This window comes from Mytilus californianus, unplaced genomic scaffold, assembly GCF_021869535.1.
Source record: "Mytilus californianus isolate M0D057914Y unplaced genomic scaffold, xbMytCali1.0.p SCAF_5, whole genome shotgun sequence".
Taxonomy (NCBI): Eukaryota; Metazoa; Mollusca; class Bivalvia; order Mytilida; family Mytilidae; genus Mytilus; species Mytilus californianus.
This window is the reverse complement of record NW_026262701.1, coordinates 118790447-118852130: the sequence shown is the minus strand read 5'-3', so window position 1 is coordinate 118852130 and position 61684 is coordinate 118790447. Positions and strand designations below refer to the sequence as shown.

Here is a 61684-nt window from a genome sequence, read left to right as displayed (position 1 = left end):
ATTTGATTGGAATTTAACTTACCGATAAAACAATATGCAAAGAGCTGATTAAAGTGTTAAATTGGTAATCTTTTAGAATAAGTTTATTTAAAGAATCGATAAGTTTATTCGTATCGTATCTAAATTTACGTGCTCGATAAATAACCGTTAAAATTAGGATGTGCGAGCCCGTTTGTTATAAGTTTTCTACAGGTACAGTCAACCTTTAAAACTAAATTTTTGTATCTATGAAAGAATTTAGTAAAGGATGTCAGTAATTTGTGATAACGATATCCTTGACTTAATAATGTATATACACAATATTCATATTCAAATAACGATAAAGACATTTTTTTATCAGATTTTTCCCGTTTACACCAATTTTTACAATAGGATGAAAGAGCTTCTTTAATGACCTGACGATACTGTGTCCAATCTATTTTAGATAGAGAACGATATGTGTTGATCGTTTTTTAGAAAGTTTTTATAACCTCTAAGTATTGAACGATGTTGAGGTCCCCCGTAATAGCACGGCCAGTTAGGTCACATCTTAAATAAGATGGTCACAGTCTCAAGTTGAAGGAACATAAAAAAACCTTCTTGTATATGCATACGAAATATTAGATAGTTCCATGTTATCAAAATATGGAGGTAAACAGTTTTGAAATCCATGTTTTGATTTTTCAAATAGCTTCTACATTAACCACAGTGGTTATATGCTTCGATATTCAAGTGTTGTCCTCCACAGTATACCCTTTTTACATATGAATGTGGCTCAACTGTCTTTCTTTTCGCCGACTTATGACTATGTAGTATATACTCATTATAGATACCAGGATTAAAATTTTAGACACTCACTTTAGTCTCTATCTTATGCCTCTAATGAGTATCTCGTAATTGGTTAAACACAAGTAAAATATCAACAGGATTGAACGCATCATGTCATGGTATTGTTTCATTTTATTTGATTTTTCTTTAAATTTTCTTTTGATATTGAATTAAGAAAGTCCACAAGCATTAGTTGCCAAGTTCTAAAGAAACGAATCTGATCATTTTTTGATGAAAGTGTTCAACAGTCCAGTGGGTTTCTTGGAAATAAGCTTTTAGATTCTTGGTGATAAGCTATTAATATTAATTGTTTCAAGCGTAACTAGTACAGTACTTTCTGAAATAAATTTGCCGTACAATTTAATCCTAGACCTAACTATATGATTTTTTAAAACCTACAAAAGTGAAACATTTTGTTTGATATTTGATTCCAGTTTTAGCTTTAATATGTATAAATTGGAAACCTTCATGAAAGCGAGTCGAGTCAAACATTAACGGCTGTAGATATTAAGACTTAGGCTACACAATCATCAGTGGTCCTGTCGTGGCTCTTATCGTAAACGTTAGAATAGGCTCATAAGACAATAATCAACAGAGTCTTGCCAATTTTATTTTTTTTGCCAGTGAAAGGTTTCTTCGAATTCTTCGAAATGTATTGATACCATAGTGCCCAGCCACATGGGGACTCATGAGCCACATTAATAAGATACTCTACATGTTGGCTTTGTATGATAAAGTTACCAAGCGAGGTATTGCAAATGTTAACCTTTGGCATAAATTTCCTAAAACTCTGAAGATAAATTTAGTTACGAGTGTACATACAATGTTGAATTTCCATATCATTTACATATCCCAGGGCCATAACTCGAAAAATAATATTTAATCAGTACTGAGTTTCGAACACTTATTCGAAGATATTCTGTTGCTATCCCTTGACATTATTTCATCAAACTCTGATTACAAAATGAAGGACAAGGAGGCTTATTTTGATTTTCCATATTATTTACTTTTTCAAAAAACATAACGTCCCACAAAATTTATGCTGATTTCCGAACTTCCATGAGATATTGCTAATGCCAACTTTTAACAACTCCGGTGAATAACGAGACACGAGGGCGCTAACATGTCGCTAGTGAATTGAGACAATGACACATCGTATCGGTCAACCAATTCGTGATTGTGTCTGCAAACTTATGTAGTGTCGATTTCAATTGTTCTACCTAATAACTCTGCTAGAGCAGTTTTTGTGAAAAGAGCACACACACCCTTGGTAATGAATTCCGTTTAGTGTGAACATGCACGAGCGTAACGTATTAACTGTAAACGCCATATGATTGAGCAGATGATATGTTACTGCTGAGAAATGGGAAGTTGACATTTTGTAAAGTTGAAATTATCACGTTTTTCATACATAATAGTCTGAAGTCGTCCATCTGTGTCAATATCGATGAAAAGATTAAGATTTGAAACAGACCTTCTCCTTTCGGTGATATCCTTAATCTCAAATACTCAATTAAGGATTTACTAATATTTGATGTAATCACTCATTGAAATGTGGGTTATTGAGTGACGGAACATCATCAATTTTCTGAAAGTAAAATTAAAGAATTTTGCAAGATGCTTTAAGCTTTTGTCTTTGAGAAAAATAATAACGATAACGGTACCAATTTTACAGCACCAGATGCGCATTTCGATAATAAATGTCTCTTCAGTGATGCTCGATGCCAAAATATTTGAAATCCAAAATTTCATTTAAACGATGAAGAGCTGATTAAACCAAAAAGGACCAACAGGTAAGACCAAAAAGGTTCTGTATAAAATCTGCTTCATAGGAGTACAAAAACAAGTCGTTCAGTAGTGATGCATAATTAGTACCCATTGAATTTGTCTGTTGAAATATCAATCTACCAAGATCAACACATTTGTTGTTCAAACTATCCAGCATTTTAGTATATAGTATTCGGTGAGTTTGTTTTTGGAATCAATGTGGTTCTTCACAAAGTAAGGTTTTTTATGACCTAAAAAAGGAATTTGTATCTACTTTCCCATTTTGGTAGAAAAAAGTTGTGTTTACTGAGACGACACAGTCGATCTTTCAATTGAGCATGTGAAATAGTATTTTACAGCGTAGTAAAATCAAAGGTTTTGATATGAATGCAAAATTATAAAGATTGTGATTGAAGATTTTATAGTACAGATCTTTAGAATCCACACCTGATTGTCACCGTTGGTTGAATATACCTCGTCACAATATTTCTGAAGGCCATCTTTTACTGTAGAAAGAATGGTTGCAAGATCTTTAGAACGCTGTTTTGTCGAACATCTGGACGACACGACTATTTATCGTTCTTTATATGGATTTTTGTGAAGTTTATGTATCCAGTATAAAGATGGGATGTTTTGATCGTCCTTTTTTTTAAAGTTAATACTTAAAATACGAGAGAACGACGGATTTGTAATTTTTTTTTTAATCTCGACTTTTGTGAATAAACGATTCCAATGTTTGTGAATTCCAAGTTCTTCAACAAACAATCGGCATTCCCATGGGAACCAACTGTGTTCCTCTTTTTGTCGACTTATTCCTTTATTCATATGAGGCTGACTTCCTACATGAACTTCTTATAAAGAAAGAAAAGAAGTTAGCATTGTCCTTTAACTTCAATATATTTCCGCTATACAGATGATGTTCTCTCACTAAATAAATTCAAAGTTTGGTGACTATGTGAACGCATCTATCCCATCGAACTTGAGTTAAAGGAGATGCAACAGATACAGTTAAGTCTGCCTCATATCTTGAATTACATCTAGAAATTGACAATGAAGGTCGGTTGAAAACTTTACCGACAAAAGAGATGATTTCAGCTTCCCAATTGTGAACTTTCCATCTCTATGTAGCAACATTCCAGTAGCACCTGCATATGGAGTATATATCTCCACGTTGATACCATATTCCAGGGCTTGTATTTCCTATCATGATTTCCTTGATAGAGGGTTGCTGCTCACAATGAAGCTATTAAACCAAGAGTTCCAAGTGGTGAAGTTGAAATCGTCTTTTTGTAATTTTTTCGGACGCCATCGCCACCAGTTGATTGACCGTTATGGAATATCTGTTTCACAGATGACGACGGGTATGTTCCAATTGTCGAAACCACAATCCAGTCCTCTTTTCTCCGAAAGTGACCTACAGAATTAAGACTTATCACCGGGTTTGTACTTATATGAGCAACACGACGGGTGCCACATGTGGAGCAGAATCTGCTAACCATTCCGGAGCACCTGAGATCATTCCCGGTTTTTGGTGGGGTTCGTGTTGCTCAGTATTTAATTTTCTATGTTGTGTTTTGTATACTGTTGTTTGTCTTTTGGTCTCTTTCTTTTTTTTTGCCATGGCGTTGTCAGTTTATTTTCGACTGATGAGTTTAAGTGTCTCTTTGGTATATCTCGCCTCTCTTTTTCCGTAGGCAAAGACAACTTGCACAAGGTACGGCTGGGTTTAACTCTTTTTATGAGTACCTTTTAGCTAAAACATCGAATGATCTGCCTGGCCACATTAGAAGAGACAATTCTTTTTTACAATTTAAAAACCTTAACAACTCAGAACATTTTGATCACTGCAATGTATGCTCATAACAGCTTTTTTTTATTTTTATGTATATGTGCTTCTGCTTACAAAGTTATGCCGTTAACAGCTCTGAAATTGAGTGATTAGCTAGATAATATTTGTATAGTTGTGTCTTTTGATATGATTTTCATGATTGCATGATTATGTATTATGCTTTGTCTGTCAACAATGAGAAAAGCCCAACATCGTCTAGTCGGCTATAAAAGGCCCCGACATGAAAAATATGAAACAATTCAATTGAGAAAACTAACAGCCTAATTTATAATAAAACAATTTACGAAAAACAAATATGACAGACATAAACTACGAAAACCACTGAACTAGAGGCCCAGACTTAATTGTGATCGGCACATACAGAATGTGGCAGGCGCAAACCCTACCCTAACCTGGGAGAGTGGTGTAACGGCACAACACAAGAACAAACTACAAAACTATAAACGAAAACAAAATAGAAGAAACAGCAATAAACGATAACCACTTAATTACAGGCTCCCGACTTAGGTCAGGCACATATAGAATGTGGCGAGGTTAAACATTTTTGAAGGCGCCAAACCTCCCCCTAATCTGGGACAGTGGTGTAACAATACAACATAAGAAGAAACTATAAATATCAGTTGATAAAGGCTGAACTCATCAGATTGATACAAAGGAGAGAAAAAAAAAACAGCTCACAAAAACACAGAACGGACGTGTCAGGGTATTTAAACATCCCCAACAAAAAAAAAGGGCACCAGTAATACATAGATTACGCTCATTGCAATCCAAAACGTCACTACAGACGCTGGCATAGCGAACGAGTTGGGATATATAAACACCGTAAGACGGTGCCGAAGAAAGATCGTCGTCCAAAAAAGAAAAATTAACAAATTAATAAGGATTGAAAAATCGTTCCTTTTGTCGTAATTTTTTGTGTAGAGTTTATGGGGTAAAACTGAAATAATATATAAATCTAGGAAAGGACAGTTATTGTTGTTAATATTTGATTAATTTAAAGTAAGTTCCTTTGGGTAAATTTCGATCTTTAATGAAATGTGCAAATTTTGAGAGTAGTATGTAATTCATGTGTAAAACTTTTCATATTAATATAGAAAATTGTGTGTTTTATCATATTTACGGCTGTTTTTTTCTAAAAAAGAACACATTATTTTTGTTTGATTCGTTTTTTTTCCCCAAACTTTGCCACATAAGGGGAGACAACTCAGATAGTAGGGGAGATAACTCAAATAAAGTAATTTTTATAATAAAAAGTATTGTGAATTTACCTATTTTAATATGTAGCAAGAAAGCAAGTCAGGTGACCCCATTTTTTTCTTTTTCGTATCTGAAAGCGTGTTATAAGAGCTATCTTCTCACATTTTATCTTAATATTCTATGGTGTAGTTTTCTTTTTATCACACAAAATTGGATTGTCCATGCATAATCTATACAAAATCTGACAATTTTGCACAACCTGTAGCGTGAAAAATAGTTCGGTGATCCATACTTTTTATTATATTTTAGAAAAAAGCATGATAAAAACTACATTTTGACAAATTATTAAAGAATTCTATGGATTTTAATTAATACCCCCCCCCCCCCTCCAATCCACCTTAACGAAAATATATCATCAAAATAACGGTAAGTGTTGTTAAATTCATCAAATTAAGGAATTTAGACGGGTTTTTACTGAGTTTGGCCATAAACTGTTATTTATAACAGTACAGGAATAAGTCTGTTATTAAAGGGCCACAATTGGTGTCCATAGGAATATCTACAATCTGTCGATAAACTTTATTGCCGAAACGTACATAAATGTTATTAATGAGAACATTTACAGATTTAATCTAGCTGCTCTGCAAATACTTCTAAATAAAATTAATGCTTTCTGGTGTATTATTACCTTTGCAGCTAGTAAACCAGAGATCAAGACTTGTAGCTGCACAGGTGGGGGCATAGCAGCTAATCGGTCCTATATTTTCCCCAATATTGGACTCATATAAATTATCCAAGAGTTGGTTGGTGTAAACCTTGTTCAATATCAAATGCTACAAATGTGTCCTTTCCATTTTATTGTAGATGGAACAACAATTTCTGATGCATCAATTACTCCAGTGGTGAGTTTCAAAACTGCATCGTCTATCTGTTCAATATCATCTGTTTGAATGTCACAGTCAGCCATGCGATTATATATATAGCTTGTTTAAAAAGGCCTTTGTCAATTTTGTTCCAGTTCACGTTATGACTAGTATGTTCATTGCTGGTAGATAGATTTTTTGTATTTTTCATGAAAAAAGAAAATTTCATATTTGCTCCAACTGGATGGTGATCAGAGATGTTGCTTGTAATTTCTAGCCTTCTGATGTGTAGAATATTGTCATCAAATTCTTCTGGATACAAGATGTAATCAATAGCTGTGCTGTCTTTGCCACAAGTATGTATGAACGTTTTGCCAACAGCTTGGGACTTTAAATTACATTCCTTCATAAAATCTAAAATATATTTATTTCTTATATTATTTGAGTTTAGAAGCAAATTTTCATTGTAGTCATCTACAATAATTATAGTACGAGTTGCATTGTATTATTTCATACAGAATATCTATACATTCTTGAAGTTCTGATATGCTGTGTATTATTTCATACAGAATATCTATACATTCTTGAAGTTCTGATATGCTGTTAGCAGAGCTTTTACATGGTACATAAATGGAAACGAGTGATAATTGTTTAGACATTCTTTTTATAACGGTTTTCAAAATAATAGACAAAACTTGCATTTTACTCCTATGTTCTGTTGTTACATTGTCACTAGTCCATACAACTCCCAGAAGGCATGCCATCGTCGTTACTTCTACACTCCATCCGAACCTAGAAGTAAGCGTTGTAGGATAGATTTTACAGAGGGATTTGACATCGATGGCCCCGACCTACTTCGCACACCATCTCATAGTTCTCCGATATCCTTGCCAGATCCAGAGGCCATTCAGACTGCCTTTGCCTTACAAGAACGGCCAAACACTCCGTACCAAACTCAACCGCCAGGTCAGAGCAAGAAAAAAGGGAAAAGAACAGCAGATCCATCACTGCAAGAATAGGTCCTTGAAGTCCGCAATATCTACCAAGATAGCCGGACGATAAAACCCAACATCATTATCATCATTTTATTAACACACACTCATTAACAATAAATGGTTAAGACCTATTGCATGTGCAATAACATTAATTGACACAATAGAATGAAAAGGTACATACTAATATATCATGTTTTTACACTATTTCTATTTCTTATATTTAGCCGTGACACTCTGATATGTGAAAGAGGGAGACAGTCTAAGTAATAATGCTATTGTTTACCAATAGAGATATGTTTTTCAACAGTGTTAATGTTACGCTGTATTTTAGATAAAACATTTATTCTATTTTCTAATATTTCTCGTTTTTATGTAAATCTATTACATTGTAATAAGAAATGTTGTTCATCTTCAATATCTCCATTATTACAGAAAGGACAGAACCTTTCTTTTCTTGGAATATTTAGATGTCTTTCCCTTTCAATCATTATTTTGCATATTGTTGCTCTATCATGGAAATGATCCTGTTCCAACCCTCCCCACTGGATCTGCCAATGCTCCATGTTAGTGTTATTTTCTTAAATTTAGAAGTTTGGTCGTTGTGATGATGACTAATGTCAACTGCTAAATTCCTGGAGAAAGTATTTATGGACTCGTTGATTTGCCTGATTGTTTAACATGAATTTGGGCTAATAAATCCTCCCCGGATAGCATATATATCTTAATATTCTCTAACAGTATTAAGAATTGTAACAGTTGTGAATTATTTGAATGAATGATTGTCGGTGAGAAACTCATCATGTTGTCGTAAGGTACTTGGTTTTAAAAAAAAAATTCTCATACTTATCCACTGTCAATCCTTCAATGTACATATGTTATTGTAGTTTGTCTGTATTTTGTTGCCATAACCATCTATTGTTTATATGTTAGTGCTAATAAAGTTACCTAATCGTATCTTATCTTATACGAGTGATCTATAGTCATTGGAGATGAATCGGTTCCTTTTAGACAACTACTTGATGTCTGCTGTGGTAAAACAATAATATTATGTTTCCTTTATCTTGTTCAATTTTAATTTAGGATCATGAATCCCCATTCATTACATACCGAAAGGACTTTTCCATTGCGAGAGTTAAGGTGCTCCAAATGTACGGAGGAACTTTCGGTAGAAATATTAGCCATCGACGCCATTTTGAATTGTACGAAAGTGTCCGAACTTTTCAAAACAAAATTTATTAAAATTTATTAATTAATTTTCTTATCAGGTGATTATAATCATCAAACCAATTTAGTGACAAATTTCGTATGAGTCAAAAGGTAAAAGTTTCTTAACGCATTTTAATTTAAATTTGTTTGCGCGCCATTTCACGTTGCCTGGTTCATCGAGGGTGGCCAAGTCCAACCCTGCATATCCTATGAAGGAAAGAAAACTTTAAATGTACCAAAACTGACTAACGTAGATGAAACTAATGGCTGTTGGATAAAAAAGTTAGTAACCTAGTAAGTAGCAAAATGTTTATTATATATGAATCATTATTGGTAGCAAGAAAACCGATGAAAACGTGTCCTAGCATTTCTTCTTTGACGTGACCATCTCAGATTTCAAAACACAGAAATGCTGCGTGAAACTGTTCGACCCACCATAGTTTCTCATTACCTAACAAAATGCTCATATACATTTTCCCCCTATAATCACACTTAGCATTCGCTTGAAACAGCCCACTTTTGACATTAGCAAATATAATATATAAACGGTATGTTTAGACATGTTTTACACTCTGAAATCTTGCCTGTTTATATTTGGTACAAACAAATTATCTGCCTCATAGGCTCATATTGTGATGAATAGAATAAAAAGTATTAAGGTTTGTTTATTAACTGTTTTCTATGAGTTACTTGAGTGTGTAGGAAGAACCTTATTGTAAATTTTAGAAATTAGTCAAGGGAGATAATCACTGTATTTAAAAATAGCAATAAACAAAAATAAAAGGGACATCCTCCCAACAGGCTTAGAAAAGACCTAAATTCATCAAAATTCTAAAGAATTTTATCTTCATAATGAAAGAACTGGTCAAATGATTTTGACATCTGGAATACTAGATGAAAACCAAGTTTCAAGTTCAAAATCTTTATTTATAGATGAACATTTGTATACAGAAAGTATAAGCTCTTTTGAGCTTTTACATCGTCCTATTACAAACAATACATTTAAAACAAGCACGTTTAAAACAGACCAAGCATACAACACACACACACAAGAGCAAATCATTACATCAAGCAATGAGCATTCATATCATATATGATATAAATGAAATGAAAAAGTTAATTATGATATACTATGCAGACATATTAAAAATACAGTAAGCAATCATTTTTAAAACACATAAGCAATTGTAGCACATAAGGTAGAAAAGCACTTTAAATTAAAGCATTATTTCCATTATTATTATTATCCATGTTCACTTATTTAGTTATTACTGCTGCTCTTAGCACTCATAAGATTAAGAACTGACAACATTACAGTTGGATTTAACAAGTTCATGATGACTATAATGCATTTCATACAATATTATTAATATATTAATTTATTTTCAATATTTGTATAATGTATATACAAATGTATGTACTGTGTCATTGAGGACTCATGTTTTTGCATTAATCTATATTCCCACATATCCTTTTAAATATCTATGCAGGAAAAAAAGGCTATCATTTTCCATCTAGGATCCCAACCTGCCACAATATGAAAGATTAACAAACTTTATAAGCACCTTCGGCATTTTCAGCCCCATGTAAAATTTAGTACTAGAAAGCCTGGGCTATTTGGCTTCTGCTACATGTATATTAAGTTTTTTGATGACTCTTATTTAAAATCTAAGTCAAAACTTAGTTTGATAAGGTCCTGTTGGGAAGAAGACCCTATCAATTTTGGCATCACTAGGACATAAGTGAAGGTCCATCAGCAATTGATTGGCTGAAATTGGGGAAATTTTTTTTGTTTTTTATTCCATTTATCTACCCTTCTCCAAACTTAGCTTGAGAATGGCCCTTGGATTGAACATAATCCTAATGATTTTGGGGTCATTAGGTCAAGGTCACAGTACCAATAAATAGACTTGACATTTGGAGGAAAGTTTTGCTTCCAGGCAATATCTTTTGAGTCATTAAAAAGATCTTTACCAAGCTTCTTATACGACCACAAAATTTTTTTTGCATCGTATAATGCTATGATGTCGTCGTCATCCGAAGACACATTTGGTTTCCGGACAATAACTTTAGTTTAAGTGAATGGATCTCTATGAATTTTTACCAGAAGGTTCAATACCACAAAACAAAGGTAGGGATTGATTTAAGGGGTGATGGTACCATCAGTTTAGGAATTAGGGGCCAAAAACAAGCATTTTTGTAGTTTCCGGACAATAATTTGTGTGTAAGTGTATGGATCTCTCTGAAATTCTACCACAAGGCTCCATATCACAAAGAGAAGGCTGGGATTGAGTCTGGGGGCAATTACTCCAAAAGGGGGGGTAGGGGGTTCAAAAAGTTGGGGAGATTTTTTTATCCAAATTTGGGGGGGGGTTCATTTTTATGCCCCCGCTCAGGGACTAAACTTGGGAATTTCAAGCTGGGAGCCCAGACCAGATATTTCATAATTAGTTTCTATATGTTCAACTGAAATTTACCTGAAAGTTTAGGGGCCCAGCTCAAAATCTAGGAGCCATGGGCAACTGGGCTCCCATTAAGTTTTGTCCCTGGCCGCTGTAGCGTACGGGGCATTAAGTTTTACCCTTGTCCGTCTATACGTACGTCTGTCCGTCCGTACGTCCCAAAGTTGGTTTCCATTCTCTAACTTTAGTTTGCCTCAACCAAATGTTATGAAACTTATACACAATGCTTATTACCACAAAATACAGATCAAGTTTGAATTTTGGTGGTGTCACTTTAACCGTTCTAGAGTTATGCCCCTTTACAAAGGAAAAAATTGATGAATTTTTTTGTTTCTGTTCTCTAAATTAAGTCTGCCTCAACCAAAAGTTATGAAACTTATACACAATACTTATTACCACAAAACTCAGATCAAGTACAAATTTGGGTAGCGTCACTTTTACCGTTCTTCAGTTATGTCCCTTTATAACTTTATATGATAAACAAGCGGGGGCATCATCTGTGTCCCATAAACACATTCCCCATTTATTTTAAATAGTTGTTCTGTTCCAGGCCAAAAAATAAAATTTTAATTTTTTGATGTTACCTACCTACCCACCTTAAAAAACTTCTACTGTTGACCAAAACAAATAATATCCCTACCTACCTGCCTACCCAACCCTACAAAGCATGGGTAGGCAACATTAAACAAAAATTTTTGTACGACCGCAACAAAAATTTGCAGTCGTATATTGGTATGACGTTGGCGTCGTCCGAAGACACATTGGTTTTCGCACTCTAACTTTAGTTTAAGTGAATGGATCTCTATGAAGTTTTACCATAAGTTTCAATACCACAAAAGGAAGGTGGGGATTGATTTTGGGGGTTATGGTACCAACAGTTAAGGAAAAAGGGGCCAAAAATAAGCATTTTTGTAACTTCCAGACATAACTTGTGTGTTAGTGTATGAATCTCTCTGACATTGTACCACAAGGTTCCATATTACAAAGGGAATGCTGGAATTGATTTTGGGGGTAATTGCCTCAAAATTTTAGGAATTAGGGGCCAAAAAGGGGCAAAAAACAAGCATTTTTCTAGTTTCATGACAATAACTTGTGTGTAAGTGTATGGATCTTTCTGAAATTGTACTACAAGGTTCCATATCACAAAGGGAAAGCTGGAATTGAGTTTGGGGGTAATTGCCCAAAACGTTAAGGAATAAGGGGCCAAAAATAAGCATTTTTCTAGTTTCCAGAGACCAACTTGTGTTCAAGTGTATGGATCTCTCTGAAATTGTACTGCAAGGTACCATACCACAAAGGGAAGGCTAGGATTGATTTTGGGGGTGATTGCCTCAAAATTTTAGGAATTAGGGGCCAAAAAGGCGGCAAAAAACAAGCATTTTTCTAGTTTCCGGACAACAACTTGTGTGTAAGTGTATGGATCTTTATGAAATTGTACTACAAGGTTCCATATCACTAAGGGAAAGCTGGGTTTGAGTTTGGGGGTAATTGCCCTAAATGTTTAGGAATTTGAGGCCAAAAAGGGGCCAAAAAACAAGCATTTTTCTGGTTTCCAGACAATAACTTGTGTTCAGGTGTATGGATCTCTCTGAAATTGTACTGCAAGGTACCACAAAGGGAAGGCTGGGATTGAGTTTGGGGGTGATGAATCAGAAGGGGGTTCCAAAAATTTGGGGGGGGGGATTTTTTTCCCCCCTTTTTTTTCTTTAAAATTTTCCATTTTGAATTGGTTATTTCTGATTTACATATATAAGCAAATAATAATGATATGGTTTGAATAGGTAAATTAAAATTTTTTAAGTTCTTAGACCACATTCATTCTGTGTCAGAAACCTATGCTGTGTCAAATATTTAATCACAATCCAAATTCAGTGCTGTATCAAGCTTGAATGTTGTGTCCATACTTGCCCTAACTGTTCAGGATTCGACCTCTGCTGTTGTATCAAGCTGCGCCCAGCAGAGCATTTTATTTTTCGTAGTAAAAACACTGGAAAGCGATGCTAAGCAGCGGCTTATTACGATTTTTCAAGGGGTAAAACTCTTGCACCCTCTTTATTTAATATATAGATGTGTTTTGATGTTTGACATTTAATCTTGAAGAGTGGGCGGTTCTGACAAAATTAAAATTCCTGGTTTTGAGAAGAGTGAGATTGCGAAATCTTTGTCTTGTTAAATCTATGGCAAAAAAATTGTAGATATAATATGACATGAATTTTTTTTCCTTCTCTAGTATAAACTGTTTTGGGACCAGCCAGAGAAAATATAAAAGAATAAAAGTAGACATGGTGCCGGGGCAGATTCATTTATAAATAAACATGAATCATACACCATGTCTGCCTACTGGGGAAAGCTTTCTATTTCTCGTTACACATTGTCTGCCCCTTGCGGTCATTAACTCAAACTGTCAAAAGCTCAAAAGAATTAATAGCCATTTATGTTGCGTCTTGAGAACAATTTTTTACAACATTTGTAAGAGCATTTTTTACAACAAAAGCTGGATTTATTTTAGCAGTAAATTGAACTCATTTTACTCTAAAATTATTTGTCAATTAACGAGGTTAGCCGACAGAATGAGATACAATATGTCCAACCTGAAACGATTCTGATGTTTGGTCCAAAAAAGCACAGGTACAAAACAAGATTTTGTTAATATATGTATATATACTGAATACATTATTCACTACATATAAAAATATTTAAAAAATCCGTGCAAAGAAGTTGAGCAAAATGCGTCAACTTTGTATTTTTTGTCGTTTACAGGTCCATCATGGTGTTCTTCAAAAAGATTCATTATATCGTAATTATCCGGAATTGAAGTCATTATATTTTGCATCCATGTGATCACATTTCGCATATTTGACAGCTAATACGCTGCACAGTTGTCGAAAAGCCATGCTTGTTTTTTTTAAATTTTGGTCCTTGAACTGCTTTACCTATCCATATTGGTCATTGCTATCAAACGTTTTGAAGATTTGTAGTTTTCTAAACGAATAATAGGATCCGGACACACAGAAAATTTTTGTCAATAAAATGTTTTAGGGATTGTCAGAAACAGAGGTAGGGTCGGGAAACCGTAAACACACTATTTATTTTGGCCTATCGAATTTTTGTTGGAGTAAAAGATATTGGCCATAATTTCTTTCTTTAATTCTAAGGCCAAATAAACATTTATGTGGTTCCTGTTACCTGATCAACCCTAATATAAACCCTCGACCCTAGAATTCTGAAAAATAAATTTTAAACGACCCCCATTTGGTTGAATGTGAACTTCAATAATGAAATTCACATAAGAAGTATCCACAACAGCTAAAAATGCAACAAATTCTGAACAGAATGTAACAAAATTAACTAAAAACTAACATATCTATTAGTTTTACAACAAAACATATAGTAAATGGTGAATTTCCGGTAGGGACATAGATTATAAATAATGGAACCAGACTCTGTGAAAACACGATTTTTGACAATTCAAAAAAAAAACCTTAGTACACATGTTCCTTTATGATATGATCTTTATAATTTTAATGCCAAATTAGAGTTTTGACCCCAATTTCATTGTCCACTAAACATCAAGCTTTCCTTCTGAATTAAGTTACTAAAGTCTGTAGCTTGAAAATAGTACTATTGTAACCTATTGGAAAAAACAATTGTATTTTGCAATTATAATTGGCCCAATTATGGTAATTCAAACAATAAAGGTTTTGTTTTTTTAATTCCATATGAAAAAGGAGTAGGTCCGGTAAGACCCCTTTTTGGCCCCAAAATATAGCTGTTTTACAAAATTATTAAAATGTAACTTTTTAGCTATTTATTGGAAAGTAGAATACTTCTGCTACATAGATATGGGCTGTTTTTGACAATATAATGCACATTTATCGGGTACTAGCATCATTTAGTCATGCTAAATTACTGAAATCTTCACAATTTTAGCATTTGTGTTAAATTTTAGACTTTATCCATCTTAAATGGAAGTGGTTGCATTTGAGTTCATTCTTAATATTTAAATGTAAGTTGTATTTGATGATAATACATAACATATATAAAGGTTGAGAGTGAACACGGATGCGGCTACTTTCATTTTTGACAAAAACCATCTGAAAATGTAAATATTACGGCATATTTGATAGATTTTCATATTTAAGCTTGAATTTGAGCGACTGAAATGATTAAATCAGTTCAAATCTTTCACATAAAGTAGTTGAATCGACTGAAGTAGACCCTTAAGTGTTTAAAAAGTGTCCAAAATCTTTCATCAGATGAACCTGAAATTTGAGGCCAAAATCGGCCCTTACCGGACCTACTCCTTTGTTAAAACGTAGACTTTTAGCTATTTATTGGAAAGAAGAATACTTTTGTTACATCAATTTGGGCCGTTTTTGACAATACCATGCACACACGTCCAGACTACACGAAATACGTCGGACAAATCCGGTGAATAATGGATCAGTCTGGTAAAATTTTGTTGAATTCCGGTCTGAATGTCCGGTGTTGTTTTTTTCGTGGATTTTTTTAAAAACCCTACATTTTTCCCAATTTTGGGGGCAAAATTCCCAAACGATCTCAAAATTCATTCTCATCTTTATTATTCATGACAGCGATGTTTGTTTTGTTCAACCGCTAGCTTTATGACGAAAATCGCATACAAGTAATGTGTAAATCCGAGTAAAAACATATCTGACTGACAAAAAGAACAATGGCTGCCATCAACCGGAAATATAAACAATACCGGATCAGATTCCGGGAACGGATAACGTCAATTTCTGGGTTTGCCGATCAAATACAATAGAAACATAAAAAAAAATCCAAGCAGGTTCACAAAATACAGCTATGAAATATAAACACTAGAATTGAAAACCAAAAGATATATGAAAATGAAAGAAGATACAGGAAATATTTTATACAAAAACTCTAAATTTTTAGTTCACAAATAATTTTCATGTCAAAATCCAATAAAATGTGACATTACTTTTCTTTATCACTAAAATGCATTCAAGCAATTGTGCACAACTTTCATCAAAATACATGTATACACTCTTGTCACATGATTTTGTTTTTGTGCATTTTGGAGAGGAGTAGGGCACAACAAGTCATAAGATTGTTGTATTTTGTCTGATAATATACAATTAGATGTAAAAAAAATTGTTCAGGTAAAATTTCATTCGGTCTGGTAAAGCTAGGTTGTTTACCAGACCAAATGTCCTGTAAAAATAAAATTCATTCGTGTAGTCTGCACGTCAGGTACTAGCATCATCATTTCATGCAAAATTAATGAAATCTTCATGATTTTAGCATTTGTGCTAAGTTTTAGACGTTTTTTGTCGAAAAACGGAAGTGGCCGCATTTGTGTTCAGTCTTAATATTTAAACATATGTTGTATTTAATGATAACACATAACATATATAAAGGTTGAGACTGAACACGAATGCTGCCACTTACATTTTAGACAAAAACCATCTGGAAAGGGGCGTTTTATGGCATATTTGATACTTTTTCATATTTAAGCTTGAACTTGAGCGTCTTTACTTACCAAATCAGTTCAAATCTTTTACATAAACTAATTGAATCGACTAAAGTAGACACTTAAGCGTTTAAAAAACATCAAAAATCTTTTATCAGATGTACTTCAAATTTTAGGCCTAAATTAGCCCTTACCGGACCTTCTCCTTTATACCTCGCTGCTGAGGGGCATTAAGTTTTACCCTTGTCTGTCCCAAAGTTAGTTACTGTTCTTCAACTTTAGTTTGCCTCAACCAAATGTTGTGAAACTTATACACAATGCTTATAAACACCAAACACAGATTAAGTTTGAAATTGGGTGGGGGTCACATTCACTGTTCTTTAGGATTGTCCCTTTACAAATTGAAAAATTTACAAATTTGCAGTTTCTGCACTATAAATTTATCTAAACTTAACCAAATGTTCTGTTACTTATACACAATGCTTATTACCACCAAACTCAGGGACATCACTTTTACCCTTCTATAGTTGTGTACTTATAAATGGAAAAATTGTCAAATTTGCCATTTCCACACTCCAACTTTAGTTTGCCTCAACCAAATGTTATGAAACTTATACACAATGCTTATTACCACCAATCACAGATCCAGTTCAAATTAGTGGGGTGTCACTTTCACAGTTTTTATGCCCCCACCGTAGTGGAGGGGGCATTAAGTTTTACCATTGTCCGTCCGTACGTACGTCCCAAAATTGGTTACCGTTCCCTAACTTTAATTTGCCTCAACCAAATGTTATGAAACTTATACACAATGCTTATTACCACAAAACACAGATCAATTTTGAATTTTGGTGGTGTCACTTTTACTGTTCTAGAGTTATGCCCTTTACAAATTTAATTGCTGAATTTTTCGTTTCTGTTCTCTTAAGTTTGCATCAACTAAATGTTATGAAACTTATACACAATTCTTATTACCACAAAACTCAGATTAAGTACAGATTGGGTAGCATCACTTTTACAGTTCTTCAGTTATGTCCCTTTATAACATTATATGCAAGCGGGGGCATCATCTGTGTCCCATAGACACATTCCCCATTTATTGAATTATGTCCCATTGTTAATTGAAAAATTACAGAATTTTCCTTTTATTTACGAGCAAGGGCCATCTGTGTCCCATGGACACATTCTTCATTTTTATCCCCCACTGCAGGCTATAGGGACATTAAGTGTTACCCTTGACCATCCATCTGTCTTTCTGCACTTCCCATTTTCATTTCCGCACTCTTTAACAAGTTTTCCTCATCAAAATTTTATGAAACTCGTACACAATGCAAAGATCCACAACATGCAGACAGAGTTTAGATTTGGCAGTCTTCACGCTGAACCACAGGCCCACCAGCCCAGGCTTGTAAAATTGATACCGGGCCTGTAAAAATCAGGTCTACAGACCAATAGAATTTTAACTGAAATAATAGTTAAATTGATGTTCTGCCTGTGGATTCAAAAGTTCATTGTGAAGACTGATTTGGGCAGTGAGTCGTTTACTGTTCTAGAGTTATGCACCTTTTTAACATGGAAAATTGCAAAACTATAGGTAACAAGAGCGCAATTATTTGTAATGCATTTTCTATAGGACCCCAGTGGTAATCAAAAATTTATACCTTGAAGAATAAACAAAAAGAAAAAAAGGGTAGCAGTTCCTGTGACCATAGATGTCAGCTTATTATTACAGCAAAAAAAAAAAATATATGGTCATGTGGCAAAAGTTGCCCAAATTCTACACTAAATTGGAAAGGTTAATTTTGAATGGCTCCTCAGTTAATAAAAAATTATATCTTCTACACATTGTAAATTATGAATTTAATTTTCACCTATCCTCAAACCTAAATGGATAAGCTTTCAAATAAAAAATAATTCCAACCTGCATCTTCCAATCAGGAGCCTTAAAGTATTTATTCTGAGTACCATCTTGTAAAAAACTTGCTGGTTGAATGTAAACAAATAATTGCACACTTGTAACCTTAAGGTGGGGCATTTGTGTCCTCTGAAACATTCCTTTATTTCAATAAGAATTTGTCATACATATACATAGCTCTTAAAAAATTGGGGCTACAAATGTATACAGGATTCAATTGAAGATACCTTAATCTTTCTTTATTTTAATACATATTTTTTTTTTATTTAAATTCCTAATCAAAATCCCTGCTTATCCATACCAAAAAGGAGATAGCAGACCAACAACCATAAAAAAGAGAAGAAAAGGACTTATAGAGCTCCGCATAGGTTTCAACCAATTTACAAGTAAATTAAGAGTGTTTTATTTGTCTGTTACAGTTAAAACCTGATATTTAAAGAATATAGAAAGTTTTTAAGTACATATACATACCTCTTTTAAGTTAATAAAATTTAAAACGCATGAGCTATTGTTTATCAAAATATTGTAATTATTTATTCTCTATCTTCAAATAATCCTAACAAAATATTCAAATTTGTTATAAATACCTGATAAGTGTTATTCAAACTATTTCTAAACAAAATGTTAACATTATATATATACATATCAGTACATCTTAACAGCTTTCCTAAGTAAACTAACTGGAAAAGCGTTTATTACATAATGTCACACACCCTTAGGGAGCCTCTATATCTCCTCTAGACTTCTCATTACATATTGACCAGACAACATTTTACATCCAGATAATGGATGTAAGAAGAAATCTGATTGGCTGATAACAGTCAGTAACCTCAGGCACATATCATCTTTGATCCAATTATGGCTCCTCTGTCACTGTGTTGTCAGGTGCTATGCTGTAAATTTTACAGGGACATAAAGTGACCTGAAGTGTCCTTAAATTAGCACCTTCAGTGCCCTGTATTGGACCATTATTTGTTATGGATTATTTTCTTGTGCAAAAAGGGCTCATTAAGGATGTGAATAATTTGACTGTCTACCATGGAGGTCATTTGAGTTCACAGCACCATAATATGGTCTTACTTCCTTTATGATGGATTTTAAGTGAAGGCCTGGGATTCTTGCAATAGTTTGTTTATTTGTTATTATTGTTGATATTTTATAGAGTTTATTGATATTCAGACTGTGCAATAATATTTCTTTGGTGTTCTCTTGAAATCAAGATATTATATAAAACATGTCTGATACAATTTGTGTTCATATGGACAGCAGAAGACTGGCATGTTTTAAAAGTTGCATATAATTAGTGAAAATAATTGTTTGTCTGCATCAGAAAAACATTGACATACTTTGACAAAACAAGTTAGGACATAAAATTTAATTCTAATGGTTCATGAGGAAAGTGGTGAAAACAAAATATTGGTCATGGATAGTGCCATGGATGAACGTATGTTATCAAACCGTGGACATTGGCTAAGACAGGAACAGGAGTACCATTTACAAGCCATGCGTCTCAAACGTTAGTATTTAGTATATTTTAGACGTTTGTATTTAGTATACAAAGCTTCTCTCTTTTATAATTATTCTACTTGTTTGGTGTATGCTTTATATACCAGTTGTACACAGTAAGCATGCTACATACAGTCATATTTAAGTATGTGTCCTTGACCAATATATTATAAATATTGAGTTGGATAACCCCTGCTAAGTGACCAATAACTCTTTTGAAGGGGATCATAAAAGTTTATAATGGGAGATCAAAAGGTGTAAATTTCTCATAAGAATCAGTCAGAATTTTGTGTATTTGGGAAATCAGGTATTCAGATTTAGATAAGTGTTACCTCATCTCTGGGGATAAGTAAGGATAAGTTACTTATCTATTAATCATCAAATAATGACAAAACAAATACATACACTACAAGGCCTTTCAATCCAAACAAGTTTGACAGTAGACACAAGTTGTCAAATTCTTGTACATGACAGAAAACTCCCTTGACAAATATTTATTTCATCTGATTGACCCCAGGGATTTTGATTGTAATATTGATGCCCTGTGGGGGACCTCCTCAGTCAGCTGATTCATGTACCAGCTGTGTATATATGACTGGTTACATACCATACATACTTTAGTTGGGATGCTCTGATGTCAGATAGTACATCAATATATTTTTTGCAATAGATATAATGTTATCCTGGCATTATTTTTGTTTTCTTGTCTAGACAATGAATTCAAAACCTAAAATTTAACATTTTACTGTTTATATTTGAATATGTTTTGTTTCAGTGCATCAGTCAGAATTTAGATGATACACATGTATATAGAATGTCAAAGTCTACAATAATTAATGGCTTTTACTGAACATCAGTAATATAAAGTAAGGAGAAACTGAATCAAAAATACACAATCTGAACCACCTTGTTAAACGGTTGAAACCTTAAATCTGACCACTGAACTGAAATAACCACCTACAATTGGCCACAGATGAAGTAATGCTTGGTCAAACTTTATCAAAGAAGCTATGAAATTTCCCATGTGAAAACATTGTAATTTCACTAAATTATGTACAAAGTAGTTAAATTAAGTTCATAATTGGTATTGTGGGAAACTTTATCATTGTTCATCCATGTGTAGCCAGCTGTAAACAATATGATGGAAGACATCTGAATATTTATGGCATGTAAAGAATGTTTAACCAGGAAATATGCTGTCTTTATGAGAGATAAACAAGAATGCAGATTTGATATATTATGTAAACTGAAGAATTTGAGGTCAGTTGATAGGTATTGTAAGGGAGACCTTCTCTGTCTTACCTGATGAGAAAGCTGCAGTCTATTTGACAAATAAATAATGCAGTTTATATAAATGGATTGACTTATCAATATTTATAATGCAGTTTATATAAATGGATTGACATATCAATATATTGCAAGATCATAAAGAGCCTATAGTATAGTCCCTTCATTATCTTGTGGCTTGCACTGTTAAATGACCAACATTGCTGGACAAATTATCAGGTTATAAATAAACTATCCCAGACAATACTTTATGTTGACCTCTGACATTCTTCACATGCTTCAACTTCAAGATGCCTAAATTTCTGTCCCAGTAATTAGCATCATAAACATATTCTTAAGTTTTTAGAAAAATTTTAAATTACTCAATATTTTTATATTGCCTAGATCAAAACATTGACTACTGAGCAATGATACTTTTTATTTGGGGATCAATAGTCCACAAGTAGGGGTATACCCCATTGATAGTAAATGAAAGTAAAATGCACATTGACTAGCATGCATTGCACATACAACATTGTTACTTTTGTTTTCAACACTTATATTTCAAAAACTTTTCAGACAGAATCTTTGTGTATTTAGAGATTATAATTATTTCTGAATACATATGTATACATTTTTTGTAAAGGGCTATACATTTGTACTTAGATCAGTCTTAAACATAAGTTTGATCAACTGACTCAAATGTTCTGACCAACATTTTAGAATAAATTGAATATGTATCAGATTGAAATGGTCTTTTAAGTGTAGAAATGTCATTTTCAACTGAAACATCTATTTTTATTATTGGAAATAATGTTCATTGTAGTTTAGTGAAAGCAGTTATCACTGACCATAAAGTTTGTCCAAGAATGAGATACATGTATATCCTGAAAAAATAATGCAAAAAAGATGCCATCAAAAGTAATGCATGAACATTGTAAAACCATTTCTTGCTATTTGAATTTGCACTCTATCTTTAAGTTAAACTTAAAGTTAATCTATTGGAATACCATTCCTGAACAGTACGGAGTACATCTTTTGATAACTCAATTTTTTTATTTTATATCTATTAAATTTTTCACCTTATCCTGAGCATGCATAAAATATCTGCCACTGGACTAGTCACCTAAAGCAAACAACTCTTAGTTTTAAAACTGTTTTCCTTAAATGATTTCAAGATAATTGTTTACAATGTTGGGAACTATGTACTGTATAGTAACTAGGTATCTGGTCATAAATAAATGTTTGATGATAAAGTTTAGTTGAATATTCAATGTTAATTTTATGTTGTTTTACAAGTTCCCTTTTAATTTAGGAAGATTTTACAAACTTGTAATTCTAGAGTTATGGGCCTTTATTTACACCCAACAAGCGAACAGTTAAAAGATGCTCTTTGTTAAAAAAGTTGTGGGCTGTTATCAATGTGCAGGGACTGCTCTGGCCCTCCAAAAAAGTTGTCACCTGAAAAATCTCAAGCATCCAGTTTTTATACGACCGCAAAAATTGAAAATTTTTTGGTCGTATATTGGTATGACGTTGGCGTCGTCGTCGTCGTCGTCGTCGTCGTCGTCCGAAGACACATTGGTTTTCGCACTCTAACTTTAGTTTAAGTGAATGGATCTCCATGAAATTTTACCATAAGGTTCAATACCATGAAAGGAAGGTTGGGATTGATTTTGGGGGTTATGGTACCAACAGTTAAGGAATTAGGGGCCAAAAAGGGGCCAACAATAAGCATTTTTGTAACTTCCAGACAATAACTTGTGTGTAAGTGTATGGATCTCTCTGACATTGTACCACAAGGTTCCATATCACAAAGGGAAGGCTGTAATTGATTTTGGGGGTAATTGCCTCAAAATGTTAGGAATTAGGGGCCAAAAAAGGGGCAAAAAACAAGCATTTTTCTAGTTTCATGACAATAACTTGTGTGTAAGTGTTTGGATATTTCTGAAATTGTACTACAAGGTTCCATATCACAAAGGGAAAGCTGGAATTGAGTTTGGGGGTAATTGCCCGAAACGTTTAGGAATTGGGGGCCAAAAAGGGGCCAAAAATAAGCATTTTTCTAGTTTCCAGACAATAACTTGTGTTCAAGTGTATGGATCTCTCTGAAATTGTACTGCAAGGTACCATACCACAAAGGGAAGGCTGAGATTGAGTTTGGGGGTGATGAATCATAAGGGGGTTCAAAAAATTTTGGGGGGGGATTTTTTTTTTCTTTTTTTTTTCTTTTTTTCCTTTTTTTTTCTTTTAAAATTTTCCATTTTAAGTTGGTTATTTCTGATTTATATTTAAAAGCAAATAATAATGATATGGTAGGAGATACACACCAAACAGGATGTGTAAATTATTATATAATAAGTATTGTGCAATAGCAAGAAATTTTCAATTGCACAGTATTGCACAATAGCAAGAAATCTTCAATTGCACAGTATTGCGCAATAGCAAGAAATCTTCAATTGCACAGTATTGCGCAATAGCAAGAAATATCCAATAGCACAATATTGCGCAATAGCAAGAAATTGTCAATTGTACAGTATTGCGCAATAGCAAGAAATAATCAATTGCACAGTATTGTGCAAAAGAAGATACTTCGTATAAATTGCTTATTTCTTGATCAATTTCAATGGGGTTTTATTCTTGAATTCTTGGGGTTCTTTAATATGCTGAATCTAACCGTGTATTAAGTTTTTGGATTTTGGGCCCCGTTTTTAAATTGGTCCACATTGAGGTCCAAAGGGTCCAAAATTTAACTTTGTTTGATTTCATCAAAAATTGAATTATTGGGGTTCTTTGATATGCCGAATCTAACCGTGTATTTAGATTCTTAATTTTTGGTTCTGTTTTCAAATTGGTCTACATAAAGGTCCAAAGGGTCCAAAATTAAACTTAGTTTGATTTCAACAAAAATTGAAAATATGGGGTTCTTTGATATGCTGAATCTAACCATGTATTTAGATTTTTGATTATGGGCCCAGTTTTCAAGTTGGTCCAAATCGGGGTCCAAAATTAAACTTTGTTTGATTTCAACAAAAATTGAATATATGGGGTTCTTTGATATGCTGAATCTAACCATGTATTTAGATTTTTGATTATGGGCCCAGTTTTCAAGTTGGTCCAAATCGGGGTCCAAAATTAAACTTTGTTTGATTTCAACAAAAATTGAATATATGGGGTTCTTTGATATGCTGAATCTAACCATGTATTTAGATTTTTGATTGTTGGGCCCCGTTATCAACTTTGTCCACATTGAGATCAAAAGGGTCCAAAATTAAACTTTGTTTGATTTCATCAAAAATTGAATATATGGGGTTCTTTGATATGCCGAATCTAACCGTGTATTTAGATTTTTGATTATGGGCCCAGTTTTCAAGTTGGTCCAAATCGGGGTCCAAAATTTAACTTTGTTTGATTTCAACAAAAATTGAATATATGGGGTTCTTTGATATGCTGAATCTAACCATGTATTTAGATTTTTGATTATGGGCCCAGTTTTCAAGTTGGTCCAAATCGGGGTCCAAAATTAAACTTTGTTTGATTTCAACAAAAATTGAATATATGGGGTTCTGTAATATGCTGAATCTAACCGTGTATTAAGTTTTTGGATTTTGGGCCCCGTTTTTAAATTGGTCCACATTGAAGTCCAAAGGGTCCAAAATTTAACTTTGTTTGATTTCATCAAAAATTGAATTATTGGGGTTCTTTGATATGCCGAATCTAACCGTGTATTTAGATTCTTAATTTTTGGTTCCGTTTCAAATTGGTCTACATAAAGGTCCAAAGGGTCCAAAATTAAACTTAGTTTGATTTTAACAAAAATTGAATTTTTAGGGTTCTTTGATATGCTGAATCTAAACATGTATTTAGATTTTTGATTATGGGCCCAGTTTTCAAGTTGGTCCAAATCGGGGTCCAAAATTAAACTTTGTTTGATTTCAACAAAAATTGAATATATGGGGTTCTTTGATATGCTGAATCTAACCATGTATTTAGATTTTTGATTTTTGGGCCCTGTTATCATTTTTGTCCACATTGAGATCAAAAGGGTCCAAAATTAAACTTTGTTTGATTTCATCAAAAATTGAATTCTTGGGGTTCTTTGATATGCTGAATCTAACCATGTATTTAGATTTTGGATATTGGACCATAATAGGTGAATGTCCAATTTAAAAAATTTTAAGTTCTTAGACCACATTCATTCTGTGTCAGAAACCTATGCTGTGTCAAATATTTAATCACAATCCAAATTCAGAGCTGTATCAAGCTTCAATGTTGTGTCCATACTTGCCCCAACTGTTCAGGGTTCGACCTCTGCGGTCGTATCAAGCTGCGCCCTGCGGAGCATTTTATTTTTGCCAGTTTTGACACCACATGTTACATGTACATGTGTTAAGTTATAATAAATGTTATATGTACATGTACATGTGTTAAGTTATAATAAATGAACATATGTATCAATTTTCCTCTTGATTAATAAATATACTGATGCATTCATTGAATTAGAAAAAAGTGAATCAGGGCTCGACAATTATGCTTGTCCGATACCAGAGGAAAAAAGGTCGGACAAGTAAAAGCCATATAAAGCTTGTCCGACGGGACAAATAAAATCATTCTGTCCAACTTAAATCCAACTTTGATGATCAAAGTAATAAACAAAAAACAAGATTAAGAAGATAAAGAAGATAAAAACAAATATTAATTTGACATGTTTACTTGTGATCAATAATTTAAAACTGGTTCTTTGTCAGATACTTCATAAAAAATAAAAGGCATACTATTCTGGGAAACCAGTCCTACCAATCTGGCTTTGTATATAAGGTAACAAGACGGTTCGGTTGGAATGGCAGGAAGAATCGGCTCCATGTTTAATAGACAGTTCAGCACTGTTGGGAGACATTTCAGGACCAAGACAAACCAGTACATGTACCTCCTTTCCTTACCTTATTCTGTTACTTTATAAAATTATAAATATGATAAATTTTATTTAACAAAAATATTCTGAAAATAAAAATTGAGAAATTATTGACCACTGAATTCAGAAAATCATATTTGAGCATATTTAGACAAACAATATTTGATTGTGTTTGAAGAAACATTTTAATATATTAAAAACAAAGCTGATTGTAGTAACGCATTAATCATAATAATCAATATTTTATCAACATAAAAGACCAGTATACAAACCAAATGAGTGTAGACTGACAGGCCTACCAGACTGTGCCTGATCTGGGAACAGTATATCTAACGTATGTTCCTCATGTTCCTGGCCTGATGTAGATATAAATCAAATTCTGTTCTATTGTTTTAATTCATTTTTTTCATTGAATCAACCTAAAATACTAAAAAGGTTATAATATAAAGGTTTTTTTTGAACAAGTTACAATTCCATTCGGACAAGTAAGTTTTGGTATGTACTTGTCCTATTGGGCAAGTTGAAAAAAAAGTTATTGTAGAGGCCTGTGAATCCTTCCAAATGTGAAAGCCATTTAAAGAATTATAACTGTAAATGCTTAGATATAATCAGAGCGAGAAGACTAATTTATTATCTTTACGATGAAATTTTATGTAAAATTATATATTTTGTTTTCTACTGCTGAGCGTCAGTCAATTGTGTGACTTCATTTAACACATATATACTGCTACATTTGACTCTTTCAAAACAGGAATTTTAAATCATCATTTTTGGTCGAAGGTAGGGCTCTGTTGACTGCAAGAAGTTGGCACTAAATACTTATTTTTTTATGAAATTGACATCCCACTCCAAGTTTTAATGAAAACTCTTTTTGGCCCACAGGTCCAAAGCATCTTTTTTAGAAGCTTGACTTAATTGACCTAAATGAAATTGAATAAGGCAAAAAAACAAAAGAATAAGCTTATGGTTTCTTTCTACATAGGAAAAACACATGTAGGATTTAAAAATTATTCTAGTTCAGTTTTTATACGACTGCAAAAAAATATTGGTATGATGTTGGCGTCGTCGTCATCCGAAGACACACTGGTTTTCGCATTCTAACTTTAGTTTAAGTGAATGGATCTCTATGAAATTTTACCATAAGGTTCAATACCACAAAAGGAAGGTTGGGATCGATTTTGGGGGTTATGGTACCAACAGTTAAGGAATTAAGGGCCAAAAATAAGCATTTTTGTAACTTCCAGACATAACTTGTGTGTTAGTGTATGGATCTCTCTGACATTTGTACCACAAATTTCCATATTACAAAGGGAATGCTGGAATTGAATTTGGGGGTAATTGCCTCAAAATTTTAGGAATTAGGGGGCAAAAAACAAGCATTTTTCTAGCTTCATGACAATAACTTGTGTGTAAGTGTAAGGATCTTTCTGAAATTGTACTACAAGGTTCCATATCACAAAGGGAAAGCTGGAATTGAGTTTGGGGGTAATTGCCCAAAATGTTTAGAAATACGGGGCCAAAAATAAGCATTTTTCTAGTTTCCAGAGACCAACTTGTGTTCAAGTGTATGGATCTCTCTGACATTGTACCACAAGGTACCATACCACATAGGGAAGGATCGTATTGAGTTTGGGGGTGATGAATCATAAGGAGGTTCAAAAAATTTGGCGGGGGGGGATTTTTTTTCCTTTAAAATTTTCCATTTTAAATTGGTTATTTCTGATTTATATATAAAAGCAAATAATAATGATATGGTTTGAATAGGTAAATTAAAAATTTTTTTAAGTTCTTAGACCACATTCATTCTGTGTCAGAAACCTATGCTGTGTCAAATATTTAATCACAATCCAAATTCAGTGCTGTATCAAGCTTGAATGTTGTGTCCATACTTGCCCCAACTGTTCAGGGTTCGACCTCTGCGGTCGTATCAAGCTGCGCCTAGCGGAGCATTTTATTTTTACCTTGGGTATATGGGGATAACCTGCAATTAGGTCACAATACTTAGTGCCAATAAACTTTGAGGAGGCATTTTGAAGCATAAAAAAGGGAAGGTAGGTAAACCCTTACACAAATATTGTTTATGTTGGCCTTATTACATGTAGGATATATATTTTTAAACAGGATAGGGTTATTTGGTCTGTAGATAATTGGGTTGGGTATCCAAGTTTAACAAGTCTTTTCTGAAACTGAAAACCAACTTTGTAGTAATCAATATATGGGTGTCTATTGTGGCATCCTATGAAATTCTTCATCTGAATTTAAATTTGACTATATGTTTAAAAAGAGTAAGAAACCATATACTGCACTGATGTGATTGTGAGGTCATTTGCCTATGTAAAACTTAATCAAGTGATAATCTTATGGTTTTTCTTGACCTTTAAAAAAGAAAATAGAAGTGCATATGATGATGATAATTTCCAGTTTTTCCAGTTGTATTTTTAGATCTTGTATAATAAGAGTAAGAATATTTATAGTTTATGATATGATTTAAAATTAAGAAGATTCGTTATGATCACCAATGAGTCAACTCTCTACCAGAGACCAAATGATTTAAAAGTTAACAACTATAGGTCACTGTACAGCCTTCAACAATGGGCAAAACCCATACTGTATAGTCAACTATAAAAGGCTCCGAAATGACAAATATAATACAATTTAAATGAGACTTGACAACCTGAAATTAAGCGATAATTACTAGTGATTCTTCATAACTGTGCACTTTTTAAATGCATATTACTCCCTTATGGTTCAAGAATATACGACACAAATACAGCATAATATAAACAACAGAAGTCTTCTAGTAATGGACTTCTGATAACATACATGAAAGATGAAATGATTTAGTTCTTCTCATGTTAAATACTATGTTCACCTGATTGACAAAAAAATATTTGTAATTAAATTGTTGAATTTTAGGATAACAAACATATATCTGTAAAATGGATCTCAGAATTCCAAGTCCAATATTGAAGATAAAAATCAATGAATGTATATGACTGAAATAGCTGTGCTATTTTTACCCAACTTGATTACAACAAACATGACAAATAAGTTAGTTATTTTGAATTTCCCACCACAAACATTGACCCATAACACCCTTATCATGTGATCAAAGAATCTGTGTAGGTATTACTATTAATAGGTATTGTGCCTGGCAACAAATGGGTCAGTGATTGTAACCTTTCATCTGATTGGCTGACAGTATTAAAATTAGCAGATTGTGATCATGTGATGTAAACAAAAACAGCTGATAACAGCATGGCCGTTTAAATTGAATAACAATGGAGAAAAATACCAAATTATGGTGTGTGAAGGATTAAATAGTTATTCTTGTATTGGACATAATGAAAGTATGTTAGCTTGTTAATGTAAAATTTATCTTCCTACATTTCTTTAAACAATTGGCAATTTTGTTGGTATGCCTGGTGGTTTTATTATGTTTTATTAAGTTTAATCTGTATCTTTTCCTTGTGTACTTTCTTTGTTTCTTATAAAAAAAAATTTATTGTTATGCCCCTAAAGTAACTTCCTCGAGGAAGTCCTTACATGTATTAGAAGATAATGCCACTTACTGTTTTCTTGAAAGATTTTTATTGTAGAAAGGTTTGTTTATTTATGTTAAACAAGTGACAAATTACTACATTGTTTAATTAACATGTGATGTACATGTTGATCAAAAGTTTTTAAACTATTTGTAAATAAGTCAAAGTGTGAACAAAATAATATGTAATCCATTCTTTCAATTTTGACAAATGAAGACCATGAGTACCATTCTGTATTTTTCTTTAATGCCTATGATTGCATGTGCACCTCAGATCTATACAATATAGTACAATTTTACTCAATGTAGAAAAGATATATTTTCAAAATAAAAACTTCTTAAATGTGGTAAGCAATTGGTGTTTCCTTAAATGTGGTAATTGCATATATAATTTTACAATGTATGTTGAAATTGAACAGTTCAAATGTTTTGGTTTCATATATGTGATGGATTTACCTACGACTTGGAAGACATCTAGATCAAATTTAAGCCTGCTGTCACACTTTCAATACACAACAAAAATGAATAAGAAAACATAAGTTACTTTACCAAAGATGTTAAGTTAACTATTGATTGTCTAGTGATTTTTCTTATTTAAGGTACATGTAATAGTCTCCATCTATTTATGCCCCGGCGTAGCTGAGAGAGCATTAAGGTTTACCCTTGTCCGTACATATTCCCTAAATTGGTTTCTGTTCTCTAACTTTAGTTTGCCTCAACCAGATGTTATGAAACTTGTACACAATGCCCTTCATAAATGGAAAAAATGCTGAATTTTTCGTTTCTGTTCTCTAACTTTAGTTTGCCTCAACCAAATGTTATGATTTTTTTCGTTTCTGTTCTCTTAACTTTAGTTTGCCTCAAAGAAATGTTATGAAACTTGTACACAATATTTATTACCATAAAATACAGATCAAGTTAGATTTTGGGTGTCATCACTTCTACAGTTCTCTAATGTCTCTTTATAACGTTATATGCATGTGGGGGGCATCATATGTGTCCTATAGACACATTCACCATTTATTTGTTTCTTGTATTCTGTAGGGGTGATGGGGGCATTTTTAACTACTTACTTGCCAATTCTGTTGAAAAAATCAATTGATAAAATTCAAAATAACTTACTTATTGGAAAAATATGATTTAATTTTGGATAAACAGAATTGCCCATTACATATTTTTAAACATGTTCCAAAGAAGAGGAAATGTATATATTATAATTACATGTATGTATCTATTTGCTTATAAAATTTCTCTTAAAATTATTAATGAATATGGGAAAATATGTTGCCTCAGCTGCTGAGGAAAACAATATGTAACATTTGTTTAAGTCATTGAAAATCCTCTTAAAATGCCTACAAGTGCCAGAATGGTGAAGAGGCTAAGTGAAAAATCATTCAGAAAATCTATTTATAACTTTAACTATTTCTAATCGCCTTTGAATGAGATTTTTTGTGAAAGTATGAATGACTTGGATGAGGGAGGCGTATAGGAGTTAGTAACAATGAGAGTCTATGTATATTCATAGATATGTAAGTATGATCTAAGGCCAATGGCAGAGGAGATTAGCTCTGATGAACCAATAGTAAACAACCAAAGCATGAATAATTTTACCTATAAACAACATTCCCAGATTGTGTTACTAATTATAGACTAAGTAAAATGTGAACTTTGATGTTGCAATAAAATGATAAAATGAAGATAGAGAAAAATAAAATGAAAAAAATTGAAATCTTATAATGCTAAAAATAAATAGAAGCAGTAAAAATTCTGAAATGAATAATCAGTTTGATGCAAAATTATATAATCATATAATCTTTTGACGTCATATACATGTATCTAAGTGAAGATGTAGATATAAAATATTTAAGGGAATTGAAATTTATGATGACCCAATAATTATGTATTCATATTGATCTTATGTGATGTTTATGTTTAAATAGAAATATGATATAAAGTACATGATAATGTCCATATCAATTTAAATTTTATCAAGATTATCTATGAAAACACCATATTTATTCCTCATATTTCCATCTGCAACAAGTAAAAACCTGAATTAATCAAAGATAAAAAAATCATTAAATTGATACATAATTGATTAAAGTGACCTTTAACCTTTACCTGTAAATCATTTAATTCAGATTTGAACCTGTTCAACTTGATACCCATAATGCTTTGTTTTGTTTTTATTGTGGAAGTTTTGTTATATTGGTGATCAAAATTTGTGAATTAATGTTAAAAAAAAGATTGACAATTGGAGCTGTTGTAAATTTTTGTGTCACCTATATTATGGTGATAATATAGTCTGATACATTTAAATACTTTACTTAAAAAATGAGGGAAGATTGTATACATGTTAGATCATGCTTTTCCCACCTGTGATTTTTACCTGGAGTTAATGAATTTTTATAAAAAGGATATATTTTCACTGCTGTAAAGGTAGGAAATTTGTTAAAAATGTCAATTTATGTAAACTCGACAAATAATTAATTACAGGTAAAATGTCTTGAAAGGTGTATATGTTAATTATGTATCACAGGTGTTCTTCATTCATGTCTAAACCATTCAAGTGAAACACAGTGGGTATTCTAACAATACATACAAATACATAACACATTTTCAAGATATTTTGTCTTTTGAAATGGCTACTTTTACATGGTAACATAAAAAAAGAAGGTCTGAGTGGAACTTGAAGGATATAGCATGAATGGGGTGCCATGTTAATGCAACAGAGAAAATTGTCTTGAAGTGCAATTTGAACATACACCCCTCCCAAGTCTCATTATATTGTTGCTGCAAAGACATATACATCAAAAGTTCTGGTGAGTTAATATTTACAGATAGGTAAAGCTGAATGGGTTGGGGAATAGAAATATAGTCCATATGAGATAAACATTTTCAGTGCAGAAAATCTCTAATTTTTGCATTTGGCCAAAATGTTTAAAAGTGCATTTATTAAGGTAAATTGAAGCAACTTTTAGCATGTTTAGTAAGCAAATTTGCCAGAAAGTGAAGAAGTTTGTAGTTCGATCCTTTTGAAAAACAGCATTTTCCAAGGGATAAAACTCATAAATTACCAGGTACATATATTCAGAAAATTGCTTTAACCAAAAGTTTGTATGTAATCATTTGCACTCTGTAATATTTTCCCTTGAATCAAAAATAAAAAAATATCTGCACAGTAAATTTATATTCCATTTGGGGTATTTTATCCCAAACAGGATATTATAGCCCATTAAGGTAATTGTCCCCAACCTGCTGAATGCATGTTTTATCAACAATCCAAATAAACTGCTCTGCTATTAATCTGATGGTCTGATATATATGTGGTGACTACTATTATTTTTCAATACACATATAAAGTTGTTCAGACTGCTGTGCTTGAGGTTTTATTGTATGGCTATGCTCAGTGTTATAAGGCTGAAGCCTCGGGTATGTTCAGTAGAGTTGATACAAAAAAAATCATGTATATCAGTGAATTGTAATAAGTACTTTGTTTTTTGCAGGTCAGCTGTCTAAAGTTCGCCATGACCCAGGAATGGTTTACAGGCAGCTAGCAGGAGCAGCTGACCATATTGAAATCATGGCTGATGCCCTGCAGCAACAGCAAGAGGTAGCAGCCATGCAAAACAGAATACCAATGACCTTCCGAGAACCTAGCAATGCTCCGCTTAGAAAACTCAGTGTAGATCTGATAAAGACCTACAAACACATAAATGAAGTAGGTATTTCTCTACATGGCTCATAATTGCTTCTCTTATTTGTAAGAACATGATTACAGGAAGAATCTGAATCATTCGGGTATCAAGTACTTAGAGGTGTTAAAGAACGAAAATCACAAATTTCAGTCATTACAAAAGTGTGGATTTTTATATTTATAAAATTACTTTGACTGTGTCTTGAAATTTTAATTATAATCCTCCATGAAAGGTATCCAAAGCGCAAGAATCATGTCACACATTGGTATGAAAAAACATGACTGGAATAAAGAAATTAACCCATGCACAAAGTTATGCAATGTATTTCTCTGTTAAAGGCAGCATATTGAAAAGGCCAATGTATAACTAGATTTACTCCAAAATTGTCCTCGTTTGATGACAAAATTCAAACATCCTATGTCTTCAGCCTCTTGATAAAGACATTAAACGGCTTCTTTTGGTTCATGTTAAACATGTACATACATGTATGTAGGTTTTGTAAATGCATCTTGCATAGTCTTAAAAGCATCAACCCTTATATTTTCAACACAGTTTTGGTTTTCATTAATGTTCACTATGTACTCAAACTTTTTTTGTCATACCAATGTTTGCAGTGATTCTTGTTCTTTGAAAATCATTCATGGGGGTGGGGGCATATCAATTTGATGTGGATGGTACATTGTAATATCGCAAATAAGCTTGCAGGGCCTATGGTTTTCCTAAAGCACTGTTTCAATTTATGGGCAGTAGGTCAGAAAGCAAAAGAAAATTAATGCAAGTAATCTAAAACATCATGGGACTGCTATCAGAAATACTTGAGCAAGTGCCTGACTGAAAATACATGTATCATGAAACATTCACTAAATATTTTTGAGGATGATTGCCTTCTGAACAGTTATTCTTAGTGGCTTTCTGGCCAAGTTTCTGATAGCTGTCTATGTATTTCAGCATGTCTACCATACAGCAACTCTACAATTGATTTTATTTATATGTAGATTGCATATTTAATATTTAAAATTTAATTTTTTAACCAGAAACATAAAATTTCTGTCTGTACCCATTTCTGTCTGTACCCATTTCTGTCCTCCCAAATATCTTGTTATGCTGTAGTGACAAAAGAAAATCTAGGTCTATAACACTGCAAGTTATGCAAAAGTAATTTGGACTTTTCATATTTTTATGTTCAGAAATTATTTTGGGTATTTTAATTGATACAAAAAACAAAATAATCTGTCTGCATCAAGAATTGCTGCTACGCTTCCAACTAGTTTAGATTTAACATTTGTTATTTGTCAAAAGGACAAATGAATCGAAGCAAATTTGTATTGTTTTCTCCTTTCTATTGAAAAGACAGCTTTTGAAGTGCAATGGTTCCTTGTTCTTTAGTTCAATATGATACAGAATACATGTTGTAGATACAAATGTAGGAGAAAGGAAAGTGAATATTTGAAATACCTATTACACAATGCTCCAGTAATAATGAAGATTACTATCGACATCCATTTGATATTAAGATTACACAATGCAGTACTAGTACTATGCTAATTAAAAATCAGACACACAAATATAAGATTATTATGTAATCTTGGTAGTCTTTAAAATGAAACTAGGGTTATAGCTTTGTATGTTGTTTTTTTCATGTCAAAAGACAAAAACAGACATGCATGAAATTTTTTGGAAAGTTTAAGAACGTAAAAAAAAGTCAAGAGTATTGTAGAAATGTGGGGTAAAGAAATGAAAAAAATCAAACCAATGTAAGAAATATAAAGACCTGAAGGAGTTTGTTCTCTTTCTGAAAAGAGCTATAGGGCACTTAATTTGAAAAAGTGATTCTGTAGATGATAGTAAATATCCTAGAAATGTTTTATTGAGTGAGGTACCTCTTATGTTTATTGCTGATCAATATTGTCTGCTGTTGGAATGTGTTTCCATGGCAACCAGACTACACAGACGAGATTTTCAGAAAATGGCAAAATATCTGAATGTGATAGGTTTATAATAATCCTTTGCCGACACCATATACATATAAATGTTAAGTATAATGTCCAGCATATAATTACATTTTGCACAAATGTGCCGGTCAACACACTCAGAAATAAATTTAAAAAAAAATGATATGATACCAGGGATAAACCATTAAACTTTTTTTCATGTTTGATCTTATATATTTTAAAGAGTATTGTTATGTAATTTTCCTGCTGTCATTTAATTGTTAACAAGACAATAAGTGTAAAGTTGTAAAAAGCTAATATTGGTTTTTAAGCCTTTTCATTGAGTTTACCTTTGCAAGCTTGCACAGGTTAAACAGGAAAATGATAAAATTTGCATATCAGATACTTGCATATTCATGCATTGATATTTGAAGGTCAAAACAGTTTATCTTGCAAAATAGCTGTCAAAATTATTCTGAATCATGAAGAGGAAATTCCTCCAAAAAATGATTTTTAAATAAGGAAGATGAAATAAAGTTCTTCTGTTTATTAGAACTCCTTTTGATCATCTGCCAAACTTAATGAGATTTTATAAATAAATTAGTATTCATTTGTTAATTATACAGCATTAAACCACAACAATCAAAGACAATATTTTGATTAGGATATTGATTAGGTGACAGATTACCTGTGTTTAATGTCATGTCATATGGTGTACTAATATCTGGTGACCATTAATCATTTTTGAAAACAAGAAGACATATTTGGAGAGAAAAAAAACTTAATAAAAAAGTCTATTGATTCCTTACATGAAGATTATAATAATAATACCATGTTTTCATTAGGAGCCAGAATCTCTCTCAGTAGACTTCTACTTAATGGTTTTGGCCAGCGACATTTCTGTCAGTTATTATAGTTGCCAATAGAAATAGGCTAAACCATTCATTTTTCTTTTCAAAATGGGCCTGTTCTTTAAAAAATAAGGTAAACACTGACAATATAATATGGTGTTCAATGTGCAAAGTGTTTTATACATAAACAATAGCCTTAAGGGGAATTTGTAGTAAAACACAGAGAACAAGGATATATAAATACAAGGTTCATTGTTTAATGTTTATATTAACATATATATCTATTATTTTATTTTTGATGCATTCTAAGAACTACATTAAAAGGATGTTCCAAGAATTCATAATAAAATTAATAATTAATGCAAGTGTTCTTAAAATTTATAATTGAATACATTTTGACCAGTATTTTGTGGGACAAACCCCCAATTGTGCATGTTGGTGGTGGTCTAATATTTTGAATATAAGTATGAGCATGTTATTATAGTACAATAAGAAGTTGTCACTTTTTAGTAATTTTGTTTTGGTCTTAGTAGGTCATTGATATATTTCATTTAACATTTCACTATTAATATTACAGGTATACTATGCAAAGAAGAAGCGAAGAGCACAGGGCCATGGAGATGAAAGTAGCACAAAAAAGGGGAAAGTAAACGTGCATATTTATAATGATGGTTATGATGATGCTAATCACGATTATATAGTCAATCCGGGAGAAAAATGGATGGACAGATATGAAATTGATTCTTTAATAGGCAAAGGATCTTTTGGTCAGGTAAGCATTTTAAGAAAAGAAAAAAGAATGTTTTAGCAACAGGAGTTGTGAGAATCTGAATAGTATGGAAATATCATTTCTGACAAGCAAGCTTTATTGCTGAAGGCATATTTGTAGGTCTTTAGGCATACAGTAAGAAAATGTATACATGCATATAATTTCGTCAAGTTAGTTTTCAAAACTCTGTAGTTCAATAATAATAAAAAAAAAAAATCAAAGAAAATTGAATAATCACAGGTTGTCTCAACTTTTTTTTTTTTACCTTGTACAAAGAATTGACTAGTAGAATATGAGGAAGGATATTATATTGTTGGTAGTCATAGACAACAGATCAACACCAGAGGACCCAGGGGATCATTTGAATTCTATATTAATTTGATTGCCATCTTTCTTAAGTGGAAAGAACAGTGTACTTGATTGGTTGAAGATATTTATTGCTTCATCCAATGAGATTTATTGGTATCAATACCATAAATTGTAGACCAGTTAATGTTTGTGAACAGGAGATGCCCAAGATAGCTGTAATATTATATGTCAGTAGAATATGCATCGGTACAAAATTGTGTATTTGGTGCAGAAAAAATATAAAAATTATTGACGTCATAAGATATCCACCTTTAATATAAAAAAATGAATTAATAGATAGAAATTATCTCAGTAGTACATTTTGTAGCAAACACATTGAGTGTGGGAGAGATAAGGTTTCTATTTAAAGTCTGACAAAAAGAGTATCATGTATTCATGTGAATTAAAATCTTCTGAACTTGTATATAAAAAATCCCTCATACCATGTGCATGATGTTGGTTTAGTACAAACAAGTTCATATACATATCACAACACTGTTCTTATCTCATATTTGAAAGATTGATAGACATCCATCCAAATCACATATAGTTTCGAAAGTGGGTTAAATTACAATAATTTTAACCAAAAATGGATCAATATACTACTGTTATTTCAGAAATAATTTCAAAATAAATTAACAATAGATCAAATAAATTTTTACAGAAAGTTTGATGGAGGAATGGTATTAAAAAAGACATTTCCCTTGCAGAGAGAAGAACCTTTTTCTTTAAATTCTTGTATACTCAAACAGAAATGTATGATTATATCTGTTATAAATTACAGGTTGTAAAAGCCTTTGACCATGGAGACCAAGAGCAAGTGGCAATCAAGATTATAAAGAACAAAAAACCTTTCCTGAACCAGGCCCAAATAGAAGTCAAATTGTTAGAGTTGATGAATAAACATGATAAAGAAAATAAGTACTATATAGGTAAGTAATGAATAAACATGATAAAGAAAATACGAACTATATACTGTAAATTCAGAAATTTTTGCGAGGTTTTTATTAATGCGAATAATTCGACTGGGTGAGTATCGCAATAATAAGAACTCGCATTTTGATATCTTATACATATATCTGTATGCAGATTTTCCTTAAATCGCAATAATTAATCTCGCATTTTTGTCCATTTTTAAAAAATCGCAATAATAAATGCACGCAATAATTTCTGAATTTACAGTCGGTTAGTATCATTGAATACACAGTATGGAACAAAACAGGTTTATATGGGTGGTGTAGAAGAAGTAAACTGTAATCAGTTGTTTCAACCATTTATTTTATTTGTTTGAGTTACTACTAAACACAAGCAGTTAAATCAAAGGCAATTTGAAATTGAAAAAAATATGTATGAGAATCAATACAAACAAATAAGATATGACATACAGTAAAAACTTCTTCGGAATATCTACAGCCAGAAATCTCACTAAATCTAGTTTTGAGTGAAATGAAATTGTGAAGTTTTTATTACACTTTTGGCATAAACAGGGTGGTTATTCATCATTGAGCATATTCTGATCAAGCATTAAAAACACTTTGCTATTTAATTTGGACACATTACAGTCAAGATTTATTGAACCTGGTTTTGCGAGCTGTCATTTATAGAAACATCAAAATGGAAGAAAATTTATTGTTATTCGTGAGAAAAATGATTATATCCTCTTGGAATATTGTATAGCTGATACGGAGTAAAAAATAATATTGTATTGTGAAGTTGGGATTGGAGAAAGTTAAGCTATCTATATATATATGGGTCTCCTACAAGATTTGACCATGACATATATCATTTATGATTAAAAATGATCTTTTTTTATTTTTCAGTAAAATTGAAGAGACATTTCATGTTTAGGAACCATTTATGTTTAGTGTTTGAACTTCTATCATATAACTTGTATGATTTATTACGGAACACAAACTTTAGAGGTGTTTCATTAAATTTGACTCGTAAATTTGCTCAACAATTGTGTACAGCTTTGCTGTTTCTAGCGACGCCTGAACTAAATATTATTCACTGTGACTTGAAACCAGAGAATATACTTCTGTGTAATCCTAAACGTAGTGCAATCAAGATAGTGGATTTTGGAAGTTCTTGTCAATTAGGTCAAAGGGTAAGTCTATTTATGTTTCTTATGTCAAAAATACCTTATATTTATAGACAGAACAAATATTGTGCATAATGGGTTTTTTTTTTCCAATTTCAAACACTACTGTGGATTCATTTACTTTCGTGGGTATCAATTTTCGTGGATTGAGGAAAACTTGCATTTTCGTGGATATTTGATTTTGTGGTTTTGCCAATCTCTGCTTACAAAGCTTATAGAAAATTTTTAATTCGTTGAACATTTGAATTTGTGGTTCACCTGTACCCACAAAACCCACGAAAATTGGTATCCAACGAAAAATAATTAATCCACAGTATAACAAGGCAAAGCATATATGAATTGATGCTCAAAACAAGATGGAACGTATAGACAGGGAACATATAGACAAGACATTATATGAATAAATAATAATCATTTGTCAATCCACCAGTAATGAATTCAGATGAACATATAGATATGATAAATGTTCATGACAAAATTTAGACAAAACAGTCAAGATTTGGATGACCATTTCTTGATCAAATTAAAGTTAACAAGTTCAATTATATTGCATACTAGACACTACTGGTTGGAAAAAATCACAAACAATCACCACAATATGACAATGCTTTTATTTTAAAGTGCACATTCTGTCAGTCTTCACCAAAATCTATTTCCAACTACTAGTCTGAAGACCAATATTCCGACATTTTTCTTACGGATCCAAACAAAGTTTTGCAAATACAAGTTTGAAACAATTTTACCAATCTGGGACATCAGACTAGTGATTATCGGTGCAGACTGTTCTGTTTCTTTTACTTTGATTATTTTGTTTTAAAAGAACAATTACTAATATTATATGGTTTTATTTCTAGATTTATCAGTATATACAGAGCAGATTTTACAGATCACCTGAAGTGTTACTAGGCATTCCATATGATTTAGCTATAGATATGTGGTCATTAGGTTGTATATTGGTAGAAATGCATACAGGAGAACCATTGTTTGCTGGCTCCAATGAGGTAATTGCAACATACAATATAAGGGAGATAAATCTTAATATTTTATGAAACTTAAAGAGTAATATTTTATATTGTTCCTAACTATGACAATCACTTTTGAATGTTTCGTGAATTTTAACTACTCCGAACACAGCTGTAACTTCGAACTCAGTTCTGTGATCCATACTTGTATAAAGTTGTTCATTTTCCTAACATGATTCATTTAGTAGTGACACTTCAAGATTTAAGTTTAAAGAATCTTTTTTGAATAGCAATATTTAAAGATTGATACACGATCTGGCAACAGCATGGCACTCTTATCACAAGAAAAGTGTAAATAGAAAATTCATCAGTTATAATTAACATATTTCTGAATTATTATATAATAGTTGAGCAGATGAATTGTAAAACATCATTTTGTAAGTGTAACATGCCAATAAATGCTTTACATGCAGAGAAAACAGTATATGAATGTTTAAAAGTTAAGATATTATAAGACAATAATTGTTATGTAATATTTGATAACTGAGAAGTTCAAAATAAAATTAGCCACACATTTTTAAGTCTGTATATTTAATTATGATGCAGTTGAATGTTTATAAATGTATTATGTCTATGCAATATGTAAATTACTAAATTATTATTGTTTTTTTTACAGTTTGACCAGATGATGAAAATAGTAGAGGTATTAGGCATGCCACCAAAAAATATTCTAGATCAAGCTCCGAAAGCAAGAAAGTATTTTGATGTACAACCAGATGGGACCTATGTATGTAAAAAACCTAAAGATGGCAAAAAGGTAAGAACCATAGTGGTAATTGACTGAAAATGAAAATTAGAATGATATAAAATGTGTAATAAATAAAATTGAGAATGGGAATGGGGGATGTGTCAAAGAGACAACAACCCGACCATAGAACAGACAACAGCAGAAGGTCTTTTTTCACTTGCCTCTTTAGGGTATGAGGGAATTAGATGTGATATTCAGGGTGCTCTACCCCTGGCATCTGTTCAGACTTAATAAACAGTGATGTCAAAACACTGTTTGTGGCAGATAAATGACATCTATGGAAAATTGAATTTCAACTTATCTTTGAGAACTCTGACATTTGGCTTTCACTTCAAAACATCTGATGTTTTGTTGCACTTTCATTTCTTACGTGATATCAGCTCTGAAATTTAAAAAAAAGGAAAGCATTATAAGTGCAACTAGTATTTTTATATTTATATAATATGTAGAAGAATTGCGTTTATGTAGGTTGTTAGAAGCTAAATTTTAAAGTAACAGTTTTAAGAAATATTTAGGTTCCCTAGTTGCTGATGAAACTGAATGCAAACTTCAGAGCAAGTGAAAAGTCAGTAAACCACAAAAGCAAAAATAGCTACTTCTCATAAAAGAATGTATAGATCCTTTAAAAAACTTTTTACATTATTTCAGTATAAACATCCTGGAACAAGGAAACTCCATGATATTATTGGTGCTGATTCAGGTGGCCCAGGAGGGAGACGGGCAGGAGAACCGGGTCATACTGTGGCAGACTATTTAAAATTCAAAGATCTCATTTTACGAATGTTAGAATATGATCCAAAGACACGGATAACACCATATTATTCACTCCAACATAATTTTTTCAAGAAGACCACAGATGAAAGTACTAACACGCCAAATTCTGCATCAAACAGTCCTGCGATAGAACAGCAGGGTGTTTCTAGTCCTACAGGTATAGTCAGGGTGAGACAGTACATTTCATTGTTCATGCTGAGGTTCAGGTTGGAAATTAACATTGTATGATTAAAACAAAACTGAAAATGTTGAAAAAAAAGAGTTACAATTTGGTATGGTTTTATCCATTAATGTATTTTTTGCATTGTATAAGAGTTTTATTAACACTGAAACAGCATACACTATTGTGTACTTGTGTTAATTTCACACCTGAGCCTCTTCCTATCCATTGCTGCACCTCATGTTGAAAACCTTTTGCACAAAACTATTTAGCATTTAGATTTATGGGATATAGTTGCAGGAGAGAAAAGTTAGGACAATGTCAATATTTTCAATTGGAAAAGAAAATATTGTACAGCTAATTTTCCCTATTCAAAGTAATTTTGTTCTTTTATATGAAAAAAATCAGTAAATTGAATTACCTTCTCCTTTAATATCAAGCTTCAAAAATTATGATCAGTGAACAGGAAAATGGGAGGAAAAATAAGTTGATGAATTGTAATTTAACTGTAGCATTTTGAATTATGAGTAATTGAAAGCAAGTTATTTTAAGTGCAGCAATAGATATGTTGTACTTTAGCTTTATGTACTACATTACAGTCAACTTTCTTTTTATTTGTTTGTCTTGTTTAAAGTATTTGTTTATAACAGCACATCTTCATTTTAAAACATGATAATCATCTGTTCATACTTTTTTCTTCCTGTTGCTCACATACATGTTCTTGTTCTGTATTTAATCATTTCAGCCTCTTCAGGTTTTAACATGTTTAAGTTGAAAATAGTTAAAATGAATCAATCATTGTAGACTTAAATGAGTTTTGGATAATGATGTATTATTCTTTAGTTTAAGCTTTCTTTACTGTATTTATAACAATAGTTTTATAGGACTTTCCAGAAACACACTTCCGAAAGCCTGGATCTTATTTAAAAATTACAAATGAATACAAATTATTTCCTTTGTTGGGAAGTATATTACTGGTATAAATACTGGTTCACTGCTGTGCAGAGCAACAGTGAAAAGTAAAATAGAAGAAAAAAAAAACGTGTTACTTTAATCTACAAACGTTTCCAGCTTTAGGATTGAGTTTGATAAGTATATTTGAAGGCAAAAGATCATTAATTATTACTACATTTATATAAACCAACTATTAACTATAAATCATAGGGGATTTAAATCTGCTAATCGTTGAAACTTCATTCAACTTTGTTGCCGCAAAACAGTTTTACTTCCAGAGAAAGGAAATAACGTTCCAAATTATAATTTAGAGTAAAATATATGATTCCTGAAATGAGTTTCTGGAGAGGGCTATACTATAAGTTACTCACTGTCAAGCTAACAATTTACTCTTAAGTGATTTTTATTGACAGACAGGTTTTTTCTATACGATCCCCAAAAAATTTACGGTCTTATATTGGTATGACGTTGGCGTTGTCGTTGTGGTCTGAAGACACATTGGTTTTCGCACAATAACTTTAGTTTATGTGAATGGATCTCTTTGAAATTTAAACATAAGATTTATAACCACAAAAGGAAGGTTGGGATTGATTTTGGGGGTTATGGTCCCAACAGTTTAGGAATTAGGGGCCAAAAAGGGGCCCAAATAAGCATTTTTCTAGTTTCATGATAATAACTTGTGGAACAGTGTATGGATCTCTCTGAAATTATACCACAAGTTTCCATACCACAAAGGGATGGTTAGGATTGGCTTTGGGGGGTTATGGCTCAAACCGTTTGGGAATTAGGGGCAAAAAAGTGAGAAAAAACAAGGGTGTCCTGGTTAAAAACAATTACTTGAGTACAAATTACAGTGTAAGGGAGGTAATCCAAAAACTACTTTGAATTACATCCCTTACACTGCTTTTAAATTATGTTCAAAGAATTTTTGTATTGTCTTGAGGTGATTACCTGTCAATTCATTTTTAGAAGTTACTATTTTATTAATTTTAAAAATGCTGATTAAGGTAAATTAATTTTAGCTATGATTATGTATGTCATTTTCTATTTTAAGACTTTTATGATGTATTTAAATGGGTTATTATGGTTGCAAACTCCATTGGAAATTTGAATTGAAATTATGACCATGACTGAGGGAAAGAATTTTTTTTTGGAAAAAGAGGGGGGGGGGACAATTTTTTCTTCTCAAGATTTCAGAAATCAAAAAGAAAATCCTTCAAATTTTTTTTTTTTTTTCTTAAAAAAAGAGGCGGGGAGGTCAATTCGCAACAGCATAGTGTATTGCACAAAAGCAAAAAATTGAACATAAATTCAAATCATATAACCAATTCTAAGTTCTTTGACTACAGTTATTCTGTGTCAGAAACCTATTATGTGTCAAATATTGAATTACAATCCAAATTCAGACCTGTATCAAGCGCGAATATTGTGTCCATTTTTGCCCCAACTGTTCAGGGTTGGACCTCTGCAGTCGTATCCAGCTGTGCTCGGCGAAGCAGTTTATTTACTGCTGAATCTACTTTGTAAGATTATATAAAATATAAAATAGATGCAATAGGTCGAGATATCTGAAAATTTCATAAATTTTGTGCCATTATATTTTATATGTATATTTTCACATTAATACATGGCAGGAAATGTGCAGTAAATGTTAAATAATTTAAAGCATCTATAAAGGGCTGCAAATGATATGATGATTTGTCATTAAAGTGATACAGAAGTGTGACTCTGATTAAAAATAAAATGAAAAGAATATTACTGCAACAGTGAATTTCATGTATGTTGGGAATGGTATATATCCACATTCCTCATATGTTTATAGATTTGATTTGGAAATGTGATTGTATGTTCTAATGCCATATGATATCTCAGTTCAAAGTTAACAAGAATATTAACAAGACATTGTTTTTTCTTTCAGTGAGTTCATCATCAAGTGGTAGAGCCAGGTCTGATCCAACACATCAGCATCGCTCGCATTTGCATGTGCATTCACATTCTGCTCACCATGGTCATGGCGTGCAATATACAACAATGGAATGTGAAAGTCCACAATCAGCATCAGGACAGTCTCGATCACAACCTCCCAATTATCAACAACAGACGAGCTGGAATGAGCGGGATCAACAAAGTGGGAGACATATAACTCATCATCATCAGACAAGACTATCTCCGCCGTCTTTATCAGGGGCGCCTTCATCTCTTGTGCCACGAACAGTTCCAGAACAAAATGTATCTTATACTGAGGGATATGTACAAGGTTCTTATCCAGGGGGAATTCCACCTGTAGACTTCAGGCCAAATCCAGCATCAATAGACTCCTCACAAGTATCATCAGTTAATATGCATGTGGCCGCGGGCTATCCCTCACAGTTTGGACAGTATCAGCAGCCGACATGGACTGCAGGGGGATTCCCCTTTTCATTGTCAAGTAGTGCTAATGCTAGCTTAACAGGCCATGAAACGAACAATCAACATGTACGGACAGCTGCAGAAAGGGGAGATGACTCCCCTATGGTTGGAGTTTGTGTACAACAAAGTCCAGTAGCAAGTCATTGATAGTAACTTAAAATTAGGATTTACAAATTATTTCAACCAGTGGAGCCAAGCTTTGTGTGAATACCTGTGTTCAGATGCGCTTTCACTAAAGAAGGGATCCGTTCACCGCAAATAAATGTGCATACATGTACGTGTTTGTGTTTCGTTGTGAAAGTAATGAATGGAGCGTCTTATTGTTCATTGGTTAATCTGATTAGAGGGTGTTGTCTGAGTGTGAAAGAGATTGGTTGCTGGAATGGCTCACACTGAGAACACTTGTATGTTCCTTCATCATAGGGAACTTTGTCATTTTGGTTTCAGTACTATTGAGCAGTTGCTAAGACATCTTCAATCCATTGTAAAGCAGATAAATATCTGTTATTTTGTGAGATGTCTTATATGGTTCACCTCACCCCTCAACTGTGTGAACCTGAGAGCTTGTGCTAGCCAAGTGAAGGCAAGAAAGAATAGAGAAGAGGTTCATGGGTGCAGTAGTTCCTTATTTTGTGAAAGTTATGGATTTGTATGCTATAGAAGTATGTCAGATTGGAATGTGTTACTTTCGAACTAGGAATTTTGTCCTTCTGGTAACAAATAAATATCCACAAAATATTCAAGTATCAAACACTAGGAAAAGTTTTGTTCATACATTTGAAATCTATGCAAGATCATTAATGTGCAAGCTTTATAATCATTAAATAGAAAGGAAAATAAGTTTTAAGTGCTATCATAATAAATTAGGTTATTATTTTTTTGGTTTAAAAACTATGCAAGAAATAGGTATAGTGGACATACATTGTAAACAAGTCATTTAAAAAAACTAGAATGTAAATACATGATAAACAATATATGAAGCAAATTATGCATGGCCACCCAAAATAAGTGTTTGGTTAATCAGTTGTTTCAATTTTTGAAAGAGACGTGGTTGTGAATCTTTTTTGGGGGAAAATTGCAAAAGCAGTAAGGCTTGTTCCAGAAAAAAAGTATGCTAAGAACGTCACAGCAAAAGTTTCTAAAGCCCCACCACCATGAATTTTTCATCATATACTAATTGCCAAAATTTGATTCAACCACCCATAAAAATTGACCTGCATGTAATTTACCTTCTAAGATAACATTTAATAGAATAACTAAAAAGTCTTACTAAGATCAAGTGTATTTTGATTGACCGAACTACAGAGTTAATAATTTCATCAGTTTTTTGTAGGTACTAATGTTTTGTCAAATCTATATGTAACACTCCTTTCTGTAACACACCATATAAAAAGTGTATTTTAATAAGACCAGAAGTTTTATTTTGCAGAGAAAAATCTTTGAACTACTGTACTAGATCAGATTGTTGTTACTATAATGTAGAGTCATATGGGAGATCTTGGTATATATAAATTGTTGGGCAATCGATAGAGAATTTATTGTGTAAATATATTGTTGATTGGAGTTAAGCCCCTTATGGTGTTAAACACTAGAGGGAGTGATGTTTTATTGTAGACTGTGTACAGAGTATGTAATTGTTATTTATTGAATGAACGATGTGAGAAATTTTTAACCATTCATCTACCTTATATTTTAACAAATGTTTTTAGTTTCCCCAGGTGAAAATTATGGTTAAGAATTTTTAAAGTTGGTTTTAATACACATTTTTACTTAATTTTTTTTTTGGACAACATATGGGGCTCTGCTTATATTAAACTTGTCAGAAGGGTTTCTGTTATTTTATGTAGAGAGATTAATATAGTCAGGGAAATTGTTTTTTTGTAGACAAAAGTTTGTGTCTTCAAATAGAAATGTGTTTTGATTTAAATACAGAAATTTAAATGTTTTGGATTGAGTTTTGAATTTAAATTTCATGTGTATTGCTGTTTGATGCTCATTTTATCATTTAGAACAAAAATAGGGCAGTTGATAGCATTCCAAAACCAACCTTTTAAAGAATCTCATAATACTTTTAGGTTGATTTGTAATACATTTATTAAAATCTATTTTGAAATAACAAAAATTTACAAATTCCAAATTTTTAACGAAATAAATATTTTATGATCTTTATAGTGTTTGATTATTTTTAGGTTTTGTTTGTGTTTTCTCAAATTATTATAATTATAATTGTACATTTATTTTAACATTTCACTTAAATCTGTTCTGAAGAATTGAAACATTTAATCCTGTACTATCAGTTTCAGTATTGTAAAAAAAAGACTTTATATGAGGATTCATGTATTTATGATTAAGGCCTTGAAAAAAAAATATTCATTTTTCTTATGCATGTTTATGAATATTAACTTTAAAAACATGCAGTCGGATAGAAATTTAAAAAAAAAAACTACTGTAACAAATATCATCATTTATCCTGAAAGAAATAAGACAGATAGAATTTTAATTCGTCCAGTAAAAAGTAATCCATAAGACAAATAGAATTCAGAAGAATTTAATTGGTAAAAGTAATTTGAAAAATAGAAATTTTCAAATTTAAAAGTATATTTTTCCTTAATCGTGTTAATTAGAGATGCTGAGCTGAGGAACAGAACATTTAATTTGAATGACTTTTGAGAGTCTAAATTGCATTATGACAGTATTATAGTAAAAACCTATAATAAATTAATAACATTGGTAAGGTTTGTTGTTTTCACTTTCTGATATGGACAACTATTACAGGAATTTATGTTTTTAACTTTATATGATATATATGAATGAATAACAAATCGTTGAAAAGTAATAGGACCTCTAATTTTGGAGAACTTGTTCTTTTCTATTTCTCTCATTGACATTTGCAAATATAAAATGCAGAGTAGTTCATTTATGTTTTCATAAAAGTTTCCTTCCATAGAAGCAAAGAAAGTTAATCATATTAGGGTATTTCTATTCCTTTGAATAATGTTGGTGTGGTGAAATTCTCTCCACTAACTGACGATTGAATTAAGAATAGAGAGAATTGAAGAAATTTAAAAAAAGAAATGTTTTATTTTGTATTGACTAGGGTATCCTTGTCAGTATTAAAGATTGTACACTACCTAACCAGACATGGCAGGTTTTTATGTAATTCTGGTGATTGTTTTTGTCACCAGCAAGGATTTTTAAAAATTGTGCATTAAATGCCAAAAAGGGAGATAATTGCATAAATGTTATTGTTAATAATAGCAAATGTCATTATAATGTAAAAAAAAATCACTGATCATTAAATGTCACTGTAAAATTGAAATGTGTATGTGTTATAGAGATGCCTACGTACGTAATATCACATGTCCTTGTGAAGCTGCATTTTTAAAGCACTTTTGTCTTATATGATGTCCCTGTGGATCAACCATGATGGTACTATAAAAATATGGAGATGTGCTATGATTGCCAATGAGACAACTTTTCACAACTTTCCACCAAAGAACAAAGAAGGTAGAAGAAATTACCAACTATAGGTCACGGTACAGCTTTAAACAATGAGCAAAACCCATACTGCATTGTAAGCTATTTAAGGCCTGACATGACAAATGTAAAACAATTCAAACGAAAAAACTAACAGCCTGATTAATGTACAAAACAAAACAAAAAAACAAATATGATATACAGCAACATCCACTGAATTACAGGTCTCTAATTTGGGACTGGCACATACAGTGCATAGCGGGGTTAAACATGTTTGCATGTGCCAAACCCTCCCCTAACCTGGGACAGTGATGTAACAGCACAACATCAGAAGAAGAGTACACACACTAAAATGTCTCGCCTGCTTTACTGACCATTGATTTTATGTTGAAAGTCTAAAAAAGATAAAGGTTTTACTACAAGTATCGCACAAACTTAAAAGTTTTAAAAGTCCATGACAATGAAATCAAGGTCAGATAAATCCTGTCAGACAGACATGTACACTTTACAATTATTCTATACACCAAATATAGTTGATCTATTGCTTATGGTACTTGAAAAACAGATCAAAACACAAAATCTTACTATTTACTAATGAACCATGAAAATAAGGTCAAGGACAGATGATACCTGTTGGAGATGTGTACACCTTACAATTATTCCAAACACTAAATATAGAGGACCTACTGCTTATACATGTAGTATCTAAGAAACGGACCTAACCACATAACTAAAATTGATCAATGATCCATAAAAAGAGGTGGAGGTCAGGTAAACCCTGTCTGACGGACATGTAGATGTTGGAAGGAACTTGTATACCAAATATAGCTACCCTGTTACTCATAATAAGGGAGAAATTCACATGACGAAAATAATATATTTTTTTCTTCAAATTAGTCGCTGAACCATTAAAATGAGGTCAAGGACAATAGACATATGACAGACAGAAACTTGATAACATAAGGTATCTGCACATCCAGAAACTCTTAACTACTGAAATATTAAGTTTTATACAAATAGTTTTAAGTCCGCCGCAGTAATAGTAATCCCTATGTCTCGCATCATACGACTTTTAGTCACAGGCGAAACAAAAACTAAACTATAAACTGAAAAGGGCTACTATGTGGATTTCCTCGAATACTGGAATGGCTTGCATCCATATCGAGAATTATTCCTAAATTGTGAGGCGACATGGGGGAATTTTACTGACAATTGAGGGTGACGCAAACTTCTTGGTGCTTCTTTGAGCTAAGTAGGGCAAAAATCTCGCTCACTTTGCCTGGTGTGGATCAACCCTGACGGTAGTGATTACGACGTCAGATGATTGATGCAAGCTCCATGAAATCTTTGAGATATTTCGGTCAATATGTCAAATAAAATGGGGAAAAAACAACTTTGCAGACTGAATTTAATACTTGTAGTCAACTTTTTTTTATACGACTGCAAAAAAATTTTGCGGTCGTATATTGGTGACGTTGGCGTTGTCCTCGTCCGAAGACACATTGGTTTTCGCTCAACAACTTTAGTTTAAGTTAATGGATCTCTATGAAATTTTACCATAATGTTCAATATCACAAAAGGAAGGTTGGGATTGATTTTGGGGGTTATGGTACCAACAGTTAAGGAATTAGGGGCCCAAAATAAGTATTTCTAGTTTCCAGACAATAACTTGTGGAACGGTGTATGGATCTCTCTGAAATTATACCAAAAGTTTCCATACCACAAAGGGATGGTTAGGATTTGCTTTGGGGGCTATGGTCTCAAACCGTTTAGGAATTAGGGGGAAAAACAAGGGTGTCCTGGTTAATGGACAAATACTTTAGTACAAAACATAATTTAAAGCAGTGTAAGGGAGGTAATTCAAATACATCATTTGAATTACCTCCCTTACACTGCTTTTAAATTATGTATAAAGTAATGGTTAATGAACAATTAAGACAATTTAAAAGCAGTGTAAGGGAGGTAATCCAAATGCAACGTTTTGATTACCTCCCTTACACTGCTTTTTTAATTATGTTTAAAGAAATGCATATTTATAAAGGAAGACCAGTAAAAATATCTGCAAATGTTGCATCTTTTTTTTTAACAAAAAAATCCATATGAATAATTTGACACCATATTTTAAATTCTATTATAAAATAGATTAAGTTAGCACTATGGTAAATTTAAATGGGTAATTATGGTTGCAAACTCCATTGGAAATTTGAATTGAGATTATGACCATATCTTGAGGGAAAGAAAAAAAAGGGGGGGGGGCAATTTTTTTATTTTTTTTGTGGGGGGAGGGGGGGGGGGTCAATTCGCAACAGCAAAGGTGTATTGCACAAAAGCAAAAAAATTGAATATAAATTCAAATCATATAACCAATTCTAAGTTCTTTGACTGCAGTTATTCTGTGTCAGAAACCTTTTATGTGTCAAATATTTAATTACAATCCAAATCCAGACCTGTATCAAGCGCGAATATTGCGTCCATTTTTGCCCCAACTGTTCAGAGTTGGACCTCTGCGGTCGTATCCAGCTGCGCTCGGAGAAGTAAATTTATTCTATGATGGCTTAACCATGAATTAAATTTCACAGGAAAAATTATATATTTTACATAAGCCAAAGACATGACGCATCACATTGTAAGATTGTGAAACTCACTGCGCTACGGACGCATGACGTTTATAATTGTTGTTTTCAATTTTTACAGCACAGGGTCAATACAGCTGCTGGTGGTCTATCAGTCCCCGAAGGTATCATCAGCTCAGTCGTCTTCAATACATGATTTATGAATTTAGAAATTGACAAGAAACTAAAGTCTCAACCCCCTCAGGCAAAGTTGACCGTAGATGGATTTGGCTATTATATTTAGGTCCTTTTTTTGTCATATAGCTCTTCAACTGTTTTGGTTTTCATACATCCTTGGCTTTCAAACATATGACATTGAGCGCTCCTGGTGTAGAAAAATTCAGAAAAGTGCTCCCGGCGCATGAAATTTACAAAGAGTTTTTTGTCAGTTATTGCCATCACTTGTTATCCATCATGGGTTGTTTGTAAACTTTTTATAAAATGTTCATGTCCTTCAATTAAGAAGGCCAATTTGAACCAAGATTGCTATGGATAATATGAAGGTCATTACTGAACGAAAGCAGCCAACATAGAATATCTCTGGCAAGAATATTTAAATTTTCAAGCACAAATATTGTCACAATTTATAGATTGATGATTTTTAAGAGATCGTTTAAAAGAATCTTTATTTTGTACTAATTTGGTGACAGTAATGATGCAACATAGGCTCCCATTGACCCCAATTGTAAATAATTATACCCCTAGTGTAGAGTAGGGCTATATTACAATTCTCTTGCTCGTGCACTCAAAGGGTATTTTATCACACTCAGTTACTTTTCAACAGAAGGACATCATATTTAATCAGCAGCTTGCATGGCAGTAATGAGTTGTAAAGTCAGACACGTCCTTGTAGTATTGCCTTTTGCAGATACATAGAATTTTTCAATATGTTGATTGTGGGATGAGATGTAACATGCGAGAGCTTTTCAGATTTGTCAGATTGCACGATTCCTGTTTCTGATACTACGAATCACGTACAGTGTATACTTAGCACAACACCATGCTCTCTGAGATAACTTCTTACACATGTTACACAGTCCATGCTCTCTGAGATAACTTCTTACACATGTTACACAGTCCATGCTCTCTTGAGATAACTTCTTACACATGTTGCACAGTCCATGCTCTCTGAGATAACTTCTTACACATGTTACACAGTCCATGCTCTCTGAGATAACTTCTTACACATGTTACACAGTCCATGCTCTCTTGAGATAACTTCTTACACATGTTGCACAGTCCATGCTCTCTGAGATAACTTCTTACACATGTTACACAGTCCATGCTCTCTTGAGATAACTTCTTACACATGTTGCACAGTCCATGCTCTCTGAGATAACTTCTTACACATGTTACACAGTCCATGCTCTCTGAGATAACTTCTTACACATGTTACACAGTCCATGCTCTCTGAGATAACTTCTTACACATGTTACACAGTCCATGCTCTCTTGAGATAACTTCTTACACATGTTACACAGTCCATGCTCTCTGAGATAACTTCTTACACATGTTACACAGTCCATGCTCTCTGAGATAACTTCTTACACATGTTACACAGTCCATGCTCTCTTGAGATAACATGGCTGATCTGTACCAAAATTTGCTGGAATGATAAACGAGTTTTCCCTAAAAGTTCTGAATTTTATTCTCTTTGGACAAAAATTATGGTCATCAGAAGCAATCATTCTTTATGCTTATGTAATAAAAAGTCCAAAACTTTATAGGAAAGATGAATAGGAGACTTTCTACAAAGCTTGAGATTTTTATTGGTTGTGAAAGGGCTGCATACATGGCAGCAATGATGGTTCCAACTGAATTGTATGGATTATCATCTTTTCATCTTGACCCTTATCTAGCCACTCTGTATTGAACTAGGTAGTAATAATACATGTAGTTCATAAACTTCTGTGAGGCATAGCCAAAGAAAATGGCAGAAGGGTTAAACAAAAATAATAAGTACATTTAAAAAAATTAAATGAGTTAAGGTTTGGAGAAAAACAGATTAACCCTTATTGAGTTGGAAATGAAATCAAACCGAACATGACTGTTGTTCAGAAGATAATTGCTATAATTGCTAAGTGTTTTTATGCCCTGGTGAAATGTCAAATATGGCTCCAAGGGGTAAAATTTCAACGATCCGCACTTATCATGACCAGTGAATCAATTGGATGTAACTTTGACAAAGTTGTTCCTTTGACGGTACTTCACAAGTTATGATGCTATCCAGAATGAAAACGTTGACCTTAAGGAAATTCAAAAGGGTCATCAGCGGAAGCCAAATGCTACATACATTGAAACACATTGGGAAGTTAACCTTGATTTCATCTATTTGCATTTATTTGCAATGCAAATAGATGGAAAGAAATCAAATCAAACCAAGTATGATTTTTTTTAGAAGTTATGTTACTTAAATCATGATTAAATCTTTTGCGGTTCCAAGGGCCAAAAGGGAAATGACTAGTCCAAATTTCAAAGATCTAAAAAAAAAAAAAAAAACAGACAATCTGTTCAAATAAAACGTTACGGATATACATGTACTAGTAAATCCGAATGATCTCAAAGTTTACATTGAAGCACAATGGAAAATATAAGATTTTTTTCCCATTTTCAAGAACAGATGAAGTAAAATGAAATAAAACCCAAAAATCAAATCTAGAATGCCAGATCCTTTCTTTAATACTAGTCTATGCAGTAGAAACATCAACAATGTGTGCAACTGTAATCTATCATTTACGGAAACTCAACCATAAATGAATTGGCCAAACGAATATACATATCCTTGTTGCCGGACTCTTTGAAGATGATAGAGTAGGTATGTAAGTTAAATATATTGTTTTACGGGGAAATTTTTGGACTGAAACGGTGTTTAACCTTTAACAGTTTTTTACCAAAAATGTACATGAATAGCCAAGAGTTTAAGGGTAGGGAGGCAGGAAACTGAACTATATTTTTCTTCGCGTAAGCCTACTTAAAAAATTCGACTTCAAAGTTAGGTGACTATCTTCACCCGTATACTAGTATCCCATTAAATTCTAAATAATGGATACCAGTTGTATCTGATCCACACCATAGAAATTCACATCAGGAATCAATACTTTACGACAAAAAGATGACTTATCTTTCTCATAGTGACCTTACCATATTCATGTAGCACTATATTCCAGCAGCACCTTCATATCTCGCAGTTTGCATTTCCTATCAAAATTTCATTGAGAGAGGGTCGCTGCACACACGGAAGCTACTGAATATAGGGTCACCTTTTTAAATAAGCAATCACACAAGCAATATAGCTGTATACATGCTGTTTTTCAACAACAAACAAATCTCTACACCACATATTCAAGCTCCAAAAGTCTAGACAAGTTTTTAATGCACAAACAGTGACGTATCATAGATCAATAGTTTAAATGGGTAAACATTTTAGACAACAAAACGGTCTTCGACAATATAAAAGTAAGTGTCTATATAATATGTCAAACTATGAATCGTCGTATGTCTCACAGCAAATATAGAGTGATAAATCATGGTTTGTTCTTTACGTTCTATGTCCAGGTGATGTTTGAGGGTATGCTTCAGCCTATTTAATCGAAAGGAGTATAGATGTAATATTTGCCATATTTGCCATACATAGGTCATAAAATAAACACAATTTAAGAATTCATATACAATGTATACAACAGGGAAGATGTTTCTTGCAAAAGATGCCTTAGGTTTAGCTACACAAAAAAACAAAAAAAAAACAAACTGAGAATGGATAATGGGCAATCTGTGCCACATATCTGCTTTATGTGCTATAAATTGTAACATCGTTGTTGTATCTCGAGATGCCTCTTTACGAATAAATATCGATGCATTTGATTTCAGTTGGGTAACAACTCTAATAAAAAAATGTTCATATGTGTATGACAGATACCATTACGTAAAAAAACAATTAGGTCGTTTGCCGAGAAACCTCTATTTGACGCTATTTATCATTACATTTTGCATCCAATAAGTGTGATATCCCACCATATAATGCAATCATTTGGTTATTGATAATACTTACAACTAAAAGAGTCATTTCTTCCCCATCACACGTTAATTTCTTGTTCAAATTTAGGTATAATATTCAATATTGTCACTTACTATACTAGTATATTAAATAATGACAATGAGGTTTTCACTAGGAAGCTGCGCGAAGAATCCTCGTTACTATGCTACCCGATCATTGGGAAGAAACCCTGTCACTACGTCACGTATGGTACCAAATCAGTGGGAAGAAACCCTGTCACTATGTCACGTATGCTACCCAATCAGTGGGAAGAACCTTGCCACTGCGCCACGTAATTGTACCCAGCAGTGGTAAGAACTCCTGTCACTATGTCACGTATGCTACCTAATCAGCAGAAAGAATCACTTAGACTACCCAATCAATGGGAAGAAACCCTGCCGCTACGGCACGTATGCTACCGAATCAGTGGAAAGAAACTATGTTACTATGTCAAATATGCTACGTATTACTATGTGTTTCTTTATCATACATTGGCTAGAGGTATAGGGGGAGGGTTGAGATCTCACAAAACATGTTTAACCCCGCCGCATTTTTGCGCCGGTCCCAAGTCAGGAGCCTCTGGCCTTTGTTAGTCTAGTATGTTTTTTAATTTTAGTTCATTTATATGTTTTGGAGCTTAGTGTGACGTCCATTTTCACTGAACTAGCACACAATTTTATTTAGGGGCCAGCTGAGGACCACCTCCGGGTGCGGGATTTTCTCGCTGCATTGAAGACCCATTGGTGGCTTTCGGCTGTTGTCTGCTCTTTGGTCGGGTTGTTGTCTCTTTGACATATTCCCCATTTCCATTCTCAATTTTACCAAATAATCGGGAAGAAACCCTGTCACTATGTCACTACGCCTTGTATGATACCCAATCATTGGTAAGAATCCGTGTCACTACGTCACGTATGCTACCTTATCAGCGGGAAGAATCCGTCACAACGTCACGTTTTCTACCCAATCAATGGGAATAATCCCTATCACTATGTCACATATGCTGCCAAATTAATAGGAAGAAACGCTGTCACTACGTCACGTATGCTACCCAACTAATGAGAAAAATCCCTGTCACTATGCCACGTATGCTACTCAATTAATGGGAATAATTCCTGTCACTATGTCACGTATGCTACCGAATCAGTTGTAAGAACTCCTGTCACTATGTCACGTATGCTATCCAATCAGTGATTAGAACTCCTGTCACTATGTCACGTATGCTACCCAATCAGTGGGAAGAACCTTGCCACTACGCCACGTATTGTACCCAATCAGTAGTAAGAACTCCTGTCATTTTGTCACGCATGCTACCCAATCAGCAGGAAGAATCACTGTCAATACGTCACGTATGCTACCCAATCAATGGAAAGATACCCTGCCACTACGGCACGTATGCTATCGAATCAGTGGAAAGAAACTCTGTCACTATGTCAAATATGCTACCAAAAAATCGGGTAGAAACCCTGTCACTATGTCACGTATGCTTCCCAATCAGTGGGAAGAACATTGTCACTACGCCTTGTATGATACCCAATCAATGGTAAAAATACCTGTCACTACGTCACGTATGCTACCTTATCAGCAGGAAAAATCAGTCACAACGTCACGTTTTCTACCCAATCAATGGGAATAATCCCTAACACTATGTCACGTATGCTACTAAATTAATGAGAAGAAACGCTGTCACTGCGTCACCTATGCTACCCAACTAATGAGAAGAATCCCTGTCACTAAGCCACGTATGCTACTCAATAAATGAGAATAATTCCTGTCACTATGTCAGGTTTACTACCCAATCAATGAGAAGAATCACTGTCATTTACGTCACGTATGCTACCCAATTAATGAGGAGAACCCTATCACTATGTTACCTATGCTACCCAATCAACATTAGAGAATGTGTTTTCCTCTTTACCATCTCTTACTTTTGAACTAGAGTATTTGTATGAAATTTTTTTGTAACACAGACAAGTATTTTATACAGTGCAGAAATGCACATTTACGCGCAAATCTTATAATAAAAGTCACAAATTAATCACAAAGTCTGAATCACAACATTACTCAAAATAAATTTTTAAATCATGACAAAAATAACAACAATAATAAGTATAATTTAAACAAAATAACTGATTGAAAGGCATAGAGTATTTTTTACATTGAACATTTAAGATTTTTGTACTTTTATAAGTTTTAATTAAACATCATAAACATTATAAGGTATATTGTTTTCTATAACACATACACAAATTTTATGAACATCGAAAATCGGTTTCAGTGATACACATACTGAAATAAAAAGTGTGATAATCACTTTTGTAGATTTCATCAATCAGCCTTGTTTTTCGTAGTGTTTTTGTTTTCGTCAGTCAAACCAATCGCCTTTACTGCCTCAACGATTGGACCATTTCCATCAAATGCACTTGGATTTCTAAAAGTCTTTCCAATTCTGTCCCACAATGTAAAAAATTGTCCATAATTGAAATTATAAAACAGATGATGATCTGTATGGTGTGCAGAACCATTGACTATGGGCTTGAACGTGTCTGGAACTCGATAGTATCCATCATGTATTGATACGGTCCAAAAGTTCACAAAAACAAATAGTCCAAGATATGTAAACTTGTGCAGTGGAAACAAAAATGGATATATATGATATGGACAACTTTGTAGAAATCCGTCCACAGGATGGAAAGCGTGACTTGCAAATGGTGTTGGAACTTTCCATATGTGGTGAGGTTTATGTATGTATTTGTAGACCTGTTTGTGGTGCAGTCCTCTGTGTATCCAGTATATACACATATCTGTGAACAGTATAAACGTTGCAACACTGAGGATAATCCCGAACCAACCTGAAAAGATGATGAACAAATCTATTTATAAATTATTATTTTCATATGAGTAAAAAGTAAAATCACAAAAATACTGAACTCCGAGGAAAATTCAAAAAGGAAAGTCTCTAATCAAATGGCAAAATCAAAAGCTCAAACACATCAAACGAATGGATAACAACTGTCATATTCCTGACTTGGTACAGGCATTTTCTTATGTAGAAAATGGTGGATTAAACCTGGTTTTAAAGCTAGCTAAACCTCTCACTTGTATGACAGTCGCATCAAATTCCATACAAAAAGCATACTTGTACACTGATTAATCGACCTGTAGACATGGTAGAACAGTTTTAATATAAAATTACAAAGACTAAAAAAAAGTCTTGCATTCCCAAATGTATTAATAAGCATAAAGTGACTACCGATAATCATAAAATCTCAAAAGTAATTGAAATCATAAGTTATATACCAACCCAGTCTGGTGTCGCCAACATTATCATACAGCTTGCTATATCCTCTAACTTCTAGGAAAAAAATACTGATTGTAGGTGCACTCATTACAGGAATTGATTGACATGTGTAAATAATTTCTCGCCGGATTTGGTTCTAAAATTGAAAGAAAAAAAACGACATGAATTGTATGATAATAAACAATTATTTCCGAATTCGAGACCAACATGATTAATGCTATTCTAAAACATAAACAAAATGATATTACATATATAGTCGCTTTTCGTTACTTTTATTTTTACAGTTAATATAAAAATAAGGAGATGTGGTAAGATTGCCAATGGGACAACTCTCCACCAGAGACCAAATGACGTAAGTACTTCCCAAGTCGGGTTATCAAAACATTTTGAAATTATTTTAATGGCCAAGGAAAAACTAGTCAGGGCCGTAACTAGGCATCGAAAACAGACGAGGCAGGGGTTTGGGGGCCGCCAAGTGAGGCCCCCAGGTAAACAGGGAGGTTACCCGAAAATTGTAATAATAGGGTCCGAAATAAAACTTTGTTACATCCGTTTTTGTTTCATATTGACCGTATGAAGAACTGCATTAGGCTATCAGAGCCGGCTGACAGATACTTGCCTTGAATTTTGTTCCATCAAACATGTATCAATTTACAGTAAAATACATGTTTGATAGTAGAAAAAGCGGGACAAGTGTGTGTGGTAAACGCTTCATTAAAAATAACACATATTTTAATAACACTTTAATAAAGCCCAAAGATTGGAACCTATAGTCATGATAGTCACTGTAGGTGAATGCTAGTTCGACCTTTTTTGTGCCACTAAGATCCCATCGTTTGAGAACAGCTTCTGCGTTCATTTGCCCGACATTGTCCGTACCAAGGGTTTGTATAGTCTCACTATACAAATCCTTGTCCGTACAATTGACATGAAGCATGGCTAATTCACATAATCTGTCCTCGGTCATTGTTGACCTGCACAATGTCTTTAAAAAACGCCGAAGGGCAGAAAAAGATCTCTCACATTAGCAAAAACTGACTTGAAATGTCAATAGTAGCTTCTCCTGGGAAACCAAAATCTCTGACGTTCGAACTCGTTCAAGAGACTTTTTAGCGGGAAATAAATAATTGCAGAACCAAATGCCGGTTTACAGGCGAATGGCGATGGTAATCAGGCAGAGAGTTCGATACCTAACGTGTTGAAATAAAAGTACAGAAGCTGCACGTCAACATTAATTACTATTCGAAGTATGCATTTCTTAATTCTTGATATGAAAATGCAAGGATGTTTTCTACACCTGCATGCCTAGCTTTCTCCATTTTCTTTTTTTCTTCTTATTCTTTTGCCAGAAAACCAGACGAGGCAATCGCCTCGCCTGCCTCATCGGTAGTTATGGTCCTGCTAGTAATGCACTACAAGAATGCAGTAGCATGATGCCACCCCTAAGAAGAAAAACCTTTAAGCGAATATTGACGGTATAACAAGAGTGCACTTGACTATATAACTTGTGAATACTTGACTTCCACGTTACATATATATACACGTCGCAGTAAAATAGTTTACAATTTTTTTATTTAATTTTTTTTTGGGGGCGATGATTTCGGAATTTCGTACGTGTTGAGTTTTGTTTCAAGTTTAGTACGATAATCTAATCTTTATTCATGTTTCAACTGTTGTCATTATATATATCAGTCGGTTAAAGAGCTCTAAAGAGCTCATGTTCTATGTTTGATTGTATTTATGAAATCCCAACTTTAAATAAAGATTACTTTACTTTACTTTTACTAACCACTTTTAATTTTCTTTATATCTTGCTTATTTCTCATCTATTTTAATTCGATAAATGCTTTTGTATTTAGTATTGTTAATTATTATCTATGTGGTATATTTTCTATAATCCGTTAACTGTATATGTCACTTGATTTAGAGAAATATTTGTCCAGTCTTGACAGGTAACTTTTCGGTTTATATAAACTGTTTTGACATTTCGTAACATCAGATTGGATTTAATATTACACTGAGCTCCATGCAGAAATTATTAAAGTATATAACGCGGAAACCAGCGTTATCATTTTGTTGCAAGAGTTAGTTCTCAGAATGAGGGTCAGCTGCGGTTCTATCGTAATTGTATATATTGTCCCAGTGTGTGCGACATGTCTTTGGTTTACTTGCAATAAATTGTATGTATCAATTATTAAGCAGCTGAGCTAGGAAGGTTTGTGTGTATGTTCCCATCATTTCATGGCGTCAACTCAAGGGTGCCGGAAGCGGATTTATTTCCATGAATTCATTTCATAAACATTTATCTAAGATTATGTAAGGAAACATATCTTCCAAAACTGCAATGTTATGTAAGCCAATAAAGCAATGTCAATATCTAGACTCTTAAGGTCACAATGAGATTTATATTAAAAAATTACATTTTACAGTGAAATTTTAAGGAAAATTGGGTCAAATTGTTGCTGCTTCGTATTTCAATTTATATGTGATATAACTATCCCATGCCTACCAACAAAGATTAGAAAATTTCGGACACAAAGATGTTATTGTACAACGTGCATGTATACCTTTAGTATAAGTGGGTGCTTGAGCAGTCGTTTATCAAACAGAAACCAGTAACTCAGCGTAGCCAGAATGAAGTACAGCACATATCCACCAATATTTGTCACCAGGAATAAACTCAAAATCTGTCGAAAAGGGTTGTCCTCTGACCATGATGTTGGATACACGTAGGGGGTTAGCACATACTCATCGGCGT

The 61684-nt window shown here is 33.0% G+C and overlaps 2 protein-coding genes across 9 annotated transcripts in view; one reads left to right on the top strand and one right to left on the bottom strand.

The window, feature by feature from the left end:
• The first annotated feature begins 8780 nt into the window (after positions 1-8780).
• LOC127700846 (dual specificity tyrosine-phosphorylation-regulated kinase 1A-like) lies at positions 8781-48825 on the top strand. Of its 7 annotated transcripts, none has more exons than XM_052204538.1 (9): positions 8781-8966; positions 33248-33462; positions 36799-36993; positions 38123-38270; positions 39159-39445; positions 40294-40440; positions 41078-41218; positions 41858-42140; positions 45016-48825. In XM_052204538.1, exons 2-9 carry the CDS (start codon positions 33280-33282, stop codon positions 45651-45653), a joined length of 2022 nt encoding a protein of 673 aa, XP_052060498.1. In that variant the 5' UTR covers positions 8781-8966; positions 33248-33279; the 3' UTR covers positions 45654-48825. The 7 variants fall into 7 exon arrangements, with proteins under 7 accessions (XP_052060498.1, XP_052060496.1, XP_052060499.1 ...); XM_052204536.1 differs by having other exon boundaries at positions 8781-8978; XM_052204539.1 differs by lacking the exon at positions 8781-8966 and adding an exon at positions 19468-20032 and having other exon boundaries at positions 41858-42151; positions 45016-45147.
• Positions 48826-57677: 8852 nt separating this feature from the next.
• The window catches only part of LOC127700852 (lathosterol oxidase-like), an 8932-nt gene continuing 4925 nt past the window's right edge, over positions 57678-61684 (bottom strand). For both annotated transcript variants that reach the window (XM_052204547.1, XM_052204548.1), the window contains 3 exons: positions 61494-61684; positions 58930-59062; positions 57678-58477 (listed from right to left, as the gene is read on the bottom strand). The exon at positions 61494-61684 is cut by the window's right edge and continues 37 nt beyond it. In XM_052204547.1, coding sequence (XP_052060507.1) covers positions 57954-58477; positions 58930-59062; positions 61494-61684 — 848 coding nt within the window. In that variant the 3' untranslated portion in view covers positions 57678-57953. The remainder of the gene's footprint in view (positions 58478-58929; positions 59063-61493) is intronic.

Coding starts and splice junctions, on each gene's coding strand:
- LOC127700846 (XM_052204533.1), top strand. CDS start 19,900: ATGGTTCATGAGGAAAGTGGTGAAAACAAAATATTGGTCATGGATAGT. Junction 20,033..33,247: donor ACAAGCCATGCGTCTCAAAC/GTTAGTATTTAG, acceptor TGTTTTTTGCAG/GTCAGCTGTCTAAAGTTCGC. Junction 40,441..41,077: donor TGTTTGCTGGCTCCAATGAG/GTAATTGCAACA, acceptor TTTTTTTTACAG/TTTGACCAGATGATGAAAAT.